Here is a 72,089-nt window from a genome sequence, read left to right as displayed (position 1 = left end):
AGTGGCTCGCCCAAGACAGAGTGGAATGGCGTAGATTTGTTGCTGCCCTATACTCCACAGGGAGTGATGAGGATTAAGAAGATTAGAGATCGAGGGCTTAAAGCAGGGGTTCCCAACCTTTTTTTTACTCTAGAGCACATTCTAAAATATCGGTAGGGTGGCGGGAACCACCTATTTTAAATCGACAAACTCCTTCCAGAGGCGTAGCGACCCTTCCCGTCACTCGGGGACAAAACTTTCGATTTGCACCCCCCCCTCAAATTTTCGATTTGCAACCCCCCCCCCCCTCAAACTTTTGATTTCCATCCCCTTCAACCTTTTAATAATCTTTATGAAATAAATTCTGTCTCTGTCGAATAGTTAGAGGCGGGCACATACGAATCGTTCGGCGGGCGCCATGGCGTCCGCGGGCACGGGGTTGGGAACCCCTGGCTTAAAGCAAGAACAACAGTTTTTCTATACGGCCTAGTCATCTATAGAGGTGTATGCAAAAAAATTCGCCAGATGTACAGCGGTTAATTACCCTAAAAGCTTTGTTGGAATCATATTTTTTTCACATAAATTACAATGATTATAAAGGAAAATACGACTGGTCAGTTTTAACACCTATACCTTCCGAAGAGCCTGGTACGTCGGACTCCCAAGTCCCCTACATATTAGCGTGGGGGAGGAGAGGTGCAAGATTGCCGAGAACCAAGAGGGGTTTGCTCTCGACCCTAACCAGATATCTTGACTTTAAGCTGCGGCCTTCAAGTGGCTTCGGAAGAGTGCCACTAGTTGGACCAAGCTCATGACCCCCCTAGTGGGTGCGGAATGGCTAGTGGTAGCCAACCTCAGCTAGAGGTTTTTGATCTGGCCGAGTAGAGCTACTGTATGCGCTAGGCTCAAGAAAAAAAAATGGCCGAACGATCCCACGATCAAGCCGGGTACCAGGCGGTAGGACGACGTCCCCACGTCCCGCGTCTGGTGGGTGGGGAAGGAAAGCCCGGTGAGAGCCCACGGAAGTAGCGACCAATGTGTGGGAAACTCTGTCGGGGTTTGCCACACTGAGGCCTGCCTGGCTAATGGAAGTGAACCTTCTGAGCCGGTTTCCGTATAAGGAAGGAAGGAAGAACAACTATACCCATTTTTCCCAGCTATGGCGAGTTTTTCTGACATCCATAGGAGTTTTTCTACGACCTTACAAAATATCAAGGGGTGGGGGAGGGAGTGTCGTTTGACAAGTTAATATATATATATATATATATATATATATATATATATATATGTATATATATATATATATATATATATATATATCATAGAAGGAGAATTTCACTTGGGGTCACTTTATAGCCATCGCGTGTGCGAGCAGAGGCTGACAGATAGTTTTTCCATAAGGCCGATTTATTTATTCGAGACTATGGAAAAAATAAGCCAGATGCACAGAGCCAAAATCCCCTGAAAATTGTTATGAAAATAGTCATCGGTTTCCACCAAATTAACAATGTTTATATAGGGAAAATTCGGACCTGTCACTTTTAAAGGCCTTCCCGAAGATATCATAGTTTTTTTTTGTTAGTCCCTAGGTTCGGTCTACGACCTCAGGAGTTATGCTGGGTTTCCTACTTTGGAATTTTTTTCGATGTGCAGCTCATACTGGGCACCGGTCAGTCGAGATCATGTTTGACCACATCTTCGTGGACTTCGTGTAGCCAACCGGCATCGTGCTCCGTGTTCTGTCGGCCGAAGCCAGGAGCCTGTCAAATATGATGCGCTTGCGGGCATTGCCCGATTCGGCATCCGACCACTTTGGTTCATATAATTATACTGACAGATCAAAGCACCTACCAACAACAATATTTTGAATAGTTCTATACACAACTTACACTTCACAACACCTGTTAACAAAAATATTTTATATAATTCTAGACTTAGTTCTTGTACACAACTTACACAGCGTATTCTTATTGGCACAGCTGATGATTTCCGGGTGTTGGTCAACTGTCAGATTTTACAGAGAATATCCTTTCAACCTTTCTATCTTTGCAAAGAGAGTCATAATTTACACAGCTGATTATTCCAAAAAACAAAAAATAAAATAAGGACAGTTTGTTTTTAATAACGGTAAGGCAATAGATTGCTTTACCATCAAAAGGTCACTGTGAAGAAAGATATTTCACCATCTATATTTAATGAAGCAATCTTGTTTTACTTTTTGCCAAATGTCGACAGATATATTTTTGAGTAGGCCTACGTGTCCATTAGGATTAAACAGTTTGTTAAAGTCTGAGGTGACGTATTTTTAAATGACATTTTAAAGATGAGAATAACAAATTAATAATTGCTAATTTTAATGGCAATTTGTAATTGTTTTTTATAATCTTGGCTAGGTGTATATCAAAACAATAGGGGTATATTAAATGTTATTTAATGTCATAAAGAATTTGATTCAACCCGTTTAATTATGCAACGTAAACTGCAAACATTCTATAGATTGTGTATTGTAATCTGAATTTAAAACGTAACTTAACTAGTACTTTTAGTTCTGTTGAAACAAGAGTTGAGTATTATCATGTGGTGGCTACGTGTAGCTAGTTTATGTTTTGTTACGAGTGGTAAGTACGGAAAACATAATCGTAATTTTGTAGCATTTTTAAGGCTTGAACAGCGCTAGAAAAGGAAACTGTGTAAAGTTGGCCAAAATTTGAATCAAGTAAATGTGAGGACAGTGGTTTTGAACTTTGTGAGGATAAATAAAGGAGGTGCTGATATTTTCTTAAGCTATTTTTGTTATTAATCTGAATTTATTGACATACAATCTCATATGTTCCAGCAGTTTCCTCCATGACCAAGTTCCCCCTCAAGGACTGCAGGTCTGGAAACTTTGATCTATTGTTTCATGTCGGTTCTGTAGACGCCCACCAAAAGACGAGACTCAAGGCTATTGTAAATCTTTTTTCTCCAAGTGACCACAACAAGAACCTCAGGCTTGCTTTGTTCCTTGCTGGACACGACAACGGTTTTAAAACTTTGATTGACTTTCAAGATCACAGCAGCTTCACGGATGTCATTAGTGTCATAGACGGTCTTAAGACAGAAGATGAAAGAAATCTTCAGTTCGTTGATTCAATTTTAAACCACTCCATGCAGTATCTTCAGATACACGAGGACATGAACAGAAACAAAACTCAAGTGACTTTAATTCTTTGTGAGTACTGTTTGTTCAGAGAAAGTACAGACTCTACTTGGACTGAAATGGATCTAGAACTAAATGATAGGGTAGCTCACACGTTTATCATACAAGTTGCTGAATTTCAAGACATGACCAGAGAGATTGAGAAGTACGGGTTGTTTATGATGAGTTCACTAAATGGCTATCTGGTGGACAACCAGTATCTGTCCATGACTCTGTGTGGTCAGTGTAACACTAGATGGGTCATGTACAAGAGTCAGACGAACCCTGACCGACAGTCGTGTTATACACTTGCAGTATCGGACTCTCTAGTTAGTCATGACACCGCGTCGTCTATGTGTACACGTCTCAATTCTCATCTGGTTGTCATGGAAACAGAGGAAGAATTAGAATTTATAATAGAATTGCTGTCATACTTTACAAGTAAAACAAAAGGAAAATTAGATCCAGGACGTAACTTGTTTTACTTTGATGAGTTGAAATCATATGATAGGGAAAATGTTCTTTTAAATTGGATGAGAACCCGTCCATATCTCTTTGGCAATTTTATACCAGATAACAAGATTGAAAAATCAATCCCTGCAGTAGAATTTGTAGTGAACCGTTCCATGGTCCACGTCGGAGATATCTTGAACATTTCAAATGTAAGGGTGTCTTCTTTGGACGATCAAGCACGAGTGATCGTCTGCGAACTTGACCTAGACCTATCAACAAACCCATTGAAAAAGACCGAGAATAGGGTCAGTGTAGTAAAACAGAGGGCAACTTTAGATAAAATATTGCAAGAAAATATTCGAATGTTTGCATGTGGTGAAGGATCAGAAGAAGTGCCCTACAGCTTTGTGTGTGATGGGAGATACGACTGTCAGAACAGCCGGGATGAAGAGCTTTGTTTTTGCAAATTGAACTCTAACAAGGACATTCTGTGTGAGAAGGAGGGAGAAAACTCTTGTTATAACATAGCGGGTCGCTGCGATGGTGTACCAGATTGTCCTCGTGAAAGTGACGAAACAAACTGTATTGACTGCATGGAAACTGCATGTCCCGATGGGGAATGTTTGCCAAGTCTCTGGTCTGAAAATGTTGGACAAGATTTTAATTCAGCATCGCACAAAATTTGTTATGCTGATTTGGTGTGCGATGAAATTGAATGTATGCTCCGCCATCTTCCAAACGAAGTGATGACAATATGTAGAAATGAAAACTCACAGCCAGCTCAGTCAGAACTTCCTGAATCTGAGTCGATGGTCAGCAGAGTTGCCCCACGTTGTGTCCATCTCAAAGGCCGTTACAGCAAGAAACCCATTGGCTGCAGAGATTTGTCTCATTTAGAAAACTGTCAACACTTTGTCTGTATGGATGGCTTCTTCAAGTGCCGCAACTCCTACTGTATCCCTCTCTACATGGTGAACGACGGTGCCATGGACTGTCCCCAGGGGGATGACGAGAACGAAGACATCTACAACGAGATCTCCAGGCCCGGCTTATTCCAGTGTCACAACTCCTATATCCTGCTTCACCCTGTTCACGTGTGTGACGGTCACCCACACTGTCCCAGGGGTGATGACGAAATGAGCTGTTTAAAGAAATGTCCGTTAGGGTTTACCTGTAAATGGGGCGTTACAGCAGTCACAGATCTCGACCTGGTGGATTACTCTAACATGATGGACTCAATTGATCCAAGAACTAAAGTTTTAGACTTATCAGGGTTAAATTTAACGCGGGTCAGTGTCATACAACAGGTTATAATTTACCAACTGTATGAAGTACATTTATCTAATTGCAGTTTAAGTTTTGAAACCTTTAGAACCATTATGCTTGTGTTGTGGATAAGTAAATACCATATTAATCATCTCGATATTAGTTTAAATACATTTTCTAATGTAACAATCCCTGATTATTTTAGCGAGTTATTATTGGATATGCCACACCTATATTTTGTAAACATATCACACACTGATGTGGACGACCATTTTGTCCAGAGTTTATTTTTCAAAAACACACATCGCAAATTTTGGATTGATCTATCATTTACTTTGATAGAGAGATTCAGCATTGATATATACAGCCCATTCGAACCATTACGATATCTAAACCTTAGTTATACGAAGTTAAATATCCTTACAACGAAAGGAAAAAACGATACAACCATCCAAATATTAGATTTACGACGCACAAATCTTGCTCTAGATTCCGAGTTGTCGAAAACGTTACATAAGATAACCATTACCTCGGCTGTATACGCTGATAGCTTTATATTTTGCTGCGATAAATTTAGAGGATCGGGAATCACCGCTTATAATTGTTTCGCACCAGAAGATCCTATCTCCTCGTGTGCAAATCTTATCGGTGACATCGTAAAACGTGCTGTATTGATGTTGGCTACTGTTTCTGGGTTTATGGGTAATCCTGTCGTTCTTGTCCTAAAATTATTATATCAGAATTTTAACTGGAAAAAAAGTAGCGAATTCATGTCGTTAAATCTCCATCTGTCAGATTTTATCATGAGTATCTATTTAACGATCATCGCAGGGGTTGATATTCACTATCGTGACAACTTTGAGTTACACGTGACACACTGGCGTGACAGCTCACTGTGTAGGGTGGCAGGTGTTCTGGCGACTCTCTCATATTTCACGTCTGCTATCTTTTGTTTCTTGCTTACGATGGACCGGTGTCTGTTGTTCTTTAAGATCAAGTTAGACGATCACGTGCTAGCTTCCATGACAGCTGTAGTCACGTGCTGGCTGTTGGGCGTGGCCTTGTCTGTGGTGCCACTGTTCCACCCTGACTGGCAGATCTACTCACTCAACTCGATGTGTGTAGACCCGGCACTTCACGTGACACACGACACAGCGTGGAGGTTTGCCTTCAGCACGTACATCGCATTCAGACTCACCACCAGCATGTTCACCCTCACAGGTCTAGTTCTCATATTCAAATTTGTTCTGTTTCCTCCTCGATCAGGTGTTGACATCTCCCCACAAGAGATCACTGTAACCAGCCACGTTTGTCTGACTGTTATGTTAAACGTTCTCTGCTGGGTACCTGTGGGTGTGACTGGTGTCATGGCAGCAAGATCGCACGTGATAGGTCCGGACTCGTACGCCTGGTTGATATTACTTTTCGTTCCGCTTCATTCAGCTTTGAACCCTGCTGTCTATATCATACACATTCTTTACAGGAGATGGAACAATTTTAAAAACGGTTCACAAAGTTAAATATCCCCATGTTATAACCGTATAGAGATTTTCTCTGATCAAAGGGAGACTTTTAATACGGCTCACAAAGAAGTTAAATGTCCATGTGTAAATATCGTGTGAACATTTATGTCTATTCAAATCTAAAATTAAAATATCAAGTATTTTCCATTAGAGGCTAATTGCGAACGACTACATGTAAAAATTAAAGCATCATTCTATAAAGATTCTTAAAAAATACACTCGACCTTGACCACATATATTGATTAAATCTAAACCATTCATTTAGATTTCTATCCAAGATATCAGAGACTGTAACCAAACTCGTATATCGACAGTTTACTAATAAGTCGCACCGAGTTTATTCACGTATTTTTTTCACAAAACTAAACAATTCATCGTCGTAGACTTAAATAATCAGCTGAGTATGTAAATGCTAACAATAAAAAAAAAATTTGTAAGAAGTTTTACTTGGATGTTTTATGCTTGGCAATTTCTAATACTACTTCATATGATGCTTGCACTAATGCTGTGTTTTCTTGATGAAAACGTTCTGTTCGATCAAATCTCTGACGTTTGCAACTAGCTTCATGCCGAGGAAAGAACTACATATCTATTTTGGTGTGTTCCGAATGACTCGTCTCAAATTGAAGTTTGGAAGTTTTCATAGACTCCTGACAAAAAACAACTTTGCACAGTACCAATAGTTTATTCTCTATTCCATTTCCAGTGATGTTAGTAATGCCGAATTTCAAATATTTTTCTAAATATTTATGTTTTTTATTCATTGCTAGAGTTTAGTCTACCAGTTGTCGACCCCCCAGAAAGCCCTTCGCGACAACCAAGGGGGTCGCGACCCCCAGGTAGGGAACCCATGAACTAAACCATTCATTTACATTTCCACCCAAGAAATCAGAGACTATAACCAAACTCGTATATCGACAGTTTATTAATAAGACGCACCGAGTTTATTCACGTATTTTTTTCACAAAACTAAACAAGTCATCGTCGTAGACTTAAATAATCAGCTGAGTATATAAATGCTAACAATAAAAACAAATGTTGTAAGAAGTTTTACTTGGATTATTTTTGGTGTGTATTTCTTTTTTGGTCCTTCATTTTAAATTTGCCTAATGTAGAAATATTTATCCATATACCACTAAAACTCAGGAGAGAAATTTCGAGCACTTCTAACAGACCGATTTGTTTCAAACTTGGCACGTTGGTCGAGACACAATGACAATGCAATCTAACATTACATTTGACTTAATTAGATGCCTAAATATATTTATGAATTAACTAAATTTTCTAAATAATGTAGGTGGCCCAGAGGCGTCGCTAGGCGGAATGTATGTATTATCAACTCCCCCAAAGTATTGTAATGTTTTAAACATTAATTACACGATTCAAACTTTACATATAAAGTAACTATTTATGATGAGTTATGTATTTTTACTTTCTCGTATATACGTAGTATAGAGAAAGTCTTGTAATCGTGCAAAAAAAATCGAGATTTTTACAAATCTCGACGTTTTACACCTCACTGATACGGAAAAACATAATTTTGCAATCTTGTCCGTATGTCTGTGTGTCTGTGTGTGTGTGTCTGTGTGTGTGTGTGTAAACACGATTACTTGAGTACCGTTACAGCTAGGTTGATGAAGTTTCATATATAAGTATTTTATCAAAATCGTCGATCCGTATCAACTTTTGAGCGATTTCCGATAACCGGAAGTGGTACTTTTTCTACTTTGAATTTTTCAAAAGCCTATAACTTGAGTACTATTTCAGATAGATAAATGAAATTTCACATGTAAGTAAAAGATCTAAATCTCTACCTTCTGTTAAATTTTGAGTAATTTCCGTTGACGGGAAGTACTAATTTACGCTATTTCCGATTTCTCAAAAACGCATCTAAATTTATAAAGTACTAATAATATTGCTCACCATTATGAACATCTTTATTCGGCGTTCGCTTGGTGTGCAATACTTTTTTCTATTTTATTTTAAAAAGTTTATGTATTTAAAATGGATTAAAAATCATAACTATATCCCGAGTTCCCATCCCCTGTTGTTTTATATAAGAATATTCGAGAAAGTTTAGGGGAGATCACTCCCGGTTTATTTCGTATTTAATTATTCTTAGGCAAATACACTATACAGTGAAATTTAACTTAACACCCCTCTTTTCAAGTTGTACTCCCCGTAGAATTTTTTAAACATCGCAATGCATCGTAATACTTATTTTTAGAATTACAAACTAATACAGGTGTTAAAACATGTTGTAAACGTAGACGCTTCGTAAATGGTATCATGATTTAAGACTAGTCTAATAGAATTTGCTTGATTGCTGCATGAAAAGAAACCTTGTAAATGATCTTTATTGATTTGCGGACCAAAACTAAATGTTTGACAAAAGTCATACTTTAAAACTTTTAGTTTAAAAAAGTTTCTAAAAAAGGCGGCACTTTGCTGAAAATGACAAGAGGGAGAGCGTCTTTTTACTTTCTCGCATATACGAAGTATAGAGAAAGTATTGTAATCGTGCACAAAAATCACTTGAAATTTTAACAATTTTCACCGTATTACACCTCAGTCCTTCATCACATCCGAAGTATAGAGGACTTATTTTAATCGGGCAAAAATTATCAATCCAGATTTATCAAAATTAAGAGTTTTTATGCGTAATCCAGTCTGAAAAACTGGGCTGTGCAATTCTGTCCGTATGTCTGTGTGTCTGTCTGTCTGTGTGTTTGTCTGTGTGTAAACTAGGTTGATGAAATTTCATATATAAGTATTTTATCAAAATCGTAGATCCGTATCAACTTTTGAGCGATTTCCGATAACCGGAAGTGGTACTTTTTCTACTTTGAATTTTTCAAAAGCCTATAACTTGAGTACTGTTTCAGATAGATAAATGAAATTTCACATGTAAGTATAAGATCTAATTCTCTACCTTCTGTTAAATTTTGAGTATTTTCCGTTTACCAGAAGTAGTACTTTACGCTACTTCCGATTTCTCAAAAAACTAATGTAAATTTTTAAAGTACTAATAATATTGCGCACTATTATGCACTTTTGTTAATTTGGCTTTCACTTGGTGTGCAATACTTTTGTCTACGAGATTGTATTCTATTTTTAAAACTTTAAGTATTTAAAATGGATTAAAAATCATGTCTATAGCCCGAGTTCCCATCCCCTGTTGTTTTATATAAGAATATTCGAGAAAGTTTAGGGGAGATCACTCCCGGTTTATTTAAAGTGTTTTAATTAGATTGACTAATTATAGATGTTGATAAATGTTGATATTTGGTAAAAAGATAGCTCTGGTGCCTTAGTGCAGATATATTCTTACTATCCGCTTGTGTCGTTACTTTGGGACTACCTGTTGTGTTGCTCCTGGTGTTTCTTAATTGGTACGTAGACTCTACTTCGGTTTTTTTTTTTATTTCGTTTGCTGTACCATTTGTTGTAACTCATACTTAATATCAATGTTACCAAGTATTTCTTAAGTCTAATAAATTCACATGTAGCCTACTCTTCTAGTCAACTTTGTTTTTTTTTAAATAACTTATAATTTTATTACAGGCCGTAAGCTGCAGACATTGAATTGTTCCGTAGTTATTGGACCTGCTTATTAAATTTACTCGCCGTCTGTAAACCATTGATAAGACAAGTGGTCATCAGACTTGGCTATTAGCATTTTTACTACTTGTTGTTACTAGCTACAACAAATTAATCTTTCAACAACCTATTCCTATTGTGACTTGCTTAGGTTACATTTCAATTACCCTTTGTTATAATATACATTTACTTTATTCCCGGTAGAGAAGTGGCTCCATCTCTCATAGCGGTTGGATCAGGTTATTATTCACCAATTATATTATACTCAACTTCAGTGTAGAGAAGTGGCAAATTGCAAATTTTTATTACAAGCTTTTATTTAATTCGCATCATCCGTTGGTTTTTTTTTTTTTGTTTTTTTTTTTTTTTGTATTTTCTTTATTTGTTTGCTTGTGGCAAATCTTGCCCTCAATTTTGACCAACTTCTAATGCATCGATTTCGTTCAATTCATCCAGATACTTTCTTCTTCGATGGCAATGCATAAATATCTATTTTTAAATGGGAAATAACAAAATTAAATGCTAACGATCACCCGATAGGCTACTATATTCGATAACAGAAGGAGATATATCTGGCGAGACGCGATCTATGGTTCACGCTGAATATTGTGTGGTCACTGTCACAACTGTGTTTTAGAGTAGCCTGTCGCTTGACCTACTTTTTTAAATTGTCGTCATGGTAATGTTGGCTACAATACCGTGATTCCATTTTTTAACGACGGTTCATTGTCATTTAAGAAATATATAATTAAAATCTTTTTTTTTTTGCGTATTATTCAACGATACCGGTCTAGTTTTAACAATGGTGGATCAGTGTTTGATGCAAACTTGCCATATATGTACATTTTTTTGGTCTAATCGCTGAGAATATCGAGCAGAACATAATAAAAGTAAGCAAAACGTGAATTGCTTTATTTAACATTGTTCTAAGCATACTTTATTTAGGGGGGTGAAACGAAGGCAAAAAAATAGCAAAATATATACAGAAAAATGATAATTTCACTTGATTAATTAGAGTGAATTAAATAATCTTTTAATAGCAAAGTGGACAAAGCCCGACACTAGTGGGGGGGGGGGGGGAGGGTTGACAACATGAAGTATACTCATGCGTATACACATACATGTATTATATATATATATATATATATATATATATATATATATATATATATATATATATATATATATATATATATATATATATATATATATATATATATATATGTGGGTAGGGGGTGACACCATTAAGTGTCGCACCGGGTCACACCCGAAATGGCTACGCCACTGAAGATCATACTATAAGTAGCCTTCCCTTTTAAAATCTGTGTATGACTGACACTATTTGGGAGTTCTGTTTATGGTTGCATCAGTGGCGGAACTAGAAAAATTGGGCCACCCCGCAAAAAATTTTTTGGGCCCCATATATATATATATATATATATATATATATATATATATATATACCAAAATACGAACATAGAATACTCAATTCGGGATTGTTCGAAATTTGAAAAATTAAAAATTAAAACATAGTACAGCAACAACACATCATGTATAAGTGCTATTAATCTGTTTTGAAATTCTTATTTTCAATGTTTGACATAATGTTTCCTAATTAGCAAGTCGGTCAAAAGAATATGAAGCAAGAAAGCTTTGTATGTGTAATGGTTTCTCGCCTTATGTTTATTTAAAGTATTTTTGTATTTGTATTATTAGTTTTTAATACATTTCTTTTTTTACTATTTCATTCTTTATTATGTATTTTAAAAAAATAATAATTAAAAGATGTAATTGCTTTTTAATTTGTTTAGTGCAAATTTATTTAAAGTTTCTTAAGAACACACGTATTTGACTATTTAAAAAAAAGGGAAATAGGTCATGGAAGCGGTTTGAACGGTTGCCTATCTTACACACTACAACTTTACGATACAGTGTGTGTTAGCTACTGTAGTACATCACAACTGTAGTAGATCTGTTTGTTTTTTTACAAGAAAATTATTCTTTAACTATAAAAAAAATTGATCATGGTCGGCTGTGGTCCCCTAAACGGCCTGCCCCCCCCCCCCCCCCCGCATCTTGCGGGGTCTGGCGGCACTGTAGTTCCGCCCCGGGTTGCATCTACTACACTAACAAATTCATGTGTTAAATAAATGGTTCTTATTATCTTTGGAGGTACTGTCCCCAACATCTTCAAATGTACATTCATCGAATCCTTCTTGGCAGGAACAATAAATAGTAATTTTTCATTGGCAAATCATGGGTATACATTTTATTGGTACACAAAATGAATCATGCATGAAAATCACTGTATTCAATAAAACTAAACCATTAAAATATTATTTTTATACAAAACAAAAATATAATTATGAATATTTACTGCAAATCAGACAAACATTCAGAAATGCGCGGCAGTCAACTTGAATTCAGTGAGCGTTGTGTTCTAGTATTTCTATCTTCATGCAGCTTTTAAGGACGTGTTCCGTAAGTTTGGCTGATGCTAGACTAGAATCGCTTAACTTGGCAATATAAATATGCAGTTAGGACGCTGCCTCCATTATATTTGTCTGACCAAAAGCAATACTTAGGTTTTCGTTAGAAAGGGTTTTATATCAAAATTTAAAAACAATGCTAACAAATTACTGTAAAATAATTGTAAAACAAAGGTGTCAACATATTTTGTTAAATTATGCAAAAATACTTAGAATAATTGTAAAAATTAAGGTGTTAATATTTAAAAACCATAAACAACATAAAACTTTTAGAAAGTATGAAAATCAGAAAATAGATATTACTCTAAGAGTTACAAGCATTATTTCAGTTTTCTAATATATTCTTATGTAACGAATACGGGAATGGCAGTTCGGGATAGAGACATGACTTTTAATCAGATTTTACATACTTAATTAAAAAAAATAGAATAGAATTTCGTAAAAAAAAAACAATATGTGTATAATAGTACAGAATACTAGTACTTTATAAATTCATATGCGTAAATTTAAAAAAAAACAAATTGCTATTACTTCCGTTCAAAAGAAATTACTAAAAATTTGACAGAAGGCAGGGAATTAGATCTTTTACTTATAGATAAAATTTCGTTTATCTATGTGAAATAGTACTCAAGTTATAGGCTTTTAAAAAACCAAAAGTAAAATATGTTCCACTTCCGGTTGCTTGAAATCGGTGAAAAGATGATACAGAACTATAATTTCGATACAATACTTAAATATGAAGTGTCATCAATCTAGCTGTAACGGTATTCAATTTATCGTGTTCACAGACATACTTTCACACCCATATACGCATACACACAGTCATATAGACAAAATAGCAAAACTATTTTGTTCCGACTCAGGGAGGTGTAAAACATCGAGATTTGTGAAAATCTGGATTTCGAGTTTTTGCACGATTATAATAAGCTACTTCCTCTATACTCCGTATACGAGAAAAAAAATAATTTTATTTTAAAATTGTAACGGCTAATTTTTTTAGTATGAATTATTTAGCTAATTAATGTTTGTCTAACGAAAGTGGAACTTTAGGTGAAAATAAATAGAAATGTAGCCCCAAAGTCAAAATATTATTTTCAAGTTCTTTGAATTTGTAGCTTTTACATCACTGATTCTAAAAATACTAAATTTGTGAAGTATTTTCGGTCTTTAGTTGTTTTTTTTTTTTTTTTTTTTTAAATAAAGAGTAACGCTCTAATTTTAGTAACAGAAAAAAAACTAAAAATATTTTAATTTTCCAAATTTTGTATTTAAAAAAACCCATTAATTTTTAATGGTATTTAATCATACCAGATTTTGAAAATTCGAAAAATATATTTCTAGAGAGTTGTATGTTATAAAAACTAGCTTAGAATTTGTAAAAGAATCATCAATTTATATGTTAGTTTCTTAACCTCAAGACCTTCACAAAAGTTTTTCAAGATGACCGCCGTTGTCATGGCAAACGTTTTTTTTCAGAAGAGACAATAATGCATACAAATACTTTCCTCTAAGTACTCTAGCGTAGGTGAACACAAATAAATAAATAAGGCTTATTAATTAAGATAGACCAAATCTATCAATAAGCTAAAACTTTTCAAAATAAAAAGTTACTTGTATTTTTTTTGGGAGCCGGACGTTTTCCCGAAAGACACTTGCCCGAATGCCGTTTGCTCGAAGGCCGATTTCCCGAATGGACACTTGCCCGATTGCGACAAATGCCCGAATGGACACTTGCCCGAATGCGACAAACGCCCGAAGGGACACTTGCCCGAATGCGACAAATGCCCGAATGGACACTTGCCCGAATGCGACAAATGCCCGAATGGACACTTGCCCGAATGCGACAAATGCCCGAATGGAAACTAAATTGAAACTAAATTTGTATATGAGTTGAATTTAGAAGGTATATGCAATTATCAAGTGGAAGGAAAATACAATGCAAAAAGATAACTTAAATTAATTAGACTTAATAATATTTGGTTATTTTCCTGTTTAAATCTCTCCACCTCTGCTGTAGAGCAGGCAGCGTGTATAGAATGGGGTTGAGGGCAGAGTTGAGGGGAAGGACAAGAACGACCAGCCAGCCCAAAGTGTCCGGACTAAACATGTGTCCGGCCGCGGACATCAGACCCATGACACACACAGGGAACCAGCAGAGGACACTGGACATGACAACCAAGGACAAATTTTGGGCCACTGTGATCTCACGTTTACGCTGTAGTGAAGAATTGATGATAGAGTTTCTTGATAAGGAAATAGATCTAAAGATCATGATCTGTCCAGCCGTGATGAACAAAACCAAAATAAAACTCAGCACAACAAAAACAGAAAATGAAAAGACCCAGGCGTTGTCTTGTTTCATGTTGATTGGCAGGCCTAAACACATTCCTTTCGAAGAGTAAATCTGCCAGTCGGGTTTTATGACTGGAATCAAGGCTAACACAAGACCAACCACCCAGACTACAACAACCAGTGCCATTAAACCTTTAAATGGTATTTTTATAGGGTCAAGCGGCTTTCTGAAGAGAAGGTACCGATCTAATGTGATGAGCAAAACAAACAAGGTGGAGGTCTCGTACGAGAGTGTTGCGAGAAACCCAGAGAACATACACAGGAGACTAGCCCGCCATTGCTCCTCGTGTAACACGTAGTTGTCACGGTAGTATACGTCACTTCCGGCAATAATCGCCAGATAAACACTCATCAGAAAATCTGAGATACTCAGATTTGTTATAAATAAAATGTTACTTTGTTTTAACTTATCCCTTTCAAATATAAATCTAAATGATATGACGACAATATTTCCCAGAAAGCCACAGAAAGCAACGCTGGACAACAATCCTCGTTTGACAATGTCACCCAGCAGGTCGCTACAAGAAGCAACAGCGTCGTTCGGAGCATGACAAGTATGGGATGGAATACCAGGCCCGCTGAACAAATCGCAACACAGTTTAAAGCTATCAGCGAAAATTGCTAAGTTAATAGTTAAGTTTTTTAAAGCTAGAAATGTTTTGTAATCAAATTTTATTTGTGTGTGTCTTATGTCTAGAGTTCCAATGGTCAGTTTGTCGTCCAGCCATGCCATAGTGTCGATGTCAGTGGAACTTAAGTTCACGTGGATAAACGGGACGTAACGAGAACAAGATATTCGGAGAGATTTAAGTTTAGTGGATGAGAGATCAAGAGAAATTAGATTTGGAAATAACTTCATTGAGATTTGGAAAAATTCAATTTCAGTAAAAGAAATATTAAAATAATGTAAATTTTTAAACATCAGAAAAAACGCAGGACTATTGACAAGGTTAATCTGATTAAAACTAAGATCAAGGAAATAAACAGTGTAAAGACTGATACCCAGACTTAGAATTATTTTATGTAGCATTTCATTACTTAAACTACACTGAGACAAATGAAGCTCTAAAAGCTGAGTAAAAGTCACGTGATGGGGTAGGTACACCTGTGATAAGTTTATACCTGAAAGGTACAGGAATTTGGTGTCAGGGTCTAGTGTCTGAAACAGGTCAGTCAAGTTAATATGACTGTGGTCGGTAACTGCTGAAACTCCATGTGTACATGTAAAACCAGATGGGCAAGATTTAAAACAAACCCTTTCGTCATCGCCGTCAGGGCACTGTGGATGGCCATCACAAATGTTGGACAAATGAATGACGCACTTGTTTCTATTTTCAGCACACTTCCGAAATAGTTCTGGGTCTCCAAGAGTCTCCTCTAAAGTGTTGCTTTCATCTTCTCCATATGGGCAGTCGGCATATCCATCATGTAATAAAAAGATCGGTATACAGTAAGACGACGGACATTTGTACAGGCCTTCCATGCAAACAAAATCCCAACAACCCTCTAAATGAGATGAATAGGTGCAGCCTAAAGTTTTACGTGTGTAATGACTTTTTTGATAAACGCATCGAGAGGCCCATTTATATGATCGTACATCTAAGCCTACGTCATTGTCTTCAACGTACAACTCTTTTATTTCTTGACACTTTTGAATTGCCTTCCTCCTGTCATTCACTGAAAAACATACATCGTCCTTACAATCTGTAAACTCTTGTTCCAACAGTTGATGAATATTACACTGGAACATTTTCTCCTGTCTGGAATATAAATTTGTGTAGTTCGTGTGGTTGTAGAACCACAAATTAGGCAGACAAGTTCCATCAGTACAAGTGGTCTCCATACAGCCGCTACAGTTCTCCTCGTCGCTGTTGTCTGGACAATCCGAGATACCGTCACACCTTTTGCTCTTTAGAACACACTTCCCGCTATTCCCGCAAGGAAACCCAGTTTTACAAATGTCTTTCAGTATTGGTGAGCACATGCGCTCATCTTTGTTGTTAGGGCAATGGCGGTGGTTGTCACACACATTCGAGTAGGGTATCAGGTAGCTTATTTCATTTTTAACTTGACTACATCTAAACAAACCAAAAGTATCTTCACTTTGTGAGGACAAACTGCGAGGGTTTAAAGGAAGCACTTTGCTTGTATGCACACGGTCAGTGATAGTTACATTGTGCTTGCTCTCTAACTCACACATATAGAGATTTGTTATTTCTAAATTATGATCCACAAGAACCCAAGAAAGATTCTGCTGCTCAATTGAAGATGATTTACCGACTTCGAACTTCCATACAGCACATGACATTTGTGGTTCGTCGACTCCAGTTGTAAAAGTTGGGCCATTTTGTGTTTTGTCACGTCTCACTAGAGACCAGTTTTCACATAATGACATGTGAATCAAAGCAGACGTGAGATTCAAATGCTCTGGGTTTTCTAAAATAAGTGCGGGTATATTTTCTTGAAGAAATTTTATCTCCTCTTCTGTTTCTAGAGCAACGAGTTTAGCTTTGAAATTTACACCTTCACAATTACTGCGGGCGACACGAAAGTTTAATAACACTGGGAATGTTTCTAGTTTATAGCAGGAATGGATGCCTGAATACGCCTTACTTTTGAAATGAGCCCACCCTGGACTGCACTGACCACACAGAGAGACTGATAATATGTTGTAGTTTACAACGTCATTCCCCGTTGAAATACGAAACGTCGTGTCTGTCCACAAAAAATCCGATAAGTGACTTTCCGGATCAATTTCAATATAAAAATAAAATACTGCTTTGTTTTCTGAAAAAGTCTCTTTCTCTCCGTTGGTCCCATTAAAATTGATAATCACTTTATTAACAGATTTGTTCTTAGATTGATGTTTGTCGAAGTACTCAATCAAAGCTGTGTGAAACAAGTGTAAATTAGACCCATCCGTTTCACTAAAGCCTTGGATGTTGTCAATCTTACTCTCCAGGTCTGATGGGTTTTGATAGCTGTGAAAGCCGACAAGTTCTACAGGAGACTTGTCGTCTGGCTGGTGTGTAAATACAGCGACTCTTGTGTTCATTTTGTCGTCTGGTGGAGCAGGAAAAAAATTGGACACAACCCATTTAGTTCTTGTCTTGTACATTTCGTCCATATATGGAACATAAATAATGAGGTCGATGTGACTAGTGCGGCAGTCTTGTAGAGTATAGGTGTCCTGAGCGAAAGAGCCTAATCGATTGAATATTGTATATATATATATATATATATATATATATATATATATATATATATATATATATATATATATATATATATATATATATATATATATATATATATATATATATATATATATATATATATGGGTGTTTTGGTGTGTGGAGCGTGGTGGTATGTTGAATGTTTGTGTTGGTTACATTAAGTTATATAAGTTTTATTCCACATGGTTTTAATTAATTAATTAATTAACCGATAAATAGTTACAGAAACTTACATGCTAGCAGGCCCGCTAATAGCGAATAGTTAACATTCAACATGTTGCAGGTTGTCACAAGTATTAAGACGTCTGCAAAATATAAATCGGTTGGAAAAATGTTGACGTTATTATATTCTATGCAATTTGGCTTTTAATTCCTAATAGACCACCCGTAATCCTCTGGGTAACTGTGGGTTTCGGGGGTCATCCATAAATTACATCACGTCTGTCACTTATCGTCACAAAAGAACAAGACCCCAGATCCAAAAATACGTCATACCTCAGATGTTGTTGTCTTTTAAAAACGCCGATTTCGGCTGAGCATGGGTCTGATCACACTATCCCTTCATATTTTGAGGACACAGAAACATGGGAATTCTACTTCACCTGCCCTATATCCCGCTAAGTACCGATAGGCAACCTTATCATTCACATCTAAAAAAAAAACCCATTGAAACTGAATTTACGCTAATGGGCCCTAGTATTCTTTCAAATTAAATTTTATCCCAAATTAAAGTAGCCAATTCTATTGCTAAACAAACAAAGATTTATATAAAACAATGAAGGTCTGAAATAGTTTAGTCTAGAAACTCATTATTATCTAGCTTTAAATAAAGTTTTCTAGATCCAAATTCTACGACTTGCTTGGCTTAAGTCTTATTTAATCTTTCCGTATTTCGAGATCTAGAACCTAGATAGGCCTAGATAAATCCCTTGTATTCTTTAATTAGATTATCCTTAAAGCTAAAAATCAAAGATTTATATCAAACTTTAAAGGTCTAACATACTTTAATAAAGAAACTCAATAACTTATTATGGTTGTATGTTTTTATTTGCAATTAATTAATTTTGGTTTGACCTATTTTGAATCTAGGATTGACTTTCTCTTCGTTCAATAGCTGATTTCTAGATCTAGAGAAATTTATTGCATACTCTAATTAGAAGAACTGTTGAAAATTGATAATAGCGTTGGAACCTAATAAAAATAGCAAACGGACGTATTGTTAAAGCTATAGCCGACAGAAAATTAGCTTTATAATGCGTTTAACTTTTAATATAGAAATTCATTATTATCTAGATCTAGATAGTAAGAGTTATCAAGATTCTACGACTGGTTTGGTTAAGTCGAGTTTTCTCGTAGATCTAGAACCTAGATAGATAAATCACTTGTATCTTTGAATTAGATGATCCGTGAAGCTAAAAAGCAATGATGTATATTGTATATTATTGAGAATTGTGAAGTCAAGGGAACTCACTCTTCTTGTATTAGTCTTATATTTATAATGTTATTTTGAGTGATGTCCCTTGTTAATATATATGTTATTGTCCGTGACTTCCTGTTCCTGTTTCCATCATGGTGGCTGATTAAAAGATCTCTATACAAACAACGTGGCTTCTGCGTCAGTGTATTATAATAGAAACAGCTCCAATCTACCTCAATTGGCGACGAGGATAAATCATCCGCAGAAAAAGAGCACATGCTTACTTACAAAGAAGCTTGCTAGAGCATATTGGCTAAGTATTTCTAGGATAATGGCGCTGTATGGCCAAATAAAAGAATTTGATTCGAATGATGAAACAATTCATGATTATCTAGATAGGTTGAGCTTTTACCTTGTTGCTAACGACGTGACGATAGAAGCCAAAAAGAGAGCTGTTTTGTTAACAGTCATAGGGCCTCAACAATTTAGGCTATTAAAGGACTTATGCGCACCAGCTAGTCTAACTACCAAAAGCTTTAACGAGCTGAGCAAACTGCTAACAGACCACCATGCGCCCGCACCACCCAAGTTCCTGTGTAGAGCCAGATTTGACGGTAGGACTCGTCAACCAAACGAATCAATATCAGAATATGTTGCTGCTTTACGTCATCTAAGTGAATTCTGTGAATTCGGGGACACTCTGTCCGACAGACTGTGTGAAAAGTTTGTGATAGGTGTAAACAGCCCTGATGTTCAAAGAAAGTTGTTTCTCGAGTCAGATCTAACATTGGAAAAAACAATACAACTTGCAACTTCATACCAGCAGTCATCCGAGGCGGTCAGATTTCTAACGCCCTCAGGGATCCATGCAGTAAACAGCAGGTTAGTCAACAAACACCAACCCCATCAGAGCATTTCAACTTATGCTAAACAGCCTGCACGTTCAAATCCTAGATCTAAATCTAGTAATAATTATCAAAAATGTCATCGATGCAACGGTCCCCATGCATCTCATCGATGCAAGTTCAATCAGCAACTTGTTATAAGTGCAGTAAGCAAGGTCACATTGCCAAGGCCTGCTTTGCAAAGTCTTCGTCTGTTGCTAAATCTAGCCAGTCAAGACAGTACCGCAACCAAAGGCAGCACTATGTTAACTCTCACCAAGACAACCTAACCCAACCAATGAACCACTCTACCTGTGAAAATGCTCAAACTGATTTGCAGCCGGATTTCAACCTGTTCTCTGTGAAATCAACAAGTCATGCTCCCATCAACGTACCAGTTTTTATCAACGGTAAGAGCATCATCTTCCAACTTGACACTGGAGCATCTCTAACCGTCCTCACAAAGAAGGACTTTGACGCTGTCACAGGAGGATCAGTGCCTCTACAACCATGTCACAAGTGCCTAACAACATACACAGGTGACAATGTTCCGGTGATAGGATAGTGTATGGTTCATGTAAGCTATAATGGTCAAAGTGTTAAACTTCCTCTTCTTGTGGTTGAAGGAAATGGACCACCATTACTAGGTTGGAACTGGTTAGTTGATCTTAAGTTAGACTGGGAGAGTATATTTTCAGTGAACAAAGCAAGAGAACCTAGTTTTACTTCAATAGATAAAGTTATATCTGAAAATGAAGGTGTCTTTGGTAATTCAGGATTACTAAATGATAGGACAGTGAAGATAAGCATTAAAGACACAAATCCAAGATACTGCAAAGCTAGAGTTCCACCTTATGCAATGAGGGATAAAATTGAAAATGAGCTAAGTAGATTGGAATCTAATGGCATCATAAAGAAGGTAGACTATTCCGATTGGGCAACGCCCATTGTGCCAGTGTTAAAGAAGGATGGTTCTGTAAGAATTTGTGGAGACTATAAAGCTACACTGAATAAGCAAATAGAGCTAAATAGGTACCCTATTCCTAACATTGAAGAAATTTCTTTGAATTTAGCAGGAGGAGACAAATTCACTGAATTGGACTTTAGTCATGCTTACACTCAACTAGAACTGCATCCAGATTCAAAAGTCTATACGACAATAAACACACATAAAGGACTCTACCAATATGAAAGACTATGTTTTGGTATATCATCTAGCCCTGGAATTTTCCAAGCTGTCATGGACAGTATTTTTAAGGATATTCCAAATGTTTGTGTTTACTTTGACAATGTGTACATAACTGGTAAGAATGACACTGAACATCTTAAAACACTTGATAAAGTCTTGAAAATAGTTGGTGAAAAAGGTTTAAAGATAAACAAAGATAAATGTCAATTCATGCTGACAGATATTATTTTTCTTGGTTATATTTTAAGCAAGCAAGGCATCAGACCTCAACCTGAGAAAACAAAAGCCATTAAAGAAGCGACCAAACCTGAAAATACCCAACAGCTAAGAGCTTTGTTGGGCTTGATAAATTACTATGCAAAGTTCATAGGGAATCTGTCTGGTAAACTATCACCATTGTTCAAGCTGCTGCAGAAAAATGCAACTTGGAACTGGGGTAAACAACAAGATGCTGCTTTTAATGCAGCAAAAGAAGCTTTGTCTTCTGACACCTTACTAACTCACTATGACCCAGGGAAAAGACTTATCTTAACATGTGATGCTTCACCAGATGGTGTAGGAGCAGTCTTATCCCACATAGATGAAAAGGGTGACAGACCCATTGCTTTTGCCAGTAGATCTTTGAACCAGGCTGAGAAAAATTATTCTCAGTTAGATGGGGAAGGCTTAGGCATCATATTTGGTGTTAAGAAATTTCACAAGTTTCTGTTTGGTAGGGAGTTCACCATCTTTACAGATCATAAACCATTGCTAGGTTTGTTTGGGGAAAACAAACCCCTGCCAGAGCATGCCTCGAAAGAATTTAAAGATGGGCTATCACACTAACTGCATACAATTATGAATTGAAATACAAACCTGGATCTGAGAATAGTGCAGATAGTCTTAGTCGATTACCTTTAAAAAACCAAAGCCTTAGTTATGTACCAGAAGATGTATTTGTTCTTTTCACTATCATGGATAACTCCAATATAAATGTGAATGATGTTAAAAGAGAAACACAAAAAGATGAGTGCTTAATAAAAGTATATGAGTACTGTAAGAATGGTTGGCCTGAAGAGTCTGTGAATGATGACTTAAGGCCATATAAAATAAGAAAAATGGAGTTAAGTCTAGAAGATGGATGTGTACTATGGGGGTCAAGAGTTATTATCCCCAAAATGTTACAAAAAGAAGTTTTAAGAACTTTACATGATACTCATCTTGGTTCTTCCAAAATGAAAAGTCTTGCACGATCGTGGTTCTGGTGGCCACATATGGATGCTGATATTGAAAAATATGTAAAGCTTTGTTCAAGCTGTGCACAACATTCAAATCAACCAGCTACAGCACCTTTGCAAAACTGGGACTGGCCAATCAAACCATGGAAACGTATACATATAGATTTCGCAGGACCCTTCATGAACAAAATGTTCTTAATTATTATTGATTCACATTCTAAATGGTTAGAAGTTAAAATCATGAACACAATCACTGCAAATGATACCATTATAGAACTTAAGGAAATATTTTCAACTCATGGATTACCAGATCAAATTGTTTCAGATAATGGTCCTAGTTTCACTGCTCATGAGTTTAAACTGTTTTGTGTAGCAAATGGTATTGAGCATATAACCACATCACCCTATCACCCTGCTGGGAATGGTTTGGCTGAAAGAGCGGTAGGCATATTCAAAACCGCTATGGTAAAAATGAGTACCGGTAACAAATTTTCTCTCAGAGAAAGAGTAAACAGGTTCTTAGCCAAATACCGCACAACTCCTCATATAACAACAGGTGTTGCACAATTGCGAATTGTTATGTGGTAGGAAAATTAAAACTTATCTTGACCTACTACATCCAACTGTTCAAAGGTCTGTTTCCCAACATCAACATACACAAAAATTAAATCATGACAAAACATCCATTGAAAGAGAATTTGGTGTTAATGATAATGTGTATCTGAGAAATTATGGGAGAGGGGAAAAATGGATGCCAGGTCAAATTGTTCAATGTACAGGACCTGTGTCTTATAAAGTAAAAACAAATGATGGACTTATTGTCCGTAGACATGCAGACCAGTTAAAAATAACTTGTGCAGATAATAAGTGTGAATCTATCAATCCCACCAAATCTGAACAGTTCACACAACTCAGTTTGTTCCACAACCAAGTTCTGTTGATATGAGTGAACCAAGTACTCTAGAGTCAGAAAATGTAAATTCTGGAATTAATGATTTAGATCCTAGACTTCCTGAGCTAGAGAATCCAGATGGTCAGAATCTTGAGTCACCAAATCAAAAGCAACTGAGAAGGTCAAACAGTACAATCAAAGTCCCAGATAAGTTAGACCTATGATTTTAAAGGTCAAAAGGACTTTGACATCATTGTTTTGTATTTTAATTATGCTGTGGCATATTATGCATTTGTTTGTTATGCATTAATTATTGTTTGACCTAGATTCTAGATCTATAAATAACTCCCTTCGACAGCTGATCTTTAGGTTCTAGATCTAGAGAAATTTATTGTATACTTAAATGAAAAGGACTGTTGAAAATTGATATAAGTGTTTGAACATAATAAAAAATAGCAAACAGACGTATCGTTATAGCTATAGCCGACAGAACATTAGCTATATAATGCGTTATACTTACTTTTGAATTAGCAACAAAATCTTGTATGGAAGCCGCCATTATTGTTGTAAAAAGTAAATAAATCAGGTGACGTCACTATTCACTATAAGTAAAGTCATTGTTCTGAACATTTATAATTAATGTAGTTAATCTACCAATGAATTAATCAATAAATTAATTAACGTCTTTAAATTAATTTGTGATTAACAGTCTGTTTAAAGAGAAAATTGTTCTCTATCTGAATACTATTTTACAGCTCTACACATAGTGCAGATTCTCTCCAGTAACCAAACGGACAAACAAAAAAAATATTCAAACATGTAAACAAACTTGAGTTTTAGATAGATATTCCAAAATATTCTAATTTACTACATAAGTAAGCAAACATTATATTACATAACATATAGATAATTATTTTGTATTTAGTAATATAAATGAATATAGTAGTTATCATCCCATCCATTATCTTGTCATATCACAGTGATGCTAGAAATTTGGAAATGTAGGTGGAGATTGATGGTGAGCGGAAGAATGTTCTAAGATATATTTTTATTTTCTTCTTGAGAATTTTAAATAACTGCGTTTTTATAAATGTGGGTGTAGTGTTTTAGTAAATATTTGTAAACTTGAAAGGCATGGTTTACAATAATAATTCGACTTCAGTAAGTAAACACACTACTCACGATCCAAAAATCAGTCACTCATCTCACACCATACACATGATTCATCACATGACAACACACCACACTGCAGTCAGGCTAAATTTACTGCTCAATTGTTGGTTTTCACTATAAAAACTAAAGTTTAATGTTTGCATTACAAGCTTCATTTTTTTTTTACAAAATAAATTAAATGCATGGACTAAGTTATAAATACCATCTGTCTTCACCTCCTACCCAGACATTGTTTATATAAAGCCGACGCTCCCTAAAATAACACAGTCCGGACCAGCGATCGCTTATGTCAATACAATTATTTGATTTTAGCGTTACAAACAGCAGCCGAATTGTGATAAATGATTGAACATCTGTAACCCTCACTCAGTGGGGATGCTTTTACCCACTGAGGTGTTGTGGTTAAGACGGGCTGACCCTGAGATTAAGTACACACCGACACCGACAGTTGTTGTCCAGTACTCGTTTATTTATAGCATCGAGCCATGACGGCGATGCAACACAAAACGAACTAGCCAAGATAGACCAAAAGATCCAAACAATCCAAAAGACCAAAAGATCAAAAGATCAAAAGATCAAAATAGAAAAAGAAACTGTAGCCCTAAAACAAATGTAAAATAAAAAAGTTACATTCAGGACAACACCACGTGTAAGCTCCAATATACACGGGTACAATAAATTATGTTTTCGGCCAGTACACAGTACTGCCAACAAGTACCAATAAGTAGTACTACAAAATAAATACTTAATTTAATACATCACCCTAACTAGTGTGCACATGCAGCACTAGCAGGAATACATAAGTAAGTACTTTAACAAACATAATTTAAATATCTACACTACCTTCATTAGGTCTACATCTTGGTCCACAGACAGCAGCCTTGCGTGTGCGACACGACTAGGCACATGTCACATGACATGGAACACAGGTAATTTCGCTCACAAAAGCATAAAAAAACGTCAACAGTTCAGTTGCAGTCCCACAGGGGCCGCAACCCAATGAATAAAAACTTCATAGTTTTATCCCCCTTTTGGCTGGTAACCATATGTGTTACACAGCCCCCCTCACAAATAAATGTACAATGTTACATTTACATTTACATTTACACTCATACATAATAGTACTTAAAAAAAAAGTTCAGTACACTAGTACACAGACATTAAGTCCTTTCAACTTAAATAGATTATTCCCGGCAAACCGGTAGAGGCTCCAGTGCAGGTACTGGTCACCACTTGATGCGCCAGGTTGAGTCGCTCGACGGGTCGTCGTTGACGGGTTGACCTCCGCAGCTCCACTGGTGGTTCTGGGTTGATCCAAGAGTCATCCTCGTCCGATGCCTCGTCCCTCGCATTCACCTCATCCAGATGTGGGGCTGGCCTGACCATCACCTTGTCTTGTCCGTCCCGGGCGACAACCTCTGGCACGAAAGGCGTTGCCTCCGGCCGAAGTCTAGTTGGGACCACTACCTTGATTGTCAGTTCCTCACCTTCATCTGCCTCACTGGTTGATATGACCTCTCTCCGTCGCTCCCCCTCCGCCACAGTGGGTTCAGCACTCGACATTGTATAGTCGGGTCGCTGCCAACCACGGCGGCGTCCACCACGTCGTCGGCCTCTCCTCCGGCGGCGTCTCCGACCTCTGCTTGTGTCATGTCTGTCTCCCAAGCGACGATCTTGCTCGCGCTGAGACTGACATTCATGGTGTGGCTGTCTACCCTCCTCACGCGCACCCTCCGGCTGCAACCCTCCTCCACGGCGGAACACCCGACAGCCGTACCTCCAGCCGTTAGGCGAGGTAACCTGAGCTGTGGTTGCTCGACACTGTGATGATCTCGGTGGCGTAAACTTGGGCTGGGAGCTCGGCAGAACACGCATCAGCATCCGCTCCCCGACGCTGATGGATTGGCGTTTCCCTGCTGCTGACCCCGTTGCCTAGCTGCTTTTCTCGGACAGTCGCGGACGAAGTGCTTCGTGGACCCGCACCCGTAACAAGCTCCTCTGGAGGGCTGTTGTTTCCGGGCTAGGATATCTGCCACCTTCTCCGCCAGACGGTCGAGTTATTCCTCCGTGAGCATCAGCGGCGTAGTCTCCTGGCGACCAGCTACCGTTACTGCGTCGACCTTCTGCGCCAGACGGTCGAGTTGCTCCTCCGTGAGCATCAGCGGCGGCGTCGTCTCTTGGCGAACAGCTGCCGTTACTGCGTCGACCTGGACAGTCCTGTTAGCTGCTGCCGTGGCTTCGACTCGAAACTCAGTCGTCCCGTCCAGCCTTCTAACAGCTTTCAGGACGTCCCCCAACTTTGGGCTGGCTTCCCCTGGGAAACCAAATGTGCCACGAAGTTCGAGCGCCAGAAGAGGTGAAACCCCCTTGCAGAAAGTGTGATACACCTTCTTCTGGGCATCGGCCTCAGTAAAGCTACGCTGCTGGTTTAGCTTCGTCATCTCTGACCACAGTCGGCAGAGAAATTTTGACGCTGACTCTCTTGGATGTGGAGTGAGTCGGCTGAACTGCAGATACCTGTCATCGGCACATCGAGTGTCGCCAAAAGTGCTTTGTAGTAGGCTTAGCACTTCCTCTGGACTCGTAGCCTGCTTTACATGCTCATAGGCAATCCCTCTCAGGCTGCCTAAAATGCGCGGCAACGGGTTCGGAACGCTGGTGTTCCGCAGCAAACATTGCACTTGGGTTTCCCAGTCCGGGAAACTCACCTCCCCTCCTCCAGTGGGGGGAAGGCCGGTGAACAGGTTCAGCCTATTGTGTGTTGACATGCACACCTCCACCGTCACGGGCCGCTGCGCACTTGTCTGTTCTAGCTCCGCCATCGTAGCCCTCAACTTGGCCAGCTCCTGCGACAACTTCTCAAACGTCGGCTCACCGTGTTCCATCCTACCTCTCAAAGTCAAGCCCCACGTTGGGCGCCAAATGTAACCCTCACTCAGTGGGGATGCTTTTACCCACTGAGGTGTTGTGGTTAAGACGGGCTGACCCTGAGATTAAGTACACACCGACACCGACAGTTGTTGTCCAGTACTCGTTTATTTATAGCATCGAGCCATGACGGCGATGCAACACAAAACGAACTAGCCAAGATAGACCAAAAGATCCAAACAATCCAAAAGACCAAAAGATCAAAAGATCAAAAGATCAAAATAGAAAAAGAAACTGTAGCCCTAAAACAAATGTAAAATAAAAAAGTTACATTCAGGACAACACCACGTGTAAGCTACAATATACACGGGTACAATAAATTATGTTTTCGGCCAGTACACAGTACTGCCAACAAGTACCAATAAGTAGTACTACAAAATAAATACTTAATTTAATACATCACCCTAACTAGTGTGCACATGCAGCACTAGCAGGAATACATAAGTAAGTACTTTAACAAACATAATTTAAATATCTACACTACCTTCATTAGGTCTACATCTTGGTCCACAGACAGCAGCCTTGCGTGTGCGACACGACTAGGCACATGTCACATGACATGGAACACAGGTAATTTCGCTCACAAAAGCATAAAAAAACGTCAACAGTTCAGTTGCAGTCCCACAGGGGCCGCAACCCAATGAATAAAAACTTCATAGTTTTATCCCCCTTTTGGCTGGTAACCATATGTGTTACACATCATTAAAATGAACCGGGAGTGATCTCACCTAAACTTTCTCGAACATTCTTATATAACAATACGGGGGATGGCAACTCGGGATATAGACATGATTTTTAATCCATTTTAATTACTTAAACTTTTAAAAATAGAATAGAATCTGTTAGAGGAAAGAATTGCGCAACAAGTAAATGCCAAACAAAATGTGTATAATAGTGTGGAATATTATTAGTACTTTATACATTTGCATGCGTTTTTTGAGAAATCGGAAATAGCGTAAATTACTACTTCCCGTCAACGGAAATAACTTAAAATTAGACAGAAGGAAAAGAATTAAATCGTTCACTTACGTGTGAAATTTCATTAATCTATCTTAAACAGTACTCAAGATATATGCTTTGAAATATTTAAAGTAGATTAAGTTCCACTTCCGGCTACCGGAAACCGCTGAAAAGTTGAAACAGAACTACAAGTTTGATACATTGTACTTATATATGAAATTTCATCAATCTAGCTGTAACGGTACTCAAGTTATCGTTGTTCATAGACACGCATACACACAGCCATATACATTTAAAACAAGTTAATAAAAAGTCTAGTGACAATTTAAGCGCAATTTCCTTAATTAATTTTTTGTGACCGAACGAATCACCCGTAGATGTTTGCACAGACGAGCAGAGCTAGTCCCCGCCCCCTCGCGAGATGTGCGCGAGTCTTGTCAATGGCAGCGTGTTACAAGTAGACGTTACCTCTCACTAGCGACTGCCTCAGCCGGTGTTGGTTTGGAACTTCACCGCTTCGCTTCTTCTAGAAATAGTTGTATACTCTTAGTAATCTTAGCCAATACAAATTAGAAGAAATTAATTTTTTGTGACCGAACGAAAGGATATTTTTGAAAACTTTCTTCGGCAATATTGTTCTAAATTATGGCAGAAATCGATTGGTAAATGTTTCAAGTCGCTAAGTGGTCTGGTTGCCGAGATATGGGCCACAAACTGCATTTTTTCGAGGCTTTTTGGCTTTTCCGGGAAATCCAGGAAGGAATTCCGGAATTTTTTTGGCCCACAATCATCCTTGGAACTTGCTTAACATATTTTCTTTTGGAACTAGTCCTCGATATTGCTTCGTTGAGGAGGAGATACGACTTAAAGCTGCGGACACACATCCATCCATCCATCCATCCATCCATTCCCAGAAATGACGAGTTAATAATCGCAATTCTCCAGAATGGAAATTGCACTAAAAATTAAAAGCTGATTTTATGCTGCAGTATTTAATTATAATCAGTCTACTTTAAAGAAATGTAATGGCTACAAGCCTGTTAATACTGATTTAACTGTTTTCTATCTTGATTGTGCTACTGTAAAACATATACCCTTAAGAAACAGTGACCGGCAAAAACCGAATTCCAGCTTTCCGCTTTCCCTAGATTGCGGGGGGGGGGGGGGGGGGGGGGGGGGCTTTTGCGTGCGACTGAAATAGGAAGAATTTACACTAGATTGGTGAGTCGATAGACGTTACCACTTATAAAAGAAACCAATTTGTTTTAAAGCGTATTGTACGATTGTTTAATCGTAAAAATGTAGTAACTGTTATCAAGATAGTGCAGGTGGGGGGGGGGACGTTTTTTCGCTAAATAAAATCGCAAGGATTTACACTGGATAGGAAAAGAGATAACCTTTATCACTTAGAAAAGAAACTAATTGCACTAAAGCGCAGTGTACGACTGTGGAACCTTTTTAAATGCTAGTTACGTTAAAACCTGCTCTACCAACTTTGTCTAAGATGGGGGGGGGGCGCTTTTTTGCGAACAAAAATCGATAGTAATTGTACTGGATTGATGCGTAGATAACTCTTTTAATACTTAGAAAAGAAATAAATTGTCTTAAAGCGTATTGTGCAACAGAAAAATAAGAAAAGAGATGGTGTAAATGGGAAGGATTTACACCGGAACGGTGAGTAGATAAATCGTTTAACACTTAGATTATATACCAATTGTAAAAGCGCGTAATGTACATTTTCACTAGCCAGTTTTGTTAAGAAATGACGCGAATAGTTCTTTGAAAGATTCTTACGATTCTCCCGACTTCACCGCGAGGGATCAGATAATTTTACTTGATAGCATTAAGTCTTACCTGAATCACTGTATTAAAGAGAAATACATATCACCGACTCTCAAATCGCTATCCGATCAGTAAAATAGCATAGGGTCGGAGCGGAAGACGATACTCTTGTCGAAATTTTAAGAGCTCAAAACAAAAGTACATTGTACCGAATAGATATTTTTTTATTGCTTGTTTCATAACAAGACCTAATACTGCAATGTTCTTATAGTTAAGGCCACTAGACCTACTAAATGATGTGAAAATGGTACAACACAGCGATTGCTAACGGGGAAAATATTTAGCACTTTCTTTTGCTACAGGTCAAAGCACCTGTCAACAAAATTATTTTATGTATTTCTAGCCTTAGTCCTTGCACACAACGTACACTTCACAGCATCCGTCAACAAAAATATTTTAACTATTTCTAACCTTAGTCCTTGTACACGACTTACACAGCGTATTCTTATTGGCACAGCTGATGATTTCCGGGTGTTGGTCAACTTTCAGATTTTTACAGAGAATATCCTTTCAACCTTTCTGTCTTTAAAAAGAGATTCATAATTTACACAGCCGATTATTCCAAAAAACAAAAAATAAAACAAAGACAGTTTGTTTTTAATAACGGTAAGGCAATAGATTGCTTTATCTCCCAAAAGGTCACTGTGAAGAAAGAAATTTCACCATCTAAATTTAATGAAGCAATCATTTTACATTGTTTTACTAAATGTCGACAGATATATTCATTAGTACGTGACAATTGGACTAGTAATTATAATAATAACATATTGTGGTAGTATATTTTATCTGATATTTCAAAGGGGGCGAAAAACTTATGAATAATTGCTAGTTTTGAGGGCTTTTCGTGATTGTTTTTCGTTTAATCTCAGATAGGTGAATATTAAAAAAGAAGGAATATTTTAAAGGTTATTTAATGACCTAAACATATTAATTCCATCCGTTTAATTATTCAACGTAAACTGCAAACAATTTATAGATGCACTGACGCTTGTGTATTGCAATCTTAGTGCTAAAACAAACTTATAACTAATATCTGATTTGAAAAAGGAGTTAAGTATTATCATGTGGTGGCTACGTGTTGCTAGTTTATGTTTGGTTACGAGTGGTAAGTATGGAAAATATGTACGTAATTTTTTAAGCATTATAAAACTTGAACAGCGCTAGAAAAGGAAAGTATATAAAGGTGGTCAAAATTTGAAACAAGTGGCTGTGGTGTGGTCAGTGGCTTTGAACTTTTGAAGATAAATAGAAAAAGGATCTGTTTTTTTAAAGCTTTTATTGTTATTAATTTGAATATACGGATAAAAACATGCAATGTCATATATTACAGTAATTTCCTCCATGACCAAGTTCCCCCTCAAGGACTGCAGGTCTGGAAACTTTGATCTGTTGTTTCATGTCGGTTCTGTAGACGCCCACCAAAAGACGAGACTCAAGGCTATTGTAAATCTTTTTTCTCCAAGTGACCACAACAAGAACCTCAGGCTTGCTTTGTTCCTTGCTGGACACGACAACGGTTTTAAAACTTTGATTGACTTTCAAGATCACAGCAGCTTCACGGATGTCATTAGTATCATAGACGGTCTTAAGACAGAAGATGAAATAAATCTTCAGTTTGTTGATTCAATTTTAAACCACTCCATGAATTATCTTCAGACACACGAGGACATGAACAGAAACAAAACTCAAGCGATTCTAATTCTCTGTGAGTATTGTCTGTTTAATGACAGTGCAGATTCCACTAAGACTGAAATAGATCTAGAACTAAATGATGGGGTAGCTCATACGTTTATAATACAAGTTTCTGAATTTCAAGACCTGACCAAAGAGATTGAGAAGTACGGGTTGTTTGTCATGACGTCTTTAGATGACGATCTGGTGGACAACCAGTATCTGTCCATGACTCTTTGTGGTCAGTGTAACACTGGCTGGGTCATGTACAAGAGTCAGACGAACCCTGACCTACAGTCCTGTTATAAACTTGCAGTATCGGAGTCACTAGTGAGTCATAAAACAGCGTCATATATGTGTACACGTCTCAATTCTCAACTGGTTGTCATGGAAACAAAGGAAGAATTTGAGTTTATAATAGAATTGTTGTCAGACTTTCCAAATAAAACAAAAGCAAAGCTACATACAGGCCGTAACTTGTTTTACTTTGATGAGTTGCATTCATATAATAAACAAAATGTAATTTTATATTGGAGGGAAACACTCCCATTTTTCTATGGTTTATATAAGTTTATACAAGAAAGCAGGATCGAAAAATCAATCCCTGCAGTAGAATTTATATTGAACAGTTCCATGGTCCACGTCGGAGATATCTACAACATTTCAAAAGTTAGGGTGTCTTTCAGCACCAATCAGGCACGAGTGATCATCTGCGAACTTGACCTAGGCCTGTCAACAAATCCATTGAAAAAGATCGAGAATAGGGTCAGTGTAGTAAAACAGAGGGCTACTTTGGATAAAATAAAGCGAGAAAATATTCGAATGTTTGCATGTGGTGAAGGATCAGAAGAAGTGCCGTACAGCTTTGTGTGTGATGGGAGATACGACTGTCGGAACAGCCGGGATGAAGAGCCGTGTTTTTGCAAATTGAATTCTAACAAGGATATTCTGTGTGACAGAGATGTAAAAGAAGTTTGTTATAACATAGAGGGTCACTGTGATGGTGTACCAGATTGTCCTCGTGAAAGTGACGAAACAAACTGTATTGACTGCATGGAAACAACATGTCCCGATGGAAAATGTTTGCCGAGTCTTTGGTCTAAAGATGTTTCACGAGATTTAAAATCAGCATCGCACAAAATTTGTTATCCTGATTTGGTATGCAGAGAAGACGAATGCATCATCCCGCATTTCCCGAAAGCAGTGATGACAATTTGTAAAAATGAAAAATTTCAGCCAGCTATATCTGAACTTCCTGAATCTGAGTCGATGGTCAGCAGAGTTTCCCCACGTTGTGTCCATCTCAAAGGCCGCTACAGCAAGAAACCCATTGGCTGCAGAGATTTGTCTCATTTAGAAAACTGTCAACACTTTGTCTGTATGGATGGCTTCTTCAAGTGCCGCAACTCCTACTGTATCCCTCTCTACATGGTGAACGACGGTGCCATGGACTGTCCCCAGGGGGATGACGAGAACGAAGACATCTACAACGAGATCTCCAGACCCGGCTTATTCCAGTGTCACAACTCCTATATCCTGCTTCACCCTGTTCACGTGTGTGACGGTCACCCACACTGTCCCAGGGGTGATGACGAAATGAACTGTTTTGAGAAATGTCCGTTAGGGTTTACCTGTAAATGGGGCGTCACAGCAGTCACAGATCTCGACCTGGTGGATTACTCTAACATGATGGACTCAATTGATCCAAGAACTAAAGTCTTACATTTATCGGGTTTCAATTTAACGTGGTTCGGTGTCGTACAATCGGTTAGAATTGATCAACTTTATGAAGTACATTTATCTAATTGCAGTTTAAGTTTGGATGCATTTAAAACCATCATGCTTGTGTTGTGGATTAGTAAATACCATATTAATCATCTCGACATTAGTTTAAATACATTTTCTAATGTAACAATCCCTGATTATTTTAGCGAGTTATTATCGGGTATGCCACACCTATATTTTGTAAACATATCACACACTGATGTGGACGACCATTTTGTCCAGAGTTTATTTTTCAAAAACACACATCGCAAATTTTGGATTGATCTATCATTTACTTTGATAGAGAGATTCAGCATTGATATATACAGCCCATTCGAACCATTCCGATATCTAAACCTTAGTTATACGAAGTTAAATTCCCTTACAACGAAAGGAGAAAACTATACAACCATCCAAATATTAGATTTACGACGCACAAATCTTGCTCTAGATTCCGAGTTGTCGAAAACGTTACATAAGATAACCATCACTTCGGCTATATACGCTGATAGCTTTATATTTTGCTGCGATAAATTTAGAGGATCGGGAATCACCGCTTATAATTGTTTCGCACCAGAAGATCCTATCTCGTCATGTGCAAATCTTATCGGTGACACCGTAAAACGTGCTGTATTGTGGTTGGCTGCTGTTTCTGGGTTTATGGGTAATCCTGTCGTTCTTGTCCTAAAATTATTATATGAGAATTTTAACTGGAAAACAAGTAGCGATTTCATGTCCTTAAATCTCCATCTCTCAGATTTTATCATGAGTATCTATTTAACGGTCATCGCAGGGGTTGATATTCACTATCGTGACAGCTTTGAGTTACACGTGACACAATGGCGTGACAGCTCCCTGTGTAGGGTGGCAGGTGTCCAGGCTACTCTCTCGTATTTCACGTCTGCTATCTTTTGTTTCTTGCTAACGATGGACCGGTGTCTGTTGTTCTTTAAAGTCAAGTTAGATGATCACGTGTTTGCTTCCATGTCAGCTGTGGTTACGTGCTGGCTGTTGGGCGTGGCCTTGTCTGTGGTGCCACTGTTCCACCCTAACTGGCAGATCTACTCACTCAACTCGATGTGTGTAGACCCGGCTCTACACGTGACACACGGCACAGCGTGGAGGTTTGCCTTCAGCACGTACATCGCATTTAGACTCACCACCAGCATGTTCACCCTCACAGGGCTAGTTCTCATATTCAAATTTGTTCTGTTTCCTCCTCGATCAGGTGTTGACATCTCCCCACAAGAGGTCACTGTAACCAGTCACGTCTGTCTGACTGTCCTTTCTAATCTTCTCTGCTGGTTACCTGTGGGTGTGGCTGGTGTCATGGCGGCCAGAGGGCACGTGATAGGTCCTGACTCATACGCTTGGTTGATATTACTTTTCGTTCCGCTTCACTCAGCGTTGAACCCTGTTGTCTATATCATACACATTCTTTACAGGAGATGGAACAATTTTAAAAACGGTTCACAAAGTTAAATATCCCCATGTAATAAATATAAAGACATTTTCTCTGCTAAAAAGGGAGATTTAAACAATGGTTCACTAAGTTAAATATTCCTATGTTATAATCGCGTGTACATTTTTTCAGAAGCATGGGAGAATTTTTAAAAACAATTATAAAAAATTTCATAAGAAATATTTTAATAACAGGCTTTTATCTAATAATGCACTAAAAAGGTATTTATATAGTAGTGTATAATTTATTTTCTACTTTTTAGTGCATTATTACATAACAATCTTGTTATTAAAACGTTTTTTTTATGAATTTTTTCAGTACTTTACATGTTTTATTTATACTCGAGTTGCATGGCTAAAAACCATTGCGCACCTAATGAACGTGATGGCGCGTGTCTAAAAGTGCGGAATAGTTTGATGAGACAGCCTACTAATTTGAACAAAACTTTAATTAGTTTTTAAAAAATTAATTAGGCAACCAACTAAGACATATTTAATGTCATGTTGCATTGTCTTCATGTCTTGACCCAATACCAACTACGAACCGTATATGTCAGTTAGAAGTGCTCGTAATTTTGCTCGGGCGTGACGATCTAGACGGGCTGACGACAGACAGAGGAAGTGAGTTAAATAAAAGCTTGTTATAAACACTTTTAAAGCAACTAGCTTTTAAATTGACTGGAAATAACTAAATAATTTGCTTTCTTTAATAAAAAGCTTTTGTCAATAAATATGTAAAAGATCTCACATGCGATCAAAGTCATTAAGAAAGCAAGTTGGTTTTATTTTCTTATTATCAGTGGATTTAACAGCTTGTTGCTATAAAGGTTTTTACCAGCTTTTATTACAAGCTTTTATTTATTTTCCCCTTTTTATGCATTATTACATAAAAGCTTGTTATTTAAACGTTTTTTATGAAAAAAAAATTTTGGTTATATTCTCTACTTGATTCCTAATGTATGAAATAGACATGACTGAAAATATTTGCTTTAAATACCATCAGTAGGTCGCGATATCTGTCCATCAAAGCAGCTGTCCCTGACCACAATTTACTTAAAACAGCAAGCTGATAAATCAAAGGATTGCTCTTAATTTTAATACCTCCTCTTAGTTTCAAACCGTTTTTAAACCATATTATCTGCCCCTAATATGCTTTACTTATTCGACCCGGATGTACGATTGGAAATATCTGGCATTAAACACAATTCACCAGACTGTTAGGGTGATCGTGTCCAGCTAGTTATCTCCCCTTCTGTTATTAAATATAGTAATCTATCGATTAATCTTGTTATGTCCCTTAGTTTCGAAACCGTTTAATTAATTTTCAGTGACTAATTTACATCTAATTAAATTACATCTAATTAATTACACCTAATTAAATTATGAAATAGATATTCATGCATTGTCACTGAAGACAAAAGTATCTGGAAAATTTGAACAAAATCGCTGCATTAAAAGTTAACGATTACAATTTACAACCGCCATCTTTGATTTGCACCCAAACCTTTCGTAAAGAAAACAAGTTAATAAAAAGTCTAGTGACCATTTAAGCGCAATTTCCTTAATTAATTTTTTGTGACCGAACGAAAGGATATTTTTGAAAACTTTCTTCGGCAATATTGTTCTAAATTATGACAGAAATCGATTGGTAAATGTTTCAAGTCGCTAAGTTGTCTGGTTGCCGAGATATGGGCCACAAACTGCATTTTTTCGAGGTTTTTTGGCTTTTCCGGGAAATCCAGGAAGGAATTCCGGGAATTTTTTTCGCCCACAATCATCCTCAGAACTTGCTTAACATATTTGCTTTTGGAACTAGTCCTCGATATTGCTTCGTTGAGGAGGAGATACGACTTAAAGCTGCGGACACACATCCATCCATCCATCCATCCATCCATCCATCCATCCATCCAGAAATAACAAATTAATAATCGCAATTGTCAGTATGGAAATTGCGCTAAAAAAATTAAGTAAAACACTGGCGATTGCAATTTATTTTTATTTTCATATTTAAGTATTGTATATTCATATCATTCCATGTCCGTGACTGTGTATTTAGGTACGTTAATATGGACGAGATTTAATTATTAAATTTTTTTATTTAAATATTTTTGTGTTATTAATTTTTTGTATTCAACTTTTGATATTATTCTAGCCTGAACAGTAATTTATATATATATATATATATATATATATATATATATATATATATATATATATATATATATATATATATATATATATATGTGTGTGTGTGTGTGTGTGTGTGTGTGTGTGTGTCTGTGTGTGTGCGTGTGTGTGTGTGTATAAAAAAGGTAAATTTGCAAGCATTTATTTCTAACCTTATATCGTCTTTATTTTAAGTTGTTGTTGAAATTGTTATATAGTTTAGTTTTTAAAGTTATAATTATATGTATATTTTAAAATTTTCTAGAACATTCTAATGTAAAATTAAAAATACGACACCCAGTATTGGTTATTGTGATAATGCTACAGGTATGTCGTGTGTGCTTTTGCAGGGTTTTTTTTGTACAACCCAAGTAACCGTCCTATGCCTCATGCTGAAAACGTCATGGGCCTAAAAACATACAGTTTAAGAACCTTAATGGCCTAAAGATATTCTGCTTAAAACCATATGAGCCTAAAAACATTCAGCTTAAAACCACATGGGCCTAAAGACATACAGATTAAAAACTTTTGGGCCTAAAGACATCCTGCTGAAAACGCCAAGGGACTAAAGACATGCAGTTTACGAACCTGATGGCCTAAAGACATTCAGCTTAAAACCTCATGTGCCTAAAGACATTCTGCAAGCACAGACCCAAAGTGCTACAACTGTTGATGGCTAACAATATTGTCTGTTCCCCGAAGGAACTTTCTTAACTTTTTTTCTAGGGAGGTAACTGAACCTTATCGTGCTTGTACATGTTTTAAAAATAGTCTTTAGCGAGTTACCTTACGGATCTGGCGGTCTATGAGGTTTATGAAGTACAATTTGTGTTTCTGTGACATCGGCCTGTGAAAGGAGGGCATGTGCCAGCCGCCTTTACTTTCTCTAATGTGTGTCAGGCACACATCAGAGATGGGTGGACAGACTCGACACTTAAGGATCTACCCTTCGACGACGCGCCGTCCCTTTTTGGGAGTGATTAACTTCGATGATCTGATTTACATTGACTTAAGGCTATGCATAGAGACAAGTTATTACATTAGTAATTTAATAAACGTTAATTAAAATAAACGTTATAAGTTCAAGGTGCAAATCATATATGTGAAATTTGAACAAATAAATAATTTGCTGTAACAATTATAAACATATCACAGTTATTTAGGTGCTAACATTGCTGAAATAGTTTTTCAGTTAAATCAACAGAAATGTAGGTCTGGTTTTAAAAACTCAATAAGAGTTGAAGATTTTTATATCATGCTATTTAGGTGGCTACTTTGTTTTTTTTTAAATAGCAAACTAATTGATGAACAATTTTGCTTTGAGCACTGTTTCTCCCTTGTTTAAGAATGGCACTTGGTCCAATAATAACGTGAAGTTTTATAAAGGACAGAGCGGCTTTATATCGTCACACCTCACTGATTGATAAATGCACTCAGTGCCGTTGCTCCACAACTGAAGGAGCAAAGTACTCAGTACATTTGCCACTTCACTCATTGATAAATGTAATAAGTATTGCTGTCCATCGCTCATGGATATATGTACTCAGTATCTTTGCCTTTAACTGATAACTGAATGTGTTCAGTACTGTTTTTCATCTACCAACTAAGTTGTCCGGTACTGTTTCTCCTCGACAAACTGAGAGAGTTGGTCAGTACCTTTTGTCCTTCATCCGTTTCATCTTGTCCCTGTAGAGACTGAAGTAGCCGCTCTGGTGGTCAAGCTGGGCGCCGGTCTTTGAGTCTATGATGGGAAAAACGACAGCAGATTTGTTGTACTCGTCATCTGCCAAATCGTCTAGAGGCTCGTCAAGGCTAAAGCTCCTCACCGTTTTACTCGGGTTGGCCGGGTCCGGCTTAAAGCGAGACGTGTTGGTGTTGCCGGCTCGATTCCTGGGTTGGCGGGGGTTGTGTTTGTCTGAGCTGGAGCTAGTCACGGCTGCAGCTGGACGTTTCTCCGACTGCTCACTCCCAGAAACTGTCTGCACGCCAACTTTCGCCCCTTTGCTCTTTCGTTCTAAAAACAAAATTTGAGTCTGATTATCCCGTTGTTCCAAATTTTTATTAGTCAACTCAATATTTCGTTCCACCAGCATTTGTTTCAGTTTTTTATTCTCCTCCCTTAAACTTTTGTTACTGCTGTTTAGGTCAGCAAGGTCAAGGCTCTTGAGCTCGTTATTTATTTCTTCTAAAGTTTTTAACCGGTTGAGCAGATCTTCAATCCTACTTTCGGTTTCCCTTAACCGCGATTCTAAATGCAGCACCTCTTCCTGCTTGCCGGACAGAGCAGTCTCCGCCCTCCTCCGGTCTTCTCTCTCAGTCTCCAACCTCTTGGTCAGTTTCTTCACCTCGACGGCTGCGTCTGTGCCACTGACACATTCACGCTGCAGTTTCTCAACTTCTCGACCCATCTCCACCTTTTCTTTGGTCAACTTTTCCTTCTCCACCTTACTTTTCTGCACCTCTTCCTCGAGAGAGCTTACTTTTGTCTCCAAGGTCGCGGCTTCTTTTTCAAGCGCCTTTAGAGCCGCTTTCGTCTCTTTGTATTTCTTTATCTCCTCCGTGCTTTTATCAAGGCTTTCTTTCAAATCTAGGATTAATTTATTTTCACTTGCCTGCTCTTCTTTTAGTTTTTTAACCTCTTTTTCTTTGTGTGCTAAATTGTCTTTCAATTTATCCACATTTCCTTCGGACTCTTGCAACAAATCTTGTGTTTCCTCTAACTTTTTCTTCACATCGTCCATTTCTTCGAGAGTTTTCTCGAGTTTGACGTTAGATTCCTTAAGTTTAGTCTCCAATGAAGCCTCAGATTTCATCGCTCTCATGAGCTCGTTCAGCTCTTTTCGCTTTTCCTCCAGGGTAGTTGCGATCACTTGCTTTTCGTCCCCCAAGGAGCTAACCTTGGATTTAAGTACGTCATTTTGTTTCTGTAACTCAGACACTTTGGTCTGGAGCTCTTTGTTTTTAGAGTCTAAATCTGAATTTTTACTTTCTTTACTTTTAAAAGAACTTATTTGCTTTTCGAGATCTTGTGTGTTTTTTGTGAGTTCTTCGTTGTGAGATTTTAGCTTAGCGTTTTCCAACAGTACGCTGTCCATTTGCTTAAGGCGTGAGGCTGCCCCTGCGTCCGTCTTCTTCTCCTGCTCCAGCGCTTGTCGAAGTTCTTTATTTTCATCAGATAGAGCCTCGCATTGTTGAACCATAGCCTTTAGCTCGTCCTCCAGTTGACGGATTCTCTTGTGATAGACTTTTTCCGACTTGGCCAGTGCGTTCCTCTCTTGGAGAACTTCTTCAAAAGTTTGATGCTCCATGTTTTTGGCCTCTGTTTTTGGCGAGGTTCCAGCCGACGGAAGGATGCCCTTAATTCTGAGGTTTTTCTCGTTGGACTCCGTGTTAACACTCGCTGGCGATTCTTCAACACTTTTTTCCTCGGAGTTTATCGTCTGTTTCTGGTTTAACCTGTTCTCTAAAGAATTCGATAATCTTCTTTTAACTTTAACTTTATTGTTGGTGTCATCAGAATTATACTCGTTGCTGTTTCGACGACGTGAACTCTCCAGCGAAACGTGAAGTTCCTTCTTGTGTGAGGCGTCTACCTTGTGTGTAGCGTTAGACGTACGCGTGTTGGTTTGCGGCGAAGGTTTGGAGGAGCCACGAGGTGTGCTATTGGCTGGTGCTCTCAAGGGACGGTCACGTGACTTAGAAAGCAATGGCTCCCTGTCGAGCGTTGTTGGGGTGAGATCGAACGAAACAGATTTTCTCTTGCCGTTGGAACTGGAAGCGGTGCTTGTCGGAGATAGTGTACCTTTTTCTGTTGAGTCAGATGTGTCGATATCTAGAAAATCCTGGCTTGTCTCTTCAAAAATAGTCGGTTGACTGGAGTCATACTTCAGCCTTGGGATCTTTATTTTCGGCTTCTTCTTAAGTTTATTTCTGATTGACAAAGAAAGCGGAGATTGAGATTTAAAATCTTGTTTCTCAGCTAATCCATTGTGTAGTTTATTTTTAGCTTGTGACGATGAAAAAGCGTTAGCTCCTTTGAGCGCGTCTGTCCTCTGCTGTGATGTAGCTCTCGGGGGTCGGTGAGAGTTGTCCACCGCGAGATCGTCAACGATCGGGATCTCTATGTCCCCTCGCCGGATGACGTTCCCAGACCGCTCCTCCGGCGGGTCGGTGTTGAATGTCGCCTGACGCTCAACCGTCAGGGAGTCATTCATCGTCTCTGTGCGCTGACGCTCAGCCCCATCGTGACGCACTCCTCAAGATGTTTGCGTCACTCCGCCATTTTTGGACAACGTGGTGAGGAATCTGAAAGTGGAAAAAAATTGTGTCTAGTTTAGTCAATTTCAAGTCAGCCTAGACAATATTCATAACTCACATTAAACCACGTTCAGATACAAGGCAATACCAACAGCAGCAGACTTCAGGGAACCTAACAAAACAATGTTAAAACCAATCGTATTATACGCCAACAAAAAAATAATTATGAAGCTACTGAAAATGAAACGCATAGTTAGAAAAATGATATTTAAAAAGTAAGCAGTAGATAAAAAAAAGATAAAGTAAAGATTCCTCTTTAGACTTGGCGATCGATTGGGCTGATGAAGTAGAGTTAATATGTTTCTTGACCTCGGCATATGAAGGGAACTAAGGTAACAGCAACAGTTAGTCAAGACTCAAATAGATCATGCATGTACACACTGGTTGTTCCATTACATAGAAAAAGCAGAAAAAAGAAAAAGACGATCTAGCAAGAAGCAAAAATGTTGACTCCGTGGCTTAGGCTCCTCCTTGCACCCCCACCCACCCCATCCCCGATAACATTGTTTTGAACACTCCCCGCGTCCCCCATGACGAACTTTCATGTTTAATTAATGCCAATTAATTAGCAACTACACATTTAACCGGATGTCTTTTGGAAATTTGAGATGCTTTGATAACCAACACACACAATGAGAAGTGGTACCTAGACAAATGTCACGCAGGTATTGTCGACATTCCTGCAATAAAGAAATAAAACCATTCGTTTTTAGCGTGCCTATCTATCGATTGTTGTGTAGCTGTACTGTATGAGGTACTTGCTAGTTTCTCATCAGTTGCTAGGTACAGACAATTCAACTTCGTCAGTGAAGAGCATAAAACGTCTGAAGATCATCGGTGCGTGTACCATTATAAATTGATGAATTTCTTTGGGAAATTGGAGAGATGAAAAATTTACCTAGCTAGAAAATTGATGAGGAAAGTTTTGAAATTCTGAATTGAAACACGTTTTCAAAAGAGATACGATTCATATCACTTTCTAAACATTTTTTAAAAGGTGGTCGTAGTTCGGTAATTCTCTTTAATTAACCGTTGTTATTGTGTACCATATTGTTTTTGATATAATATGTGATATAATATGCGTCACTGCAGAGCAGAGTTAGCACGTGTTGTCTGGGACTGAGGATACCTGGGGTGGGGGTGGGGGGTCAAAACAGACCAGACAGCTCGATTAGTCTTCAAATCTTAAAGGACTGTTAAAGAAACGCAAAAATAATTTTTAAAAATTGTTAAACTAATTTTTGGGAGCTCCTTTACTTTTTTAAATTTTACTTTTTACCCCGAGGCCTAGCTCGGTATATCTTACACAGTTTTGTTCAAACTCGCCTGAGAAAAATAGCTGCACTTTAATGCCTTGAATGAATTTTAAAAGAACGCTATCAATGGGACGCCCAAAATAGTTTTCTAGGCCATGCCTGGGGTACGCTAGGGTTGTTTATCGCTGGACATGAAAGAGACCTGTGCCGGGCTGAATGCTGTGCCTGGTTAATCCGTCTGATTGATAGGCATTTCCTGGTGATTGACGGATCGATATAAAAATACAGGCAAGACTTGAATCAATCTCACCTGGTCGATTTGATACCTGCTACAGCTTTCAGAGACCCCCCCCCCTCCGTATCGAATCTCAAACGTAAATGTGTTTCGGTCACGTGACAAACACCTGTGGTTAATTGTTAGGGGGTGAAGAAGCACTTGAACTTTCATGCCATGAATCAAATTTCAATAGTTGTCTGTCTACTTTCTCAGCATCGGTTAGCTGCTCAATACGTCCCGTTTACTTGCCCAATCGGCCTAGAAAACTTTCCCAAGTAGCCCTAACTATTTGCCCAGTTAGCCCCGACGATTTTTAATGTTAGCCCATACTATTTTTCTACTTAACCCCAATTGTTTGCCCAATAAAATCAATCTACTCGCCCTATAAACCTTGCCCATCTCAATTGTGTAAAATACAGTCCATGTATAAGTCAAAACTTTACCGAGCACAGAGGCCTAACACAGAGGCCTAACACAGAGGCCTAAGACAGAGGCCTAAAACAGAGGCCTATCATAGAGGCCGAGCACAGAGGCCTAAGACAGAGGCCTAAACCAGGGGCCTAAACCAGGGGCCTAACACAGAGGCCTAACACAGAGGCCTAACACAGAGGCCTAACACAGGGGCCTGATACAGCGGTCGAACACGGAAACCAGACACCTAGAACGTAACCAGCCGAGTCCGATGTAAAGGGGGGGGGGATGGAATTATTCAGCGAGTTGGTGTCACATGACCGCCCGGCATCCCACCTCCCCCTGTGTGTCTGCTGCTCACGGCATCACAACAACGATTGTTTCTGTGTGCCATGGACAGTCTCCCGGGGAGTCTAATTAAAACATTGTATGTGAAGCACTAATATTTGTAATTATTCTTTTAAAGCATTTTTTGTTAAATGGATCAAATTATGTCCTTATAGTTCATTAGCTTTTTTTGTATAACACTTGATGAATCATGGGTGTTGTGATGTTGCAACATTAGATTGCTCTGAAAAACATGTAAACAATACTAATTGTACTGAACTAATACAAAGATTTGTTTGTACCGTACTAATGTCAACATGAGCTATAACGGTATTATTGTTTAGCACCCAACAGTAGGGCTTAGGGCCAAAATTAATCCACAGCTTGTAGTAAAACAGTGTTTAATAAAATATACATACATAAAATTAACTGGAAAAATTCACAGTGTGCTGCTTGGTAAGCAACACAATCCTCCAATCGAAACACTGGTTACTTAGATAAAGAGTACAGTCCTCCAATTAACACACTGGTTATTTAAAAATATTTAGATGAAGTGTACAATCCTCCAACCGAAACACTGGTTACTAAGATAAAGAGCACACTCCTCCAATTAACACACTGGTTACTTAGGTGAACAGCACACGTATCCAATTTAAAAAAAACGTCACTTAGATAAACAATACAATCCTTCACTGGTCAGTTATACAATGAACATAACCCTGCGGTCCAAACAAACACGGGTCACAACATCACTGGTAGCTAGACACTTTACCAACAAAGAGATCGTGGTACACCGAGTTAAGGTTCCTGACACGTTGCGTTATGCGTGCTGTCCCTTGGCATTGATTTTATACGGGCGTATTTATTCTGAAGATTCGGGGGAGGCTCAGACCTTTACTGGGTACCCGATCCTATTCAAAATCACGACCGAATCGATGATTCACCTTTATTTAACCTGCCACTTCAATCGATGAAATATTATTAAACTGATTTAATCGTTCATTAATAAATTGTGTCTTCGTTTACAAAAACAAAACAAACGCAATTGGAAAAAAAAAAACAGCTGTAAAAATTAATCAATATTTTACAAGAGCTGTTTTTTTTTTTTATTTTGCTGCTGTATCAAAGTGGTTTTTTAAAGCTATTAAAGATAAAGGTAGTGTTGTGCGCCCACTTGAACGTTGTTAATTTCATTTCTCGCAGCGGTGTCTGATCGCAGATCAATAGCAGATAAAATATATCGATCTCCTGACAAGTCTTAGAAGTTTCTCTCGGGCTTTTCATTTGCCAGTCACGGTAACATGGAAGATTGGGCAGGACAGGGGCAGTTAACAGTATGATTGGTTTATGTGAATGGAAGAATGGACAGGGGCAGTTAAAAGTATGATTGGTTTATGTGAATGGAAGAATGGACAGGGGCAGTTAAAAGTATGATTGGTTTATGTGAATGGAAGAATGGACAGGGGCTGTTAAAAGTATGATTGGTTTATGTGAATGGAAGAATGGACAGGGGCAGTTAAAAGTATGATTGGTTTATGTGAATGGAAGAATGGACAGGGGCAGTTAAAAGTATGATTGGTTTATGTTTATGTGAATGGAGGAATGGACAGGGGCAGTTAAAAGTATGATTGGTTTATGTGAATGGAAGAATGGACAGGGGCAGTTAAAAGTATGATTGGTTTATGTGAATGGAAGAATGGACAGGGGCAGTTAAAAGTATGATTGGTTTATGTGAATGGAAGAATGGACAGGACAGGGAGCAGTTGGAACAGAGAAACAGGACGAATGTTTACGTTCACAGAAAATAAAAGATGTTAAAATATGACGAATGTGATATATAAAAAAGCAAGGTACTGTTGTGATCTAATGGTTCGTGGGATGAATGTGATAGAATTCACGTGGCATAATGACCAGCTGGTATACAACTATACTGTCGGTTAAACCCCTGCCCACACCCGCCTTTACTTTCCCGGGGTCATGTTGGACATGTGAATGGGTGGGTGAATGTTTTCTTAACAAAGTTCACAGTTCAACCCTAGCACGCTCTACTGCTCCACCACACCCCGTCTTGTTTGCCGGGTATCACGTGTCTGTTCTAGTACATACACGGTGTACATGGTGGCACTAGTGGATACACGACGTGTTTGTGATAGTAGTGATGATTGAACTCAGTTTTTGTAAGGGTGAAGATTGAATACAGTTTTTGTAAGGGTGAAGATTGAATACAGTTTTTGTAGGAGTGAAGAGTGAAAACATGCATTGTAATAGTGAAGGTTGATCACATTTGTTGCAAGACTGAAAGATCAATCACAATATTTATAACAGTTTGTAACAGTCTTGCGGCCATAGAAACAGGAAAAGCCACACTTACTTTTACCCGTCAGACAATAAAAGACTATACATTCACAACAAGAAAAAATGCTTTCAGCGTGGTCTAGTGGAGAGGTTTTTTAAATAAAAAAATGAAATGTAATAAACGCTATCGTAGAAACAAAATAGTTATAGCTTTCATAATGGACATTGTGTTCCTTCCAGCATTTTAACTTTATCAATTTTTACCACTCGATGAATTTTTAAACTGCTAGCGATAGCTGATTGTCTGCTCGAACTTGACGTCAATCAAATCGATGTTTGTGTACACAAAAAAACGAAACAACCGCAAAAGGGAAGGGGAGAGAAATGCTCCACTCGTGTTCTCTGACTACTGTTTGGTAATGAGATAAACTCTGTCACTTTAAAAATGATATTCTGACATTTTCAAGATAAGGCCCGGCTGTCAGAAAACTAAACCTTTAATACTTTTCTTAAGGTTAGGCATACAAAGGTTCTCAATAAAAGGGATGGGGTGGCACACGTTTTAACATCCAATACCACCAAGCTATTCATCGAAAACGTGTGTTAAGATTCGCATTGAGATTTGGGCAGTATAAACGGTAAGATAACTTAGAGGACTTCTGTAAGAAATTCACAATTAGATAATACTGCGACAACTATTAGGCCGTCTAAAAGGCAAGAAAAAAAGATACAACTAGGCAACTCTGTCACCACGATGTAAGGAGGTATCCACCCATTATCCCCCCTTACAAAATGTCCTGGCTAGATGGGTCAGTTCACGTCTATGCCCCCATGTTGGTGAGGTTCTGTCACGTGGTACAGATGTACACATATTGTCTTAGAGATGCCTGTATAGACATTATAATGAAAGGGTCTACTAGTTTTCTGTGTCTCCCCCCCCCCCTTACCCGCTGGGTGGAGTATGTTCTACCACGACGCTGTAGGTAATTAATTATCTAACCTTTGTAATGATTAACTTACCGTATTTTGCTTAGGGATTTTTTGTTATGTCTTTGTTTCATGTTATCGATCAGATTATTACAGATATTATAGGTATGTATTATCCTCTTGTATTCAGTGAGAGAGATTTAAAGGAGGTAAGGGTTGTTACCCCCGGAGATTCAGGGAGGGGGTAGTAGGAAGTTTGTGGGGGGGGGGGTCCTCGGGGAGGCTGAGGCAGGTAACACATCTAAGACCATCGTTATAAACAAAGAACCACGAAACGGTACGTATAATTTTATAACAATCATTAATATGACATTATCCCAACTCATTATGTTAGTTAAACATTATTACACGTTCGGAACAGTTGTTATATCCTCAAGTAGTGTTGTTGAAAAATGATACATGCCTTTTAACTGTAGTCTATTACACTGTCGAGATTACAAAATGTGTAAATCGTCTACATAAGAAAGGAGACCCTAGACACAAACCCATTGGTGTCACACCCTCCCCGGTCATTGATTGACTTATCAGTCATTAAAAATACTCAACAAAACACTTTTTTTCTCCTCTGTAAATTTGTAGTTGGTGTTACACTGTTACACTCCCCCCCCCCCCCCCCTCGGGTGATAGTTCTAAAGTGTGCACAGTTAATAGCAAAGACGTTCATCTATTGTAAGTTATTAATATAGGTGGATTAACTCTTATCATTAATTGAACTGGCAAAAAGCATGTTTCTTCTATACATTTTGCAGCTTTTTGAAATGATGTCCTCTATAAGTAGCCTCTACGTCAAAAAACCAGCGGAATACCGAATACCTGTAAACAGCTAGAGAACAGCAACTAGAAATACAGGCGCCAATGAACATATATGTTTTTAAATAAACCGGGAGTGATCTCCCCTAAACTTTATCGAATATCTATAATATAATTCTCTTCTGGGAGACGTTAGAAAACAAGCTGTAAGCGCGCCTTGCAGTCCCCTCTCTTCCTCTCTAGGAAGTCTGGTGAGCTGTGTTCACGCTAAATGTTTACATTCGTAGAGCTGGGTTTAGTGACGGCTATTAGGGGCAGATAATTTAGTTTGAAACGATTTTAAACTTAGGGAAGGTAGCTAAGAGGGGGATGCTTTCACGGGGGGGGGGGGGGGGTTATCGTCCTTAACGACTTACTGATAGTGTTATAAAGCAAATATTTTCAGTGACAGCAGTGGTACTGTCGAATTCACAAATTATGAATTATGAAAAGTAGAAAATAAAACAACTAAATAGCGGCGTATGATACGCCGCGTGTCGGCTCGTTCTTAAATAAAACAACAGAGGATGGCAACTCGGGATATAGACATGATTTTTAATCCATTTTAAATACTTAAACTTTTTTAAATAGAATAAAATCTCGTAGAAAAAGAATTGCACACCAATATTATAAGTAATTTATAAATTTACATTACTTTTTTGAGAAATCGGAAATAGCGTAAATTACTACTTCTGGTCAACGGAAAATACTCAAAATTTGACAAAAGGTAGAGAATTAGATCTTTTACTTACGTGTGAAATTTCATTTATCTATCTGAAATAGTACTCAAGTTAGAGGCTTTTGAAAAATTCAAAGTAGAAAAAGTACCACTTCCGGTTATCGGAAATCGCTCAAAAGTTGATACGGAATTTCGATTTCGATATAATACTCATATATGAATCTTTATCAACCTAGCTGTAACGGTAGTCAAGTTATCGTGTTTACAAACACACACGCACAGACACACACACATACACAAAGACATACGGACAAGATTGCAAAACTATGTTTTTCCGACTCAGTGAGCCATAAAACGTCGAGATTTGCAAAAATCTCGATTTTTTTTCTTTTGGACGATTACAAGACTTTCTCTATACTTCGTATATACGAGAAAGTAAAAAAATAAGTGTTAGGTGTGTGCATTTCAAAACAAAATAGTCTATTACATCGAGGTTGTAATATTCATTCGCTACTTCGTTATAATCTAAACTAAAGTATGTAAATATTTTTTTATTGTCAAGTGCACAAATGAGATTGTTGTATAATACATATTTTTAAACATTGTATTTATTATGTAAAATAAACCATAATCGAAAATTTACTGCAGTGCTGATAAAAGTGTTTAAGAATTTCGTATCATTTGCCCAATGCGAAAAGTGAAAGAAAGACAACATACATAACATAACTTTACTACCATTAGTACTACAGTTAAGTTTTATAAATGATAGGCTTATCATATTAAATATATTATAAACCCAAAAGCCTATTTTTTAAAAAAAATCAAAATGGAATATTCATTCCAGAGATTCACTGACAAAGCGCTAAAATTAAAACAGAAAGGCCTTTAACATTAAATACAAACCAATATCGAAGCCATGTTAATATCCATCTAAAATATTCTTAAAGAATAAAAACGGCGTTGTCTCCAGGACTAAATTCCATCTGTAATATAACGCGAATCGCGCCTGTGTTGGGGGTACCCAGCGGTACCGGACACTGCCCGCCTATTCCATCCGATACCTGTCCGCTTAAACCTGACCCTAATTTATGACAGCTATCGACTCTCTGCGCGTTGATCAATCATGTTACGTGTAACCCGACCCACGCCCCGTGTGATATCAGTGGTTCTCTAGCTGTTGATATATAGTCCATATCAGTGGTTCTCTAGCTGTTGATATATAGTCCATTTCAGTGGTTCTCTAGCTGTTGATACATAGTCCGTTTCAGTGGTTCTCTAGCTGTTGATATATAGTCTATATCAGTAGTTCTCTGGCTGACAATGTGAGGGCCATAGCACTGATAAAAGTGGTTCTTTAGCTGTTGGTATCAGTGTTTCTTCCAGACTTTTTTTTCTCCGGAGGTGTTGATATTTTCGGGGGGGGGGGGGGGACGACGACAACAATCCCCGGTAGTGCCCCCCCCCCCCCCCCCCCGAAGAGGTGCCTGGAAGAAACTCTGGTTGGTATAAAGTCCATATCAGTAGTTCTCTGACTGTCAATGTGAGCTACATATCACTGATAAAAGTGGTTCTCTAGCTGTTAATGTGAGGTTCTTTGTTGGCAAGGTGAGCTCCATATTAGGGGTTCTCTTGCTATCGATATGAGTATGTGGTTCATATCAGTAGTTCTGCAGTTGTCAATATATAGTCAATATCAGTTTTCTAGCTGTAAATATATCGTCCATATCAGTGGTTCTCATGGTTCTCTAGCTGTAAATTTGAGGTCCATATCAGTGGTTCTCTAGCTATCTGTATGTGGTCCGTGATATATTTTAGTAGTTCTCTAGCTAGAAATGCGGGGCACATAAGATAACGGCTCTGTAGTTGTTAACGTTGAGTACGTCCAATGAAATAGCAGCAGTTCGCTATGGATTAATGCTGTTAGTGAAAGGGCACAGAATGTGATTATTGTAGGATCATTGATCACGGGTTAGATTTGAATCAATACTTGTTAACTCCAGACAAGGGAAGCTACTCACATATCTTGTTACATTGGACATAGCGTCAGCTAGAGCGATCAAAATGAAAAACTGGCCAAAATAGGATATGAATGGGCTTCAAAATGTCTCTACGTGATTCAGCAGTTTCACAATATTGTTTTCGCATTCCAGGTAGAGGTCGGTTCCCCCTCGAATAGTATTAAGGAGAATTAAAATAATAAACATCCATTCGTTTTTACTTTCTCGTATATCCGAAGTATAGAGAAAGTCTTGTAATCGTGAAAAAAAATAATCGAGATTTTTGCAAATCTTGACGATTTACAGCTCCCTGAGTCGGAAAAACATAGTTATGCAATCTTGTCCGTATGTGTATGTGTCTGTAAACACGATAACTTGAGTACCGTTATATATAAGTGTTTTATCAAAATCCGTATAAACTTTAGAGCGATTTCCGATAACCGGAAGTGTAACTTTTTTACTTTGAATTTTTCAACAGAACTAATTTTTTTGAGTACTATTTCTCTATCTATAGATCAATTTTATCTATACTATAGATAAACGAAATTTTATATGTAAGTAAAAGATCTAATTCTCTGCCTTCTGTCAAATTTTGAAATTTCCGTTGACCGGAAGTAGTAATGTACGCTATTTCCGATTTCTCAAAAAAAAAAAAAAAACGCACGTGAATTTATAAAGCACTAATAATATTCCGCACTATTATGCAAATTTTGTTTGGCGTTCACTTGGTGTGCAATTCTTTTGTCTACGAGATTTTATTCTATTTTTAAAACTTTAAGTATTTAAAATGGATTAAAAACAATGTCTTTATCTCGAGTTGCCATCCCCTGTTGTTTTAATTTATATAAGAATATTCCAGAAAGTTTAGGGGAGATCACTCCCGGTTTATTTAGTTTGGCATGGATAAAAATCGCGTCAAATTTGCTTTTATGTATAGCTGCAGTTTAAAAAATTAAGACAATGGGTTTTTTAATAAAATTAATGTTGTGAAATTTGCAAATGCAGCGAACTTGAAATAATCTTTTGCGTTTAAGGCTACTTTTCTATTCATTTCACAAATCCTCTTTTTCTAACGACGAACATTTGATAGGCTGTAATCCCCCCCCCCCCCCCCCCCCCCCAAATAAATACTATGCAAACCTAAACCTTCTAAGGAATGGGCCTAAGGATAGTGAATGCCTAGAATAGATTGCAATTTGCTGGTTTTCTATAGAAGAATGCCCAGGGAAAGTATATACACTATATAAGATCCCCCCGCCCAAGCTTTCTAATTTCTTCAAAATACCGCGTTTTTCGCTACCGATATCACGGCTGCGGGACGTTCCAACAGGGAGATGTTAAAAAATTACGGTAGAAACTAAACATAGACTTAACCAGGGAAAAAAAACTTTTAACAGACTAAAAACATATTTAATCATGTTACTTTTATTGCTAAATTTGATGCTCTTGTGCAAACAACAAAACCATTTAAAAAAAATTTCTTTATGGATTCTTTTTTTTAAAAAATAAACTTGGAGATTATAGTAACATTTAGAACACCACTGAAAATTATTTCTATTGATATTTTAAAACTTCAAACACTGAAGCCATAAACAAATACTAACTGCGAACAAAATAAAAAAAAAATAAAAAAAAGAGATTTTCTGATTAGTAAATTTAACAACAATGAAGGTTGTCTCAAATTGATGCAATAACCTTTGTTATTGTTTTAATAAATATTTGACACAAATAAGAAATAAAGAATTATATACATCTTGGATCACAAAATACGGAGGAAATAAACAGCCCCTTATCAGAAGCTTTATAAAAATCCACATATGATTAATTTATACCTTGATAACAAAGGTCTAATATTCTTAATATATGAGTTATACAGCATAATACAAGCATTCCATTTAACAGTAACACTTTAGAATTTAAAGGAATATGTACACATAGTGAATTGTACACAAAAGACCATCAAAATGGCTGTTGGTGGCATGCTTAATATATAGTTGTTCATTTAAACAAAACAAAAATACAATTATTTTCAAAACCAATCAAACATTAACATTAAAAATGTTTCTAGAAAAATGTGAAAGTCCTTAAGCTGATCAAAATATTAATGAATTGGTAGCCTGCAGACTTCCATAACATTTCTATAATTCTTTCAGCAGAGCAATAACACAAATAAATGATCACAACATAGTTATGTTGCTTCCAAATGATAGCTATGAAGTTATATGGTAGCTAAATCTTCAAATTTGAAGCAAAAGTAAAAACAGTGTATCCAATATCCAAAATGTTAAAAATCAAATAAGCTCCATTTTATTTAAATATTCAAACTGATAAATAAAATGCTATATCATTAAAATAAACAGCATTTATTTTTTGTGATAAATTTATTATATAGAATTTAAAAAAAAACAAAACAACAACCACCAATCATATAAAATGGTCTACATGCTGAATGGACCAATTATGATAAATTATAATAAAGATTGTGTTAATAATTATGCCTAATAAGTACCTAATTACACTATTATACATGGGTAAGTTCAACACACAGGTAATCAACTGATATTTACAAGTATAACATAAAAGTAGTGAACTAGTTTTGACTATTGTTATGGGAAGAATAATGTATAACAATCATTTAAAACCATTTACTGCAAGCAAAAACTAAAGCAGTAGAGTAACAAATACTGAACAAACAGTACAATGTCCACCTTGGCTAGAAACTTCTTGCACTAGTTTTTTTCATTCAGCCAAGTCTAAAACTCAGACTGACTGTACTGGTCATTTAAAACAACAAGTTATTTTAAAAACTTGCTATACTGTTATTACCACCCTAAAGAGAGCATAGGTCAGCCTTTAATGTGTATCCCCAAGTTGGAGCAGCTGCCAGACAGGATGGGGAAGTCACTGTAGCTGGTGTGTTGCTTCTGGTGGTCAAGACTGTCCTGTACAAGCAAAGTCTGACCACAGATGTAGCACTGGGACATCTGGCTCTCACTGGCCGAGGCTTTCAGTAGCCTGGACTTGACCACGGCTGCCTGGTGGACCTCCCAGAGCTCACTTTGTTTCTTGATGTCAGGGAGCAGGGCCAGCAACTCTGGGAAGATCTGCACAAAGCTTTTATCCCCCATCAGAAGCTGACAACTATAGTAGTACTCGCTTGCATCTATAGTCCCTTGCCGGAATTGTCCAGAAAAGGCTCTGAAATTCTCAAAGCCTTCAGGGATTTCAGATAAAGCTCCCCGAATGACTTCAATTAACTTGAGATTCCGTTCCTTGAAGTCAGGAGGTTGGATGTAAACAAAGTTAGACTTGAAGCCAGGTGGTGGGGGTGTTGTTATAGATGGAGCTAGCTTGAAGCCGGGTGGAGCTGAGATGGGGGTCAATGGAGACTGGGGTTCAGGTGAGAAACCCGGGGGAGGTTTGGGTGGCTGGACAGAGGTGGACATGGTGTGTAGAGAAGGGAAATTATCTATGTCATTCAGAGGGGGAATTGATATGGGCTCTTTTGGCTTCTTTTCAATTTTCTTCTCAGGTGCAGTCTTTGGCTCTGGGGCTACTTCAACAGGTGGATTGTCAAACCAGTCTGTTGGTTTAGGTGGCTTGCTTGAGACTTTAGCAACAATTTTTGGTGCTTCTTCTGTGTCCTTTGTCACTAGAGCCAAAGCTATGTCATTCAATGATGCATTGGTATTTGACACAACTTTAGCTGCCTGTTGACTTGCGGGCTTTGCTTCTTTTTTATTTTTCTTCTTCTTCTTTTTGTCATTCACCACTTCAACTTTAGTACTGCGAGTAGGCAGCCCAGGAAAATCATTGTTGTTAGCAGGTTCAATGGTATCAGCAGGCTTCCTGTACACCTCTTCAACTTTTGTAGTTTCAGCTTTTTGCACTGAGTCCTCATATGACTTATAATAGCTGTCTGGTAACTCAAACATGCTGTCGGCATACTTTTCAGACTTTGGCTTGACTGCAGGTTTTTGCTCACTGTCATTTTTATTGTACTGCTTGGACCTGTCAATCAAAGAATTCCCAAACACATTCCTCTTCTGCTTGCCAGCATCCAGGGAAGGGAACTCATTCTCATCAGTGATGGCCTTGGTCAGAGCTGGTGACTTCTTGTGATGGTTGACCACGGCCTGGCTGCTGGGAGCCACAACTTGCACTTTGCTGGCGGGCTGAGATTTTTTCACCCAGTTGGCAGAGTTGGTCAAGGATGACAACCCATTAGTGGACACACTATCTCCCAGTGCTGGATACTCATCCTCTGTATTTTTAGGGGCTGCTGAAGACCACCTTTCTCGTGGGGCTTTGCTGACAGATCCCAGAGAAACAGGTTTAGATTCTTTTTTTACTTGAACTGGAGCTGGTTGTTTGACTTCAGCCACTGGGTTCACTAAGGATGAATACTGCTTAACAGGAAGATGGCCTTGCTTTTTAGAATCATTTGAAGAAAAACTTTTTGATGACAGGCTTGGGAACTCTTCTTCGTGAGTTCTTGCTTTGCTGAAGTTGTTTTGGGGAAATGATGCGTGAACAGGAACAGCTTTGCCATTAAGGGAGGGGAAATCATGGATGGGATCTGGGACACGCTCCTCTACTGGAGGGTGGCTTTGTGCAGAGTTAGCCAATTCTTTAGATGCTTCTAAGGCTCGGTGCAAGTCTTCATCATATTCACGGTCACGTCTGGGGGGGAAAAAAAGAGTTATGGTAACAAACTGGCTTATTAAACATTTAAAGTGCAGCTGTAGACAAATTATGTATTGGTAGGCAGGGATTTTAAAAGTAACTTCCTAGTGAATACAGTCATACAAAGTTTATTTCACCCCACAATTGTATACAAAGTTGAATAGAAATTAATTAAAAACAACCTACTACTAAAATAATACTGAGCTAAGCTAGTTTACTATTAAGCTTTGACTCATACCTTCTGTTAAATCTGTCATTATTGCCTCGACTATTTTGAGAAGAACCATCAAATTCATCACCTATAAGAATTATTTCAAATATTGAAACAAGGAAATCTTAAATTAGTAAATATCTTTTTTAAAGATGAAAAAAAGTTTTTGTTTCAGTAAACAGTAGTAACCTTACCTCCCCTGTTGTTTCCTTGCCTCCTTGGTGGGAGCTGGAAATCCAGCTCAATAGTTCTTGCTTCCCTTGACTGGGCTTTAGATAGGTTCTTGTTGTGTACTTGTGCCTTGTGGGCCTTTAGATCTATGTCTGAGGCAAAGGCGTGGGTGAAACGTGTTGATTGATTTGCACAATCCCCCTCTGTGCATAAATGGTGAGAATCACCAAAGTGCTTTACTAAATCAGAGTACTGACTGAAAAAAATATATGAATTCTTTAAAAAAAAAATTGTAACGTAAATTTTAGAAATGATTGTATTTTACTGTAACGTAAATTTTAGAAATAATTGTATTTTAATAACACTCCAGACTAAACTTTATGTGTACCATAAGCTTTGGGGGTTCTTTTAAAGTTAGAGCTCACTTATAAATGATGTCAAACAAAGTGGGAGGAGAGTGGGAAGAGAGAGAAATCAAATCTTTGAGACAATTGAGGAGAAATAACATGTTTATTTACATTATAATTATGGCCTTATGGAGTTTTGCATTTTTGTGATGTTTGATGAATGGAGGTGAATTAAACTAAAATAACATGACTCAGTGGTTGATGTATGAACTACAATGCAATTAAAAACCTACTCATAATAAGCGTTGGATCCATGTTGATCACAAAAATGACAAAAATAATGATCTTTTCGTAAATGTTTCAATAATTCATCTTTATCATTGTAGCGTGCATCACAAAATTCACAGAGAGGATGGCCTTTATAGGATTTGTCATCTTCATCTCCAACTCGTCTATGACCAGCCAAATCTTTACGAGAATAGAACTTCCTTTGATGAGGAAATATCTGAAAACATAAGAGTATGTTTAAACAAGGTTTCTACAACTCCCTGAAATGTGATAGCAGGATTCACTTCTGTGACATTGCAGTACATAATAATCATTAAAAAAGTTTTAAAAAACCCACGTTTTCTGATTGAACTAAAAAGTAGAAAATAAATGCTATACATCACAATAATGCAAGCGATCACTCTACTATAAGCGATGAAAAAGCTGGGGCGCCGAAGTAAAAGTTATATTACTATTGATTAGATAATACTATTGACTTTTATTAGGGAGCTTGTAGAGAGTCAACAGTATTAGAAACTGTAAGAAAATCACGGCGCCCCACGTTTTTCATCGCTTATAGTAGAGTCATCGCTTGCATTATTGTGATGTATAGCATTTATTTTCTACTTTTTAGTTCAATCAGAAAATGTGGGTTTTTTTTAAACTTTTTTAATGATTATTATTTTCTACTTTTTAGTCTTTGTCTGTTTGCATTGAAATCTTGCAATCGATTTTATCTTTTCACTTTTTTTTTGGGTAAACGAAGACAACTCGTAAAAAGACAACTCGTAAAAAACACGTTGTGTGAATACGTTACTGACTAGAACACATAGATTTGAACCCGTGTCGAGTGGGTTAGCAATCGTGTGCCCAACCACTCGACCATATCGTCTCCCCCATACTGGCCACCAGTTGTTACGTTCTGGTTGTTTGTAGACAAACAACGTGTGACAACTACTCAGTAAGCAAAAAGAGGGAGAGTACCGAACCTTGTTTTCATCAAATTACAGTTACTGGGTTATGTCCCTTTTTCCCCCACGTTTTTTGTACAATTATATAGGGGTATAAAATGATCAATAAAATGTTTCCATGGATCAATTTAGTAATAATAACAGTGGAATATTCTATTGTCATCCAAAACAAAGCTTCCCTGAAAATTTCAGCGCGCTAGCTAACTGGGAAGTGCCCGAAATTTCGATCGCAAGATTTGATTGGAAAAACAAACAAACAAACAAACAGAGGCGAAAGCAAGTTAAAGAAAACGTGGGAACAAATTAATCATACCAGTACCATATAATAGCTGAAAAGCACACCTATTCAATTTTAATTTGGGTAAGATGTAATGTAAAATAAAATAAACTTGATTCTATTTTGTGTAGCAAAAAGTTAAACCAACCTTTAAATGTGAAACACACAAGTCACAAGCAAATAACTGATGATCTCTTCTCATGTGTGTCTGTAACTGTGCAAATGTTTTGTCTGCTCCTCTATCATGGCACAGCTTACAACGATATTCCAGTAACACTAGATATCTTTCCTCAACCTTCTCATCTTCAAAGAATATTTTGTATTTTCGATTTGGGATGCAATTTCTCAAGTTTATATCCTTAAATGGCACTTTGTTATAAACAAATGCAACCTGAAATTAGAAATAAAATCAATTATTAATTATCTGGTAAAACATAAAATAGTAGAAATGAAGTTGGAACATTTAATGGTATTTTATGCCAACAACTAAAAAAAAAGGCTTATTAGCTAGCAGCACTAACCCAATAGTCGTAGTAAAACCGTATTACAAAAGAAATGGCAATTTTTTTCTTTTTTTAAATAAATGCATTATCAAATATAATGGTACATTGTCTGCAGAAAGCCCGCAAATTTAAATTTTAAAAAGTTATTTGATGTATCTTTCCAAAGCTCTTAGATCTAGTAAGGAAGAAAAAACTAAATGTGGAAACTTTATTCAGTTAAGAGATATAAACTTTAAAAGAAACTAAAACCAAAACTAAACTGACAGATTACAAAAAATAAACATAGGCCAGCAATTATAAATGTTAGATTGCTAACTCAAAAGTCTGAGTTCGAATCTGGGTTCAAGTCAGTAGAACACCCCTGAGTCCACCCAGCTCTAATGAACACACATAGCAAAAAATCGGGAGTCCTGATTTCAATTCAGTCTCATTCAGAAACTAGTTGACAGAGAAAAAAAAAGTATGGCAATACTCCAAAACCATTCTACATGAGACATTCTAGTATTAGTAACTGTTATTGATTGTTTTTACAGTAATTTAATAGTTAAAACATTTTTCCCACGTGCCCAACGCCTGTCCCATATAACTGTCTTACAAATAGAATCTATGCTGTGACTCACTCAGCTCGCCTCTAACCAGCAAAGTCACATCTGCATCACTAAGCTTTGCCTTTAGACAATGTCTTATCCCCCCCCCCCCCCAACTTTCCATTTTCACCCGCAACTGCCTACTTGACCTTTTTTTTTTACTCATTCCATTTTCACCAACCCCTTTTACGCTAAAATCTTTTGTCTACATTTTCTCAGACCAACCAGGCATCCTATCTCTTTTCAATAGTGGGCTAATGTTTTACTTTACGTTTTCATAGTGTTTTTAGTTTATAGAATTAGATGACAAGATAAATTCTATTAGCCTAGGCCCTATAATTTATGTTTTAACTCTTAATTCCTATTTAATAAAAAAAAATGTGTGTTGCCATTTGTTGTAATGTGAGAGTCCAAAAATGTCAACAAAAACCATTTTTTAAAATTAACTTTTTTTAGTTTTAGTAAAAAAAAAAAAAAACCCCTTAACTCATAAATAGAAACTATTAAACTATTTTAATATTTTAATGTAACCTTTTAGCTAAGTGCTGACTGGTTTATGTTTTGCCATTAAGTCAACTCTAGGTCACTTCATCAGGGGTGGTGTAAAAATAGAAACTAGCAAACCAAGCAACATATAAAATTCTAAAAAGAATACCTGAAAGAGAAAACAAAGTGCTTGACATGGAAGTGTTCATAAATGAACAGTAGTTTATGTGCAGGCACTGTGTTCGCTATAGTTAGGGGCCTATATTAATATTTATATTATGTTAGTTACTCTAGATTCTGATTAGCCTACAGATCTAAGATCTCTAGATTTAACAGAAGTCTAGATCTAGATCACAAAAAAGGAAAGTGAATTTCACTTTCACTTTTGAGTTTGGGCCTACATTTTAGTTTTTAAAAATTAGAAAGCTTTCTTAGAATTTAGGCCTACGAAGCCTATTATTAGAAACTTAAATTATTATTAGAAACATAAATAATAAATGAACAGTAGTTTACGTGCAGGCACTGTGTTCGCTATAGTTATATTAATATATTTAGGCCTAGATCTATATATATAATATATATAATATGATGTTAGTTACTCTAGATTAGCCTACAGATCTAATCTAGATTTAGATCTAATCTAGAAATCTAGTCTAGATTTAGATATCTAGATCTTAGATCTAGAAATCTAGATCTAGATCACAAAAAAGGAAAGTGAATTTCACTTTCACTTTTGAGCCTACATTTTAGTTTTTAAAAATTAGAATTAAGAAAGCTTTCTTAGAATTTAGGCCTACGAAGCCTATTATTAGAAACTGATCTAAACGATTTTAATTAATAAAGGTTAAAGTCATAAGTCAAACATACTTGTGGCATTGGACTTCTGCATATTGGACAATCCATCTGCTCACATAATACTCGCATTCTTGTTGAACAGCGATAACAAACTGGATGGTCGCATGGTCCTATCGCGTACACTTCAAAAATATCATGGCACACAGTACACGTTAATTCAACACTTTCTGACCGATCTATGCTTGTGTGGCTCATTTTTATTAAAAGGTCACTTTTCAGGTGCAAATTACATCTAGATCTAGTATTAGAAAATTGAAGTAGTTTAATCAGACGTGGCGCATTCTTATATTCAACAGACCGGTGACTGTCCTAATAATTTGCCCTGGTGGTGCAACTAATCACAGGAAGTACGTCACACTGTACTAAAAATAAGAATCTAAAATTAAAATACTCAGGCCCATTTTGCCTAACAAAATATAGAATCTAGATTCTATGTACAAAATGCATGCAAGTCTTCCATTGCTGCTACATAAAAACAAGCTTAATAAAGTCCACATCAACCGTAGGCCTAAATTAATTATTTGAAAAAAAAATATGTTGGTCCCACCAGTAAAACATTTTACGTTAGCCTACTGTCTTCTATTTTTTAGGCCAAGATCTATCTATACTCGTTCGACGTTTCCCCACCACATGCATGATGTTATAGTTACATCTAATGTGTAAACATGTGTCTATTAAAGTATTACTTTAATGGGGAATAATAATCCGGAACCATTAACGTCATTTTCAGAAGTAGACCTACAGTCAGAGGTATAAGTCCTCATACATAGTCACGTAGGCCTATTATAAAGATAGGTATGTTTTGTATATATATAAATATAAATATATATATATATATATATATATATATATATATATATATATATATATATATATATATGCGTTACACGATTTTGCCCTATGTCCTATGTCAGATTGTTAATGTTAAGTGTAATTTATTTTAGTAAGGTTTATTTGTAAATCAACAGTCGTTTTTTATCGGGGTATCACACAAATGATGGGCTTTTAAAAAAATCAGTCAATTTTCTTTAAGCATTTTATTTTTTTCTACCCCGTTATGAACACATTAGTCACAATAACTGTGTGTACGTGTAATAAGTAATATTGATGAATTTGGCTATTGCACAACAGTAGGTCTAGTAGCTAAAGCCAGAGGCCCAAAAGCACACCCACAATGATTTCTAAAATATAAGTTAAAAAAGCACTGAAAGAAAACACGTTTACCACGAAAATCGGAATTACTAAGGCTGAAAAACTAAATGTCAAAATTGGGGTTGTAATTGCAATACAATATTTACAGTTAAATAAATATTAAATTTAAAAAATTTCCTTTTAAATTTGATGATATTATTTTACATTCGTTAAACTATGCTTTCTTTTTAATTTCCCGCATAATTATGACGTCAACAATTCATGTATGCGCATCCAAAATAGAAAACTAAAATGTCTACCATTACTGGAGGTGCATTTGGAGCTGGTAAAGCTGGGGCACCGTTTGACCCTATTCAATATGTCAAAAAACCACAAGTTATTCTCAGAGCTGTCAGCTTGGTACGGATATGCATAGTGTACTTGAACGTGATTGCATTGAGTCGATAGGGCCTATATTTTTCCTCCATTTGTAAACATCATCAATATTTATTTACGCCTTTTTTTTTTGCTTTGCGACTTTGGTCCCGTGATTCTGACAATTTCCCGTATTCTAAGAGATCGAGTCCCGTGTAGACTTTTTTTTTTTGTGATTTGTAAAACATTGACAATTAGGCCTATAAACTAGAATGATTCTAGATATATATTTTAAGTGGCCAAGGTTATTCCCAGCTGACTGTGAATAGCCCAACGGGGTAAAACTCCATTTTAGCTAGCCTATTTTATTCTCCCCCCCCCCCCCCCGCTTCACGTTCACCCCCAGTTGAGCGTATTTTAATATTTTATTATAAACACAACCGAAACACACAAAAACATTAGGAAAACACTAGATCTCCTTTTTTTATGAATGTGATTTTTAATTAGAAAATGTAAAAAAAAAACATAAAAAGCTTTAGAACTGTTCCAATTAAATATCATGTGATCGTCAGCGGGAGAAAAATCCTAACACGGTCGAGGGTTCACAGTGAGTTCACATATCAGCATACGTCATAGCTCGGGCAATAGCCATTTGAAATTGTGTTGGCCTCAGTTTTGGGGTCATTGCAAGCTCATAAATGTTTATTGTTTATTTATAGTATCATGCCTGGGAGATAATTGTAACAATACAAAATTAACTGCCTTGCAATTGTGAGTACGTACTTCACCCATTGCCATGAAAATTCTAACTGACACACGAACATAGATCTAGCACATTCAATAAAATATGCTAAAACAGAGTTTTACCTCTCAACTGTCCAAATACGGCCATTCCCAATATGTCACAATAATAAAAGCATTTAGGCCTACCTATTTTGACTGGGGAGTGAGGTAGGCCTATACTCAAGTATAGATTAATAGAGCAGTAGGCCTACTATTTTTTATTGTTACATTTTCATTAAAAAAATATTAGGTAGGCCCTATGTTAAGTTTAGCTTTTAGGCCCATATCTCTCTGCTACATCGGTCATAGATGAACTGATCAATTATCATTATGCGCTGTAATTAAATCTATAGGCCTATTACGTAGATTTTCCCACTAAATCTAAAATTTACCCAATTTTAAATTTAAACATGACCACTGAATGATAGACATCCGTATTTAATCCATTAGGCACTAATTTTGAAGTTTTTAGTTAGTTTTAAACAAAATTACTTAATTTAATATTTGTCACTCACTGCCATGGACAACACACCTCTCCAAGACAACTCTTCTTACGCTTGAAGCTAAAGATAGCCACAAATCTGGTTAGACTTTTTAAGTGGCCATGCACCCATAGTCCTCACTAGTGATCACCTAATAGCGGTTACGTGGTTTAAATAAATAAATAAATTTGGTTGTCATTCAAAAGCCATCATTTATAAAAAAGTGGTTAGCAATATTTGATTTCTTTTTACATAGACTGATAAACCTAATAGTTCTACAGACTTCATTTCATTTTTGTACTCTTCAGGTTGATAGTTAAAAAGTTCTAGTATTTTTAATGAAACCAACTTTTAAATTTAGCCTTCATTTTCCAACGCAAATTTTGAAATGCTTTTCTGGCACATATAGCCTTGCAACCTATAGTTTGTTGTTATAGCGTGAAAACCCCGCCATTTTGCTCGTGGTAAACATTTTTAATAGTAATTCATAGAAGGTCACTGGAATTTGGCCAAAAAATTGTCGGAAGTCATGCGTCCGGTCTGGACGCCATATTGTTGTTAGCAACCGACCACGTCTCCAAGTTAGCGAGTAATACTACTACTAGTCTAATTAATACTTGTAGGCCCCTAGTAATTTTTAAATTATTAATATTAATTATGCATCACTTTAGTTAGTAGTTCACATTGCTATTCAACAGTCCTTTACCATTTAAAATTCGCATAGAACAAATATCAGGTGATATACAGATATAGGATGTCCTTTTTAATAAACTATAATTCACAGTTCCATCAGTCATACTTTCCCCAAGTTGTTTTTTCTCTTAGCAAAGATCTAAGGGGAAGGTCTTTTTTTTTTTTTTTTGCAGATATGCCATTAATCACATCACTAACTATTAAAAATTATCAAACGTAACTCTTTCATGAACAATTGGAAAAAATAAAATTTTAATAATAGGGGGTATAAATTAATTAAGTGTCAAAAGACAAGGCATCCTATGGGTTTGAACCCGCACCTTTCAGCACATTAGCCACAATTTCCCCTCAACCACACAGTTTCATGCTTACTTTGGCGTTTTTAACATTAAATCTATCAAAAAAAGTCACGACTCTGAATAGCCCTAATACGGCTATTCCCAGTCGACTGGGAATAGACACTTCAATTTTAAATAGAAAGAATGTGGGGGAAAAGCAGTCTGAAGATAACATAAAAGCTGACATTTTATTTGTAGTTAAATTTTATAATTTTAGACGGGGTTAGAAGAAAGTATGACAAAATATTTTTAGAGGGTTTCATCTATGTGTTACTTCAATTTAAACAATGCCTGCGCTATATTTCTTGGATCATATTTATCGGGGCACAGGTTTACCTACACTACCACCTAGCACACCTCATGGGGTGGTGTATGAAAGCCTTAACCCTTTGAACCCGGGCCTCCCTAGCCTAATATCTCCCATTTCCTGAGCTCCCAGGCCCAAACCAATTTTCACACATTGCTTTTTATGTATATAGATTATATAGCTTTTTTTTATTGCAGATTGGCTAATCTTATAGTAGTTAGGACTATTCCTAACTTCTATAGTCCTAATTTCTATTATAAGAACTTTTTTTTTTTGATGAAATATTAGTAAATAATGGACATGAATTGAATAGAAATGTTTATTAATACAACAAAGAATGCTAATGAATGTAATTTTTTTTTGTGGATGATGTGTGCTGAATAAAGGTAATGAGAATGTGACTAGGTGTAGTGAATGTAGTATAAAACAAGTTGCAAAACAAATCTGTAAAGAAGTTGTAATGTTTTTAGAACTGTATGTGTATGTAGGCCTAAACTGTGTTGATTTTTTTTCTTCCTGGTCGGTTCTGTTTATATGGATTGAAAACATATTTTTATATTTGAAAACTGTGCACTAGTTTATTTTACAATAGTAGTAGTAGTGTCAAATCAAAGTGAAGACAAATAACAAACTTAACTATCTTACTATTTACCAGTGCATTTTACCAAGACTAGTAGATTGTAAAAATCAAAACAAACGTTTATTTTTTAAAGGTCCTAATGATTGCTACTGAATTCATTACATAAATAACAATCTATATATATAATTCTCTTCTTGGAGACGTTAGAAAACACCAAGCTGTAAGCGTGTCTTGCAGTCCCCTCTCTTCCTCTCTAGGAAGTCTTGTGAGCTGTGGTTCACGCTAAATGTTTACAATCGTAGAGCCGGGTTTAGTGACGGCTATTAGGGGCAGATAATTTAGATTGAAACGATTTTAAACTTAGAGGGGGGGGTGTGGGGGGAGGGGGTCTCGTCCTTAACGACTTACTGTTAGTGTTTTAAAGCAAATATTTTCAGTGACAGCAGTGGAGCTGTCGAATTCACAAATTATGAATTACTGTAAAGTAGAAAATAAAACTAAATAGCGCCGTATGATACGCCGCGGGTCGGCTTGTACATAATAAATATGAAAACTCTTAAACTTAAAGGTTTGTTATTTAGAAGAAGAGCAAGTTAATAACCATAGCCATTTTTATAGATACATTATATACTTTTACATAATTGTATGATACTTCTGTGTTTGTCTACAAGGTAATATCAGTTTGGTATCAAGGTTACTTACCAGTAACATAGGGTGAGGTTCATGGTTGGCAAAGCAATATTAGCAAGATGTTACTCTTGTACTGCCTTGTTTGTGAAAATTTAAGTTCCTTGTATAATACAGGTCTATCAAGGTGAAAACTGAATTCCTAACAAGCCTGTTTCTTTTCTTTACTTACAGATATTTTCTATTGTTGTGTTTGGCTGTATTTCTTCGGGGGGATGGTTTGCCCATAATTGTGTAATGAATAATGACGACAATGCTTGCGGCTATGGAACTGGCATAGGAGTCTTAGCATTTCTCCTATGTCTTGGATTTTTAATTGTAGATGCATTGTTTGAAAACCTAAGCAGTGTGCAGCACAGGAAATATGCTGTTTTGGCAGATCTAGGAATATCAGGTAGAATTCGTTGTTAATTTTAATAAAATATTAGTATTTGAATTGAAACTATTAGTATTACTTATTAGTTAAATTTTTTGTGAAACCAAAGCTGTAAAGTGTCTTTATACATTAAAAAAATTGAATTTCTAATAGGGCTCTGGACATTTCTGTGGTTTGTTGGTTTCTGCTACCTGACTGATGCTTGGAGAAAAACTGATAGCAAAATCCACGGGCGTGATAATGTGCAAGCTGCCATTGCCTTCTCTTTTTTCTCCATCTTCACTTGGGTAAGTTTTTATGGTTCAGTAAGCATTTTCTCTACATAACGCAGTTATGTTCTGCTTCTGAGTGTTTGAAAGACAAACTAAACTCCTTTGGTGTTTTATTACACATTTTAGATGGGCCATTATTTCTGATTTGGTAATGAGATACAATTACAATACGTAGCATTTTTTCATGAACATCAGTAACATTTAGTTTCCATCAGTTTATGGAGAACCTACTGAATAATTGTTTTTTTTTTAACCATGTAAAATTTGTTAGTTTTTTTTTTTTATAACTTTTAGGGAGGGCTGACTTTTCTGGCTGTTCGTCGATACCGTCTTGGTGCTCAAGAAGCTTTTGCTTCTGGATATGACCAGGATCCCAATGCCTCATCTCCTTACAGTTCCTTCCCTGGTAGTGACACTGGAGACCCTTATCAGCAGCCACCATTCAGCCAACAAAAGGAAACTCCTGACTATCAGCAACCAACATATTGATTCTAGTCACCTTTTATCCAGTTATTTCAATTGTGTAGAAGTGGAATGTTTGAACGTAACTTAAACCAGGGATTTGTTAGTTAATGTTAGATGTGTAAGTTGTAGTTACATACAGTATGGTCAACATTTATCAAATTTGTGTGTAGTTAGATGTGTTTTGGTCATGTATGTTTAGCTACCTGTAAATTTTTTATTTGTTGTGAAGTCATCAGGCTTTACAATGTTTGATAATTTGCATACACATTAGTAAGAAAAATTTAGTCTCAACAACTGAAAAAGGTATTGATATTGAGGATGCTAATGTTATCTTGTTTTCTTAATTAAATAAATAATTACCTTATGTATGAAATGATCAGTGAAATATCTGTAAGTTAATTTTTTTTTTCCCAACTATAAATGAAATGCTAAAATAATAGGTATAAATAATAATAGAGAAATGTTTTCTTCCCTTAACTTTTTAAAATCTGTATTCAATACCAAAATGAAAGTGACTCTTATACATCATGGACTTTTCATCTTTTCGGCTTATTGTAACAGTTATTTCTCTTGTAAAACAGAATACAATGTATCCTCTTTGTTTAAAATATGTTAGATCAAAAACTAATTTATGAATTTTTTAACATTGTTCTAATAATTGTTGACATAACTTCAAATGCATACTGCTTGTATATCCCATCAACACTGATTAATTTAAACAAAACAAACTCATTTAATTTAAATCATGAGATACTGATTTAACCTTCATCAACACATTGTGTTATCAGATTTACTTTAATTTTTACAATATTTGCTGGTTATTAACATTTTTGTTTTTGTAAACTTACATTTTGTTTATACAGTTCATTTAATTAAGCATTTTATTTAATAATCTTATTAATGCTAAATATGTAACTTCCTATGACTCACAGAAGCCAGAAAAAAATTGCAGGATATTAATTACTTACTAACAATATCATTTCAAAACAATTTGTGAGGTTTCAACACTTTGCTTATGCCTCTTATGGTGGAATAGGAGAAATAATTTTAAACAGGTAATTGTTAATATTTTAAAGATCTGCTTGTAAAGCATTAAATCATCCTATTTATGTTCTTTAAGGTAAAAGCATTGTCATCTTTTATACAACTTGGGAATTACTTACTGGGATCTAATCCCCTCAAAATTTAGATATTAATTTTTTTAAATGTAATTACCAACCATAAACATTAAATATTTATCCAAAAAATGATCTCAGAATAGTATACAGTTATTTGATCTACTATTAGTAAAGTAACTGTTTTTAAAGTACTAGTTTTTTATAGTCCTATAGGCTATCTTTGTAAATTTAAATAATGATTTGTAACAGAATTAGTATTTGAGAGTTTACAAAGCTGATAGCAAAAAACATAATTGCTGACTGTCTTTTCATTTTGTTTTTATGCTTAACAAGCAATACTTGTCCTGTGCAAACAATTCTTTAGCTGTTGATTAAAAAAGTATTTGCAAAAAGAAAAACGAAATAGTTCTTACCATTCCAGCTTTTGTATGAATGAATGACAGTCAATAACAATGCAACTATTTAGCTATACATATGTAGCTTCTGTACTCTCTTTGGCTTTAGTCAGGTGTTTTCTTAAATTTGTTACAATATTTTAAAAAATATCTAATCAGTCTATATAGACCTTTTGGAAAAAATAAATGTTTTTTTTTAAATTATTATTTATACTTCACTGTTAGTTTAAATGGGTGATTTGTACTTTGAGGAATATATACTGTTGTTTAATTCTTGAACTATGTGCACTTTTTTGTTTGCATTTCTGTGATTAACTTTAAAATGTTTTCAATTTAAAACAGTCTTTTCTTTTCCCCCATCCTGTTTAAGCTTTATTTTGCTCAAATTGAGTTTTTTCGTTGTACATTAATTATTTAAAATGTTATTTCTTGTACATTTATTCAAGAAAAATGAATTCTGGTTGTGCATTGCAATTTTCTTTTGCTTGCTACTCATAAGATTGATATTTCCAAAATATTTATCATGATTCTATAAAAGCAAAGGCTTTTAGTATGAAACCGATACATTTTGGTAGAGAAGTTTTGACATTAAAAAAAATTATAAATATTTGATATTCAAAATTTTTAGTTAAGTAAACTGAACTAAAGCTTAAAACCATTTAGTCTAATTGATCCCAGTAACCATATAAACCATAAGTTTTAAAAAGATATTTGCCCTCCATAGCTTTAACATTATCCATTTGTTTAAGTTTAATCATTGTTTTCAGTTTAAATAAAAAGTCTACAGATTGTGTTGCAATTTACTGCAGTAATCTTTTAGCTTTTGTGCATATTTCATTATGTGATATTATTTGATGTCATAATAATCAACAGTAGAATGTTTTAAGTAATTCTTTACCAATGTCAATAGTGTTGATGGCTTGTGTATTCTTTTAGACTGAGATTAATCATTTTCATTCCACAATAAACCATCTCCTAATCCACGAGCATTTCTTTCTTTAAAATTATTACATTCCATTGCTTTTATGTTTTTTTCCAAATTTTTCCCATTTTATCTTCAATCGGATTTGTATTTAAAATAAGCATTCATCAGTCATCAACATTATCTTTGAGATTAAATGATATGAGAACTAGAATAAAAATAATCTTGAAATTAGGATATAAATTATTTTTTATAAATTAAGGTGAATATGTCAATGTCAAATTCTGTGTGTAGTATTTACCATTTTCTAGTTTAGTCTGTTCATGGTCATATAGGATTTTTTAAATTCTTATTCTGACAATTAAAAAAAAATGTAATATTAATAAGAGGAACAATATTGCTAGACTAGACATGACAGGCGTCAAAGCATGTTTTGTGAGTGAAGCTTTGTACTTTTAATCACTTAGTAGAAGTAAAAAAAATTGTACACAGCGGTGAAGAAAAAAAAACAGAAAAAAAAATGTTTGGTGTGATTAGCATGGCTTCAATGATGATACCTTTAGGTTTTGAGACACCCCAGAACCTGTAGGTTGAGTTGTGCAGTAAGATTCATTCACATTTTGATACATATTTTATTTGTTTATTAATATTTGTACACACTTTTTGAAAGCTTTACCATTTTACCAAGCAGACTTCTATAGCTTCTATCATAGTTAAATTAGGGTTCCTATTTTGTTAGCGAAATTCAAAGAGTAAAACATTTCTCTAGATTTGATGCAATATTTTATCAACTACCTACAACAAAGATAGTTTGCTAATGCAGTATCAATGCAACCATTAAATTATCAAGGCATTTAATATAGCAAACTAATATTTTTTTGAGTCAAAACATACACTATTTGCTAGACACAATGAGAAATTTATAGCAGAATTTAAAAATAAGCTAAAAGTTCACTAAAGTGACTAATTAATTAACTAGCTTGAGTTAAAAAATAAGATATTTAGCAGATTTTTTTTTAGCATAACTGCTATAAAGTTTATTTATTCCCTTTAAAGTGTTCCACAGGGTAGAATTTGTGTCTTTAATAAAACTAAAAATATTTTTTATTAAAGAAATTAAACTATTTTATTGAAATATTTGGTGTGAACATGTTCATTTAGATCCATTTATGGTTTAGTCACATAGAAATAGCAAATACTATTCATGTTGTCATTTAAAATCTTTGTCCTATGAACACACTCTGCTGTCTTTAGGTAAAATGTTTGAGATATTTTTGCTGGAGTTGAATCTTGTAATTTAATAATTATTTCCTTGTGTAAAAATTCTTTTCAAATCATTAGCTGTGCAATATACAACTGGGGATATTTTTAGATTAACGTAGTATATTTTTACCAACCACCAATATAGTATTAAATTTTCAGTGATTTAAAGTTTACCATAGTAACCAAAATGATCAACTATGATATTTTTTTGCTTTAACAGCCTTTAAAATTATTTTATAGCACCTGCATGCGCAGCCTACAGCTGATAACTTTAAATCTCAGACCTTTTTATTGACACAAGAGATGTATGCAAGAAGTGACTGTACCCCTCATAGTGTCAGCTTGGGCATAAAACTAGCTGTTGTGGTCATCATTTTAATTGTATATTTACAGTAGTTTCATCAATAAAAAGGTAACAATAGAAGTATGCGTTCTGACTTGTTTTGTGTTGCTTTAGTACATAAATATGTGTGTATATCTAATATATATATATATATATATATATATATATATATATATATATATACAGGCATATACACTTCAGCTACATACCACTTAAACTATTTTCCACCTTGATTGTGTAACAGTAAAATGAATACACTTAACTAGGTGACCAGTGCTCACCTTCATTTTTCCAAGATGGGGGGGGGGGGGGGGGGTGTTAGCGCAATAGCTTAGAAAACCCTTTTAACAGTTAAGGACCAGTAAAAATTGCTCTTAGTGTTTCTTCTCCAAGATGTGGGGGGGGGGGGGGGGGGGGCTTTTTTGCCAATGAAATCTGGAATGATTTACATCGGATTGGTGAGTAGAACAATTTTTTGAACACTTAATAAACAAACAAATTGTATTAAAGCATAATGTAAGATTTCTCCAGGTAGAGTTTTTAAGACTAGTTGTCTAGTACTTGTAAGTTAGTAAGTAGGCCTACGCTATATAACAGATTTTTATTATATTTATGTGGCTACACCGTCGGAGCTGGTGGGGTGGAAATTGATATTGTTTTGTCCAAATTTTAAATGCAATATGAATTTAGTAAAGTGTATTGAAGAGATGAGTATTAGTTTGCTTGTTTCATAATCCCCCCCCCCCCCCCATTACTGCAATTTTCATACAGTTGAGGGCTTAAGGCCACTAGGCCCACTCAGTAGCGTAGCCAGGATCGTCTCATGTGTTCTCTATAGTTAGCATGTTTACGTCGTGGTGTCACCCCCCTAAATGATGTCACCCGGTGTGTTCCGCACCCCCCGCCCCGCCCTCGCTATGTCTGTGATATATATATATATATATATATATATATATATATATATATATATATAGGGGGGCGCCAAATTAAAAGTGCATCTGGTGTAGACCTAATGAAAACAAAACATGTTTTACCTCAATGCCTCTCTTTTTCTATTGAATATTGCAGTCTTTAAATTAATTTACAGTGACAAACTAAATAACTAGAGTATTGAAAAGATTCTAGATCTAGATTCTAGATTAGTGAGATTATATCTTCACAAACTTAAGTAAGACCTCTTTCCTTTTCTTGTCATTTAGGCCAAAGACGTTTTCGAAAGTCTC

At 36.5% G+C, this 72,089-nt stretch overlaps 4 protein-coding genes across 4 annotated transcripts; 1 reads left to right on the top strand and 3 right to left on the bottom strand.

Annotated features, from left to right (window-relative positions):
* Positions 1-26,905: 26,905 nt before the first annotated feature.
* LOC131935181 (uncharacterized) lies at positions 26,906-27,733 on the bottom strand. The gene has a single exon (XM_059291550.1). The coding sequence runs from the start codon at positions 27,731-27,733 to the stop codon at positions 26,906-26,908; it is 828 nt and encodes a 275-aa protein (XP_059147533.1).
* A 10,016-nt stretch (positions 27,734-37,749) lies between these two features.
* On the bottom strand, positions 37,750-41,939 carry LOC131935165 (uncharacterized). The gene has a single exon (XM_059291533.1). It carries the CDS (start codon positions 41,852-41,854, stop codon positions 39,290-39,292), a length of 2,565 nt encoding a protein of 854 aa, XP_059147516.1. The 5' UTR covers positions 41,855-41,939; the 3' UTR covers positions 37,750-39,289.
* Positions 41,940-52,478: 10,539 nt separating this feature from the next.
* LOC131935153 (E3 ubiquitin-protein ligase ZNF598) lies at positions 52,479-60,701 on the bottom strand. The gene is made up of 6 exons (XM_059291509.1): positions 60,349-60,701; positions 58,054-58,296; positions 56,684-56,895; positions 56,067-56,299; positions 55,900-55,960; positions 52,479-55,658 (listed from the first exon to the last, which is right to left on the bottom strand). Exons 1-6 carry the CDS (start codon positions 60,529-60,531, stop codon positions 53,822-53,824), a joined length of 2,769 nt encoding a protein of 922 aa, XP_059147492.1. The 5' UTR covers positions 60,532-60,701; the 3' UTR covers positions 52,479-53,821.
* A 1,050-nt stretch (positions 60,702-61,751) lies between these two features.
* LOC131935145 (synaptogyrin-2) lies at positions 61,752-70,947 on the top strand. The gene is made up of 4 exons (XM_059291498.1): positions 61,752-61,887; positions 65,887-66,106; positions 66,242-66,375; positions 66,655-70,947. The coding sequence occupies exons 1-4, from the start codon at positions 61,780-61,782 to the stop codon at positions 66,847-66,849; spliced, it is 657 nt and encodes a 218-aa protein (XP_059147481.1). The 5' UTR covers positions 61,752-61,779; the 3' UTR covers positions 66,850-70,947.
* Positions 70,948-72,089: the final 1,142 nt, after the last annotated feature.

Source organism: Physella acuta, unplaced genomic scaffold, assembly GCF_028476545.2.
Source record: "Physella acuta isolate Inbredline_101_S28 unplaced genomic scaffold, ASM2847654v3 ptg000133l, whole genome shotgun sequence".
Lineage (NCBI taxonomy): Eukaryota > Metazoa > Mollusca > Gastropoda > Physidae > Physella > Physella acuta.
Note: the sequence above shows the minus strand (reverse complement) of the source record. Positions and strands in the feature narration are given on the sequence as shown.

What these genes read in the sequence shown, in the direction of transcription:
- LOC131935181 (XM_059291550.1), bottom strand. Translation starts at nt 27,733, where the DNA reads ATGGAACACGGTGAGCCGACGTTTGAGAAGTTGTCGCAGGAGCTGGCC.
- LOC131935165 (XM_059291533.1), bottom strand. Translation starts at nt 41,854, where the DNA reads ATGAATGACTCCCTGACGGTTGAGCGTCAGGCGACATTCAACACCGAC.
- LOC131935153 (XM_059291509.1), bottom strand. Translation starts at nt 60,531, where the DNA reads ATGAGCCACACAAGCATAGATCGGTCAGAAAGTGTTGAATTAACGTGT. An exon ending in GCAGAAGTCCAATGCCACAA is followed by an intron (nt 58,297 to 60,348) that starts GTATGTTTGACT and finishes TTCTAATTTCAG; the next exon opens with GTTGCATTTGTTTATAACAA. An exon ending in GCAAGGAAACAACAGGGGAG is followed by an intron (nt 55,961 to 56,066) that starts GTAAGGTTACTA and finishes TAATTCTTATAG; the next exon opens with GTGATGAATTTGATGGTTCT.
- LOC131935145 (XM_059291498.1), top strand. Translation starts at nt 61,780, where the DNA reads ATGTCTACCATTACTGGAGGTGCATTTGGAGCTGGTAAAGCTGGGGCA. An exon ending in TTCTCAGAGCTGTCAGCTTG is followed by an intron (nt 61,888 to 65,886) that starts GTACGGATATGC and finishes CTTTACTTACAG; the next exon opens with ATATTTTCTATTGTTGTGTT. An exon ending in GGCAGATCTAGGAATATCAG is followed by an intron (nt 66,107 to 66,241) that starts GTAGAATTCGTT and finishes AATTTCTAATAG; the next exon opens with GGCTCTGGACATTTCTGTGG.